Source organism: Garra rufa, chromosome 7 (genome assembly GCF_049309525.1).
Source record: "Garra rufa chromosome 7, GarRuf1.0, whole genome shotgun sequence".
NCBI classification, from domain to species: domain Eukaryota; kingdom Metazoa; phylum Chordata; class Actinopteri; order Cypriniformes; family Cyprinidae; genus Garra; species Garra rufa.
The window spans coordinates 43,006,273-43,073,059 of NC_133367.1; the positions used below are offsets into that span (position 1 = coordinate 43,006,273).

General features: G+C 38.2%; 2 protein-coding genes across 2 annotated transcripts; one reads left to right on the forward strand and one right to left on the reverse strand.

Moving 5' to 3' along the window:
- Window positions 1–4,688: 4,688 nt before the first annotated feature.
- Window positions 4,689–41,533, reverse strand: pex6 (peroxisomal biogenesis factor 6). The gene is made up of 17 exons (XM_073844398.1): window positions 40,376–41,533; window positions 35,132–35,301; window positions 34,973–35,056; window positions 34,796–34,901; window positions 28,772–28,908; window positions 28,204–28,315; window positions 24,460–24,662; window positions 22,511–22,697; window positions 17,917–17,993; window positions 17,686–17,818; window positions 15,308–15,513; window positions 15,145–15,206; window positions 14,956–15,064; window positions 9,566–9,682; window positions 9,402–9,479; window positions 9,178–9,317; window positions 4,689–7,270 (listed from the first exon to the last, which is right to left on the reverse strand). Exons 1-17 carry the CDS (start codon window positions 41,531–41,533, stop codon window positions 7,134–7,136), a joined length of 3,216 nt encoding a protein of 1,071 aa, XP_073700499.1. The 3' UTR covers window positions 4,689–7,133.
- A 19,651-nt stretch (window positions 41,534–61,184) lies between these two features.
- Window positions 61,185–66,539, forward strand: commd2 (COMM domain containing 2). Its single transcript, XM_073844752.1, has 5 exons — window positions 61,185–61,364; window positions 61,859–61,936; window positions 62,058–62,140; window positions 62,250–62,423; window positions 66,149–66,539. The coding sequence occupies exons 1-5, from the start codon at window positions 61,298–61,300 to the stop codon at window positions 66,344–66,346; spliced, it is 600 nt and encodes a 199-aa protein (XP_073700853.1). The 5' UTR covers window positions 61,185–61,297; the 3' UTR covers window positions 66,347–66,539.
- Window positions 66,540–66,787: the final 248 nt, after the last annotated feature.

The following is a 66,787-nucleotide window of genomic DNA, read 5'->3' on the forward strand; positions in this document are numbered from 1 at the left end:
ATTAACGAATATAAACGAATAATGTCCGAAGAAGATGTCCTCTCCAGGTCACCGTACAAACGAGTCATTCGGGCTTAGAGCGATGTTTGCTGCCGCTTCAGTTCAGTGCTTTACATGACTGCCCCCTACTGATCATGTCTTTCCTATGTCATTGTATTTTCCGTGTTCCCTTGGAATACACCGGCGTCACGCGAGACCACTTTACTTCCCGCGCGCATTTTAAATGGCCAGATCTGTATGTGAGACGGCATCCCTTCAAAGCTTTGACATATTTACACCAAACATTACATGTTATTGTCACCTCACACTGACCACTCCACAATAATTTAGTAACAGCGCCACCTATTGGTCAAAAGTAATGAACCACTCATTAACCATTAATTATGAAATTTCCAAAAATGTTAATAACTTTTGACTGCATTTGCCTATTGTAATTAAACTGGTCTCAAAATATCCCTTGGGTCATGCCGAGAATGTAGATACCAATTTTCTGTCCGTCATTTTGATTTATGTTGAAAACCTACTTTTTTCAACTCATCCTAGACCGTTCGTCCGATTTTCACCAAAATCAAGTCAGATTATCTTCAGACTGTGCTGACACAAAGATATGGATTTCGTGTCAATAGACAAAAGTGTTTTTGTATAGCAATGCAGCAAATTTGAGCTATGATGCCAAAATGACTCTGAGGCATATTGACACCAAACATTTGTGTGGGTTATTGTCACCTCACACTGAACACAACACATCGCTTTGATAACAGCATCACCTATTGGTCAAAAGTGATAACCCATTAAATTATATTACTAGTGGTTGTTTTTAAGATTTTTCACCCATTTTGACTAAAATCATCTTAAAATGGCTTCAATTACTCATTGCTTCAGTTGCTTGCTGCCTTGCTTGCCTAGTGTTTGGCCCCTTAATTGCTACTTGCAGCTATATTTAATATTAGGGGCCAAGCACTGAAAGGGCTTCTTTTTTCTCTGAATCCTTGGCTCATATCATGTCGAATGAACACCAATATTAAAAAATCTTATTTTTTTTCTTCTATTTTACTTCTTCTAGTTTGTAAAACATACTTTTTCGAACTCATCCTAGATGGTTTGTCTGATTTTCACCAAAACTGGCTCAGATCATCTTCAGACCATGCTGGCAAAAATTTATGGAAATCAAGTTGATTAGTCAAACTGTTCTTGAGTAACGCACAAAAAAATATGAAAAGCACTCACACAAATTGATGCTAGGCTATATCTCTGCAACGATTTGGCGTATTGAGACCAAACTTGGTGTGTGTTATAACAAGCATGACCTGAGTCCACCTGCAGTGTTTCGGCAGAGTGCCACCTAGTGGTCAAGAGATATGAAAAAAAAAATATATATATATATATCTTTCCTTTTAACATCTCAATATTTTGGCCAAAACTGGTCTCTTTAGATTGGGTGCATCATGCTGACTCAAATGAACCGAAACCACCATAGGACATTCGTAAACATATGCTGCGTCCCAATTCGCATACTATCCGTCCTAAATAGTATTCGAAAATAGAATTAGTATGTCCCAAATCGTAGTATGCTTAAAAAAGTATTCCAAAGATTCCCGGATGGTCTACTACTTAACTTCGGAATTCGAAGTGCGGATCAATGCACACTCTAACGGCTAATATTGCCCACAACACATTGCGCGGTCAACGAGGATTCGATTAGAACTACAAACACGTATAAAAAGTGTTAAAAAACTACAAACATGGAGGATATGCGCGACCAACGGACAGGTAGAGAAAGGGGTTTGAGTGATAAATAATCAATGTGTAACCTGATAAAAAATACATTTATTTAATGTTATCCGTGTTATATTTCATGTGCAGCAACATTATGAACTTTTACAATGATAGGGTTGGTCATTAACGTTTAAATGCATAATTTTGCAAACACAAGAGCAGAGTTCTCGGCATGAAAGTCTCGTGAAAGAAAGTGCCTCTTCATTTCTCTCTAATACGGTAGGAAAATAAATGAAACAAAATGTATATAAATATTAACTGTGATGATTGACAGGGCAGTTTAAACAGTGACAGGATTCAGGTAACTAAGCAACAGAGCGTCCGTTAAAGACGCAGTTATGACGAAGTAGTATGTCCCAAAGCTTGCCTACTATTCTGCTACATACTCAAAAGTATGTACTTTTTCTTCACAAAAAGAGTACATACTTTTAGTGCATAGTATAAGTAGGCGAATTGGGACGCAGCAACCGTGTGCCGGCTAAATGCCAATGCCCATTTGGCAAAATTTTTATAGTAAATGGCAAAAAAATGCAAACAAAGTCAGGTCAGAAAAATGTCTATAACTCCAAAACAAAATGAGATCTTTTCACCAAATTTGGCACACATATTTATGGGCACACTCTAAGGACACACCCCAAATTTGGTGGGATTGTGCTTCTTGGGGGCGCTATAATTGAACAAAACATGAAATTGCCATTGACTACAATAGAGTTTTATGATCTAAAATGCTAATTATTTACCAATGTACCATTACAAAACTTTGTATGTACTATCAAGACCATGTCCTGAAAGCATTAAAAAAAGTTTAGAGACAGTGCCACCTTGTGGTCAAAAGTGATAACAGATTATATTGTATTACTAGTGTTTGTATTTTATGATTTTCCAGCAATTTTGACTAAAATCACATTAAAGTGGCTTCAATTACTCATTGCTGCACTTGCTCTGATGCTATTTTTTTTCTTTGCATTTAAACCTGTTCCAAATTTTGGTAACACTTCAGTTTAGGCAGTAATTTTCACTACTAACTATCATATTAGCATGCATATATGCTATATTTTGCATGATCATATCAACTTACTACTAAAAAGCAGCTAATTAGGAGTTTACTGAGGGAAAATCCATAGTTAATATTTAGTAAATAGTGAAAATTGGTCCCCAAACTGAAGTGTGATAAATAAAATTAAAAATAAAAGGTTAATTTCAGGTTTAGTCTCCTGTGGTTGATGAATAAATTCACTGGTCCTCTGGTGCTGGAACTGTCAAGCCATACTGTGTAGTCCATTTATGGAAAGTGCTACCAAAATATAATAATAATGCACTGAGTTGCTTTTCCAGCAGAAATCTTACACGCATTCCCTTGTGTTGCAGAACCTGCAGTCGTATGCCGCATTTCACTTGAGGCGCCGACACAGAGAGAAGCTCCGTCTGCCGTCGACATGAACGCAGATCCAGAAACAGAGAAAGCATCTCAGCCGTCTCTGCCAAACATACGAACTAAACGCCAAAGCAAAAGCAGAAGAGGCTCAGAGATTGTTGTGAAAATGAGGGATCTTCCACAAAGATCCAGACCCCCCGACTAAGATCCAGAGTCTCACAGTGACATTTGTTCATCTTTCTCTCAAATACACATCTGTCATGCTTCAGTACACTACACAGCGTGTGGCAGCACATTATTGCTATTGCTTTTTTAAGTGCCTTTGGTTGACAGTGCTTTCCTTTCCTGTGTTCTCTGGTCAGGATTTCAGGGACTTTTAATTTTTTTTCGATTCCTAATGATGTGTTTGGGTGATAAATAATGAAAAATAATGAAAAAAAGCAAGAAAAATGTATAAATGCCATGAGCTAGTAAATAGCAGCACACAAGCAGGGTTTTCAGACTGTTGAGCCCATCAGACTGACAGCATTTTTCATTACTGTGTCCTGAGGACGAGTTAAAATTCATTTAAATGTCAATATCTAATGAAGGAAAAAAAAAAAAAAACATATCAATCCAAATGGATTATTCTGTAGCCCCATTTTCAATTAACAACCCTAAAAAATCATCACTGAAACATGATTGATCTATATTTTACATCATTTATATACCTAATTGGTTGTATACCTAACGTCCACATAATTATTCATAAAAACTTCTGAAATTGTTAGGTGGACCTCATGAAGCATGTCAAATCTGGCTCTTATATCATACAAAATCCAAGGAAAAAATAAGAAATTATATTTTGCATTAAGAAAATGACCATATTTGAGGACCATTATGACTTTGGTTTACATTCTTAATTTTTATATATTTTAGCCCAAAATTCTCATTAATGAAAGGTTTTCAGTAGTTATTCTCATTAGTCTCTTTACTTTGGTACAATACTAAAATTTAGCTTGTCTGGGTGCATTTTATACAAATTAAAACAAAAAAATGCAATGAAATATAAATACAATTACAATTTATATTAATTATATGAACATTTTTTTAATGCAAATATAATTTGTTTTTATTTTGGAGTGAAATATGACTCATTTCTTGACATTTTTCACGAGTTTCACCCATTATTCCAGTATTTTCCAGCAACAAGCTACAGCAAAAGAAGTTAAAATATATGCTTGCACAGTTTGAACCTTATTTTCTCCTTTGAACAATTCTGTCTTTCGTGTTCATATTGTCTTCTATCTCTAGCTACTATGTCAAAGCAGACACGCAGATTTGTTTGAAGAATCGCACACGTTTAATTTCAGAGGATTTTAAGATTCTTTTCAGTAATTCTTTGAATAAACAAGGTAACACTTTATATTAAGTCGTCCCATTTGTCCTTTGTTATATACGCCGTATCAACATAGTAATGAAGTAGTAATTACACAGTTATAAAACTATTAACATTTCTGAAAACATACAGACATGAATCAGCTAGATATCAGCTCTTTTTAACATTTGCATAGCAAATTAAATAATAATTCATAATTAAATTAATCAAAACTAAGCACTTAATATAAAGTGGGACCGAGGCATGCCAATATGTTAAAATCAAAGCCCTGAGGATGATTTATTTTAATCTTTCTATTGCATATGAGTAATTTCACTTCGCATTTATGAAAAACACTGTAATTCAGTGCTTTTGATCACTCACAAGTCTATTAATTGTAATTAGTTGTGAGTTTAGTTGTGAAATTCAGTTCCAGTAGTTTTTGCAGTGCTAGTTAGAAATCAGCTTTCATTATATTTAACTCATTTCTTAGCAGGAAGTTTTTCAATGCATTTTTCAACCTGACTGATTTCCATTCATGCATTAAATATGAAACCCATTAAGGAAGATGCCAAAAAATCCTGCGGCGGGATAGGAAAGTAAACATGAGCGGGTTCGACTTATTTCTTTTCTTACTGTGTCCCAACCAGTGCGAGATATAAACTCACAATTGTGACTTTTTTCTCAGAATTGCATGATATTAGCTCACAATTGCAAGAAATAAAGTCAGAATTGCGAGACATAAACTCACAATTGTAAATTATAAAGTCAGAATTACGAGAAATAAACTCACAATTGTGAATTATAAAGTCCGAATTGAAAAATATAGTCACAATTGCAAGAAATAAAGTCAGAATTGCGAGAAATAAATTTGCAATTGTGAGTTATAAAGTCAGAACTGCAAGATAACTCACATTTCAGATTTTTTTTCTCAAAATTGCATGATAAAAACTCACAATTGCAAGAAGTCCGAATTACGAGATATAAACTCACAATTGTTAACTATAAAGTCCGAATTGAAAAATATAGTCACAATTGCAAGAAATAAAGTCGGAATTGCGAGAAATAAATTTGCAATTGTGAGTTATAAACTCACAATTCTGACTTTTTTCTCAGAATTGCATGATATTAACTCACAATTGCAAGAAATAAAGTCAGAATTGCGAGAAATAAATTTGCAATTGTGAGTTATAAAGTCTGAATTGAAAGATATAGTCACAATTGCAAGAAATAAAGTCAGAATTGCGAGCTATAAACTCACAATTTCGAATTATTAAGTCAGAATTGCAAGAAATAAATTTGCAATTGTGAGTTATAAACTCACAATTCTGACTTTTTTCTCAGAATTGCATGATATTAACTCACAATTGCAAGAAATAAAGTCAGAATTGCGAGATATAAACTCGCAATTGTGAATTATAAAGTCCGAATTGAAAGATATAGTCACAATTGCAAGAAATAAAGTCAGAATTGCGAGCTATAAACTCACAATTTCGAATTATTAAGTCAGAATTGCAAGAAATAAATTTGCAATTGTGAGTTATAAACTCACAATTCTGACTTTTTTCTCAGAATTGCATGATATTAACTCACAATTGCAAGAAATAAAGTCAGAATTGCGAGATATAAACTCGCAATTGTGAATTATAAAGTCCGAATTGAAAAATATAGTCACAATTGCAAGAAATAAAGTCAGAATTGCGAGAAATAAATTTGCAATTGTGTATTATAAAGTCTAAATTGCGAGCTATAAACTCACAATTGTTAATTATAAAGTCTGAATTGAAAGATATAGTCACAATTGCAAGAAATAAAGTCTAAATTGCGAGCTATAAACTCACAATTTCGAATAATGAAGTCAGAATTGCAAGAAATAAATTTGCAATTGTGTATTTTAAAGTCTAAATTGCGAGCTATAAACTCACAATTGTTAATTATAAAGTCTGAATTGAAAGATATAGTCACAATTGCAATAAATAAAGTCTAAATTGCGAGCTATAAACTCACAATTTCGAATAATAAAGTCAGAATTGCAAGAAATAAATTTGCAATTGTGTATTTTAAAGTCTAAATTGCGAGCTATAAACTCACAATTGTGAATTATAAAGTCTGAATTGAAAGATATAGTCACAATTGCAACAAATAAAGTCTAAATTGCGAGCTATAAACTCACAATTTCGAATTATGAAGTCAGAATTGCAAGAAATAAATTTGCAATTGTGTATTTTAAAGTCTAAATTGCGAGCTATAAACTCACAATTGTTAATTATAAAGTCTGAATTGAAAGATATAGTCACAATTGCAACAAATAAAGTCTAAATTGCGAGCTATAAACTCACAATTGTGAATAATGAAGTCAGAATTGCAAGAAATAAATTTGCAATTGTGAGTTATAAAGTCAGAATTGTGAGATGAAAATGAAATTCAGATTTTCTTTCTCAAAATTGCATGGTATAAACACAATTGCGAGAAATAAAGTAACTCATAATTGAGCATTATACTGTTATATGGGCCAGTGAGAGTAGCTTTGTCACACTGGGTCTGGTTAGGACACAGTAAAAAGATGTTTAAGCTTCAGAAGTTACCATCAGAGAAGTGATTTCAGATGGGAGAGTGTTTTGGATGTTATTTTGTGGTGAATTTCTGCTGGATGAGCTTGTATCTGTTGAGCTGCTGTTCGGAGACGGAGGGCTGAAGGCCTGAAAGAGCCTGTCTGAAGTCTTCTGAACACAGAGTCAGAGCGCTGAGCTCTGAATCCACACCTGCATCACAGACACAGAGATGAAGAATGAATGAAGGCAAGTAGTACAGACACTGAGAAGGAAGCAGAACATCCTCTGCTCACATATTTGCGTAGAGTATGTTTTTAGGCTCAGAGCGAGTAGCTGGAATATGGACACATGGGTTTCATGCATAAAATGTAACTTTTATATCTTCTTGGTTTAAACATATATCCATTTTCTAAGCTGTTAACCAATAAAGATCTCAGCTGCAGAACCTTCGAAAGCACAGACATAGTTTCAATATTTTGTTTTTTTTAATATATTGCAAATATTTGCACTTAAGTGAATGTTATTCACTTATTTATAAATATTACAACTACTATTGCTACTACTAATAGTAATAATAGTTAAACAACATTAGTTAGACACATTAATACATTTAATAATATAGTAGTCAACATTTCAAGTGGATCAAAGTTGTCGTAAGACAAGAATCTGTATTGTTTTGGTTTTGGGACAACTTTGATGAAAGGTTTTGATCCACTTCAAAATGTTGACTAGTGTGTACAATTACAATAACAATACTGCAGTTGCAAGCTATAAAGTCTGAATTGTGAGATAAATTACAATTCAGATTTTTTTTCTCTCCAAATTTCATGATAAATATGCATATTATTGCATATAAACTCACAATTGTGAATTATAAAGTCAGAATTTAAAGGTATAGTCACAATTGCAAGAAATAAAGTCAGAATTGTGAGATATAAACTTGCAATTGCGAGATATGAAGTCAGAATTGCGAGATATAAATTAAATTCATATTTCTTTTCTCAGAATTGCAATGAAATAAACTCATAATTGCGAGAAATAAAGTCAGAATTGCGAGATATAAATTAAAATTCAGATTTTTTTCTCAGAATTGCTAGATATAAACGAACAATTGCTAGAAATAAATGAAGAACTGCATGATATAAACTCACAATTGCAAGAAATAAACTCACAATTGCGAGATATGAAGTCAGAATTGCGCGATACAAATTACATGTTTTCTCAGAACTGCATGATATAAACTCACAATTGGAAGAAATAAAGTCAGAATTGCATGATATCAACTCACAATTGCAAGAAATAAAGTCAGAACTGTGAGATATAAACTCAATTCTGACTTTTTTCTCAGAATTGCATGAAATGATGTCAGATTTGCAAGATAAAAATTAAATTTAGAATTTTTTTTCAGAATTGCATGATATAAACAATTGCGAGAAATAAAGTCAAAATTGCAATTCAGATTTTTTTGTTTTTCCTGGCAATCCAAGTTCCTATCTTGAAATTCTGACTTTTCTCGCAAAGTTATATTTCGCTATTCTGATTTATTTCTCACAATTCTGACTTTTCATATAATTGCCAGTTTATATCTCGCAACTCGCAATTTTTTTTCTTTCCAAATCTGGCTTTTTTTCTCAGAATTGTAAGATATAAAGTTGCAACTGGAAGAAAAGTCAGAATTGTGAGGAAAAAATCTGAACTGCTAAATTTGTATCATAAAATTCTGATTTTATTTCTCAGAATTGCGAGTATATATCTGACAATTTGTGAGAAATTACAGTAAATGCTGTCTTTATATTTATTAAAGAAATACATGACAATCTCATGTCTTCTCATGTCTATAAAAATAACATTCTCCTGCATGTGGTATGGCACAAAGGCAACATCCCAAGATAGGTTCACTTTAAAGAGGTCTGAGTGTGTTTTCACAAAAATGTCAACATTAATTTATGTGTGTAATGACCAACAAACAAGCACTCCTTATTGCTCCGGGGGACTGAAGTAACAGCGATAGTGGCATTTTCAGTAACATTTGGCATTTAGTTCGGCATGGTCACTCACCCCAGGTCACATAATCAAAAAAGCCAGTTCATCCTTGACTGGTTAATTTTTCCACATACCTTCAGCGATGTGTGAAATCTTCCTTTTGATGGCGCACATCATGGCATCCGAGCAGAGCGCATAGAGATCGGCTCCGGTCAGCTGAGGAGGACAGGACTCCACGACCTCCGACAGACACACGCTGGGATCCACCTTAAACCTCCAACCAGAAACCAGCAGAGAGTCAGCAGCAATAACACGCTCCAGCACTGAGAGAAACCAGCGTCATGATGAACACACTCACTTGCGCAAGATTGCCTTCAGAACCTGCAACTGTGACTCTCTGTCTTCATTCACACCCACATACACCAGCTTATCAAATCTGAACAAAGGCAAATGGCAAGAATGCTATTCAAGAGTGCTTTATTCAAGACAACAACTGAGAAACGAATATCTGAATGTATTTACCTGCCAGGCCTGAGCAATGATTGGTCCAGCAGATCAGGGCGATTAGTTGCTCCGATCACAAAGACATCTCCAGATGAATGAAGACCATCCAGCTCTGCTAAAAGCTGTGACACAACCCTAATCATAAAAAAATAACAAAACCTGGCTTGTCATGTTGCATCAACCCTTTAGCCTTCATACAATACACATGGTTTCAAACCAGTTCCACAGCATTAAAGTAACAAAAGCAATGATGTAGTATAAAAAAAAAATAAGCTAATCTATGAAAAGTTCATTCTTTATAAAAAAGTTACCAAAATGATGTAAGTGTCATGATTCATATCAATTCAGTTCAGTGTGGATTAATTTCAAGTCAGTAAAGGTGTCGTCTCGCAAAATTAATCAATTTTAGCTGTTTTTAATACCACTGATGTTTCTTGATTCTTGACACCAAAGCAAAAAATAATGTTTAATATTAATATAAATACTAAAAAATGTACTTGGTTACTAACGTAACCTCGGTTCCCTGAGATACAGGAATGAGTACTTCGTCTGCTTAAGATGCTTTGGGAAAACTCCTTTTTCTCCTAGACTGAAGCATTTTTCAATAACGCAATGTAACTGCATAGACATTGGTTCGTGCAGTGATTAAAAAACGAACCCAAAGCCTATGGCGATGAAGTTCGCCAGAGTCCGCCAGAAGGGTCAGGGCTATCTGGCTATATAAGCGGGCATTTCGCCGTAGGATCTCAGGTTGCTTCGACTGAAGCGATGACTGAGTAAAGCAATTCAGTATCCGTTCCCGTATCTCGGAACTGAGGTTACTTCACTTGCGTCTGCTTAAGATGCTTTGGGGAACCAGTACAATCCCTAACCCTAACCCTATGCTAGAGGGATGACTATTACTAGCCCTAGCACCAGGGGGCTAATCGGGGCTGTCTAAATAACAGGGCCAAAATTGGCTCAACCTAAATGACCATCCCAAGGGATTCGTATAGCCTTGAAACTCAAGCTGAGGGCCAAGAGCGTAGAAGAAGGGGCAACTGCCATAGTACTGGATTTGAAGAGCAAGTCCAACTTTAAGCAGAGAGGACCTGGGCCTGTAAGGCCGGGACATCCAGATTATAAACCTGGCAAATGTGGACGACGAGGCCCAGCCAGCCACCGCACAGATTTCTGCAATGGACACACCGCTGGACCACGCCCAGGACGAGGCTACACCTCTAGTCGAGTGGGCTCTTACTCCCATGGGGCATTGTAGGCCCAAGGATGAGTATGCCAGCATAACAGCCTCGACTATCCATTTGGTAGCTTCTGCTTTGTGACTGGAAGCATACAAACAGCTGCTCCGATTGCTCCAATTGAATAAAGTAGAAAGCTCAATATAAGTCCTCAATGCCCTAACACGGCAAAGAAGGTTATCATGAAAATCAAATATCAAATCTCAGCCTTTCTCACAAAGAACAACCTCCTAGACAGCAACCAGTCTGGTTTCAGAAGTAGACAGTCAATTGAGACTGCCTTGCTTTTAGTTGTTGAAGCCCTAAAACTGGCAGGAGCGGATTTCAAATCTTCAATACTTATCTTGCTGGATCTGTCTGCTGCTTTTGACAGTAAACCACCAGATCCTCCTGTCAACCCTACTGGTAAAGGGCTTCTTAGGAACCGCATTCCAGTGGTTTGAGTCTTACCTCTCAGACAGGTACTTCAAGGTTTCTTGGAGAGGTGCGGTATCCAGTCGCAACATCTAGCTACTGGGGTGCCTCAGGGCTCAGTTCTTGGACCACTTCTCTTCTCTGTCTACATGGCATCACTAGGTTCTGTCATTCAGAAACATGGGTTTTCATATCACTGCTATGCTGATGACACTCAACTCTACCTCTCATTACATCCTGATGATCCAACGATAGCTGCTCGGATGTCAGCTTGTCTAACAATCATTTCTTGCTGGATGAAGGACCATCATCTTCAATTTAACCTTGCCAAGACAAAACTGCTTGTGGTTCCATCAAACCCATTGTTTCGTCACAATTTCACCATCCAGCTAGGCACACTAGGGTTGGGTCGATAGACGATGCCATCGTCCATCGCCGTTAGCCGATAGACATCACGATGCTGAGCCGGCATCACGATCCTCCGCCCCGCCCCCTCCGCAGCAACCCGCTCGCGAAAAACACACACTTAATCACACTATATAGCCAAATGATATGCATGCTTTCAATTTCCGCATCTTTACTTATTTTATTATTATTATTATGAGGAAATAATAACATTACAGTGAACTCCAAATGAATTACATGAACTAGTTTACATTTAAAAAAATGAGGCAAAAAAAAAAAATCTAAATAATTTTAATTAAATTATATTAAATAAACTACACCAAATATGCCTTTTTCATGGTTTTACCACAACAGAGCTTGGAACAAAAAAACAAGTTTAAATATGAACTAACAAATACTAACATGTTCACCTTTTCTGGCTTTAATAAGCTGCGAAGTGGAGTAACAACATTACCCGCTGTGCTGAACACACGTTCAGATGGAGCACAGGTAGCACATATGCACAAATATTTACGAGCGATGTTGGCCATAAGAGGAAACCGTCCTTGCTTAGATTTCCACCAAGTTAGTGGGTCTTCTTCTCCGTCAATAACCATTTCCTGCAGGTACATTGACATCTCAGCTTCACTCTTTTGATCAGCGGTGAGCACTGCTGTAGCTGCAGCTGCTCTTTTGCCAAGAAGGCTGCCCAGTGAACCATTTTTCTTCTAAGGCGTGGTACCAGAACCTGATTCCTCTGCCTCTTCTCTCTCTCGTGTGGGGCCCGATGATGGACTTGCGCGTGTTGCTGCTGCTGCCGCCATTTCTGCAACTAGTTCAGTTTTTGTGGCGCTTAGCTCAGGTGGTTTCATGTGATCCCCTCTGTATCTTGGGTCAAGCAAGGCTGCTTTGCGCATCATACTCAGGGTGACATCATTGCTATATTTGCCTTCCATCTTCTCCAAGATGACGCGCTTCAGGTCGGCTGTGAGTTTCGCATCTTGCTCTGAGTTCTCCAGCACACTTTCCAGGTGGGCTAACATTGGCAAAAGGGAGGAAACGGTAACATAGTTTTCTCCAGAAAGAATATCTGTAAACTCTGCCACTGGCTTCAACCCACTATTAACTGTTTCCAGAACGCTAATGTCCTGCCATGTAAGCTGCGGGAGCGGGCGGCGGCTTTTATCCTGAGCAAAAACCCATTTGATGGCTTGCTCCTGCTCCAGAATTCTCTCCACCATTCGCTGTTTGGAGCCCCATCGTGTTGCGCAGTCCTGTCCGAAAAAAATATATGCTCTTCGTCCAACTTTTAAGATCGTTTAAAAGGTACATCGCCTTCAATGTGGTGAGCACGCAATATCAAATAGCTTAAAATACAAGTTACATGTAAAATACGTGCATCATTCGTTTAAGTTTTGTAATTTTCAATTAAATTTTAATTTTCAATTAAGAATCCACAAATTTGAGAAAAGAAAAGAAACTTGTTCAAAAAACCCAAACGAAAAACAAATAACGACTTAATATTCATTTCTATGCACACATTAAAAATGGTAATAAAATAATGATAGCGAAATGAGTTTGATTTTGGTCATATTTTTTATTCCTTATTTTTAATTTATGCATAGAATCAAAAAATACCTATGTCAAATCGTTATTTTTTTTTGTAACGAAATTATGGTAAAAGCTGTTTATTATGATTAATTATAAAATAATTGAACGAATGATACGTGGACCTGCACATTTATGGTTAGGCTTATCGGCTCAGAGTTTTACAGATTACCGTGATCAAGGAGTGCTGAGGGAGTTTTAGCTCCTCTTGTGCTTTGCTCAGCTCTCGTCTCCTCCACCAGCTGTGGGAAAAAGCAGTGTTGACTGCCCGGCAAACCCGAATGCCCGATCAGTGCTGGCTTGCTGCTTCTTGAGTGAGTTGTTTATAGCAATGTTTAGATTGTGGCCAAAACAACTTAACCAAGGCCATTTTAACTGTCTGATGGCAGCAACAATGTTTGCCCCATTATCAGTAGTTATGCAAGAGATTTTATTTTCTTCTATTTTCCATTCGTGTATACTCTCCTGCAATGCCTCTTCCAGGTTGTCGGCTGTATGGCTTTCTGGCATGAAGCTTGTTTGTAGGCATTTCGATTTTTGTGTCCACTCTTTGCTGACATTATTTGCAGTCACTGACATGTAAGGCATCATGTTGCAGCTGGAATGAAATGTTTGTAGCATGGCCTTAAATGCGCTCTTCTCTACCGTATTAAAAGAAACCATTTCTTTTGCTAGGTATGCCATCGTCCATCGCGATGTTTCACATTAGACATCGTACGATGCCAAATTGGTCGACATCGCCCAACCCTAAGGCACACCAACCATAACTCCTTCAAAAACAGCCGGAAACCTTGGAGTTGTAATTGATGATCAGCTGACTTTCTCAGACCACACTGCTGCCCGGTCCTGCAGATTTACTTTATTCAGCATCTGGAAGATCAAGCCCTTTCTTTCAGAACATGCTTCACAACTCATTACTCAAGCTCTTGTTCAGTCCAGGCTGTACTATTGCAATGCTATTTTGGCAGGTCTTCCAGCCAGTTCTATCAAACCTTTACAATTAATTCAGAATGCGCCGCAAGATTAATTTTAAATCAGCCGAAAAGAACACACATCACACCTCTCTTCATCAATCTGCACTGGCTACCAATAGCTGCTCGCATAAAATTCAAGGCATTAATGTTTGCCTTCAAAACCACCACTGGCACTGCACCCCTTTACTTAAATTCATTACTTCAGACTTATTCGCCTCTAGAAGCTTGCGTTCTGCAAGTGAACGGCGCATTATTGTGGCATCCCGAAGAGGCACAAAATCACTTTCACAGATTCATATTAAAAGTACCCTCCTGGAAGAATAACCTGCCCAACTCAATCCTTAGCTATCCTTAGCTATCTTCAAGAATTGGCTAAAACACATCTCTTCCATCTTTATTTGAACCTCTAACTCTAGCGCCCTCTATTCTAATTCTATTCTTGCCCTTTTAGACTTATACTCTATTCATTTAAATATTAGTAAGCTTAATATATTTAAGATCATCATTCATTGGGTACTTTTATTTGGGAGGTGGCTGTCCCACACCCTAACCTGTAAATTTCAACTTATGAAAGCGTTATTGAAATATTTTTTTGTATATTTTTCCATTGTTGTTTTTAAAAGTTTCTTTTAGATTTTTTTTAAAAAAAGCTCAAAGTTCCAAAAGTTCCAAAAAAAAAAATGCATTTTATTTAAGTGTCCCGAGTCTAGCATTTTACTAAGTACTATTGACGCTTTTGAGGTCTGATTATTTTTAGTTTAGCATCTGCACATGTCTTGTGGTGGCTGACCTGTCCATCACCCCTCCTGAGTCTCCACTGTGGCCTCTATTAGGAGCCAAAGAGTCCAGCTCATCAAAGAAAATAATACAGGGAGCAGCGGTTCTGGCCTTACTGAACACTGATGGACAGAGAGAGAGAGAGAGATGTAAACATGCTCAGTAAAAAATGAGCATAGATAGTTTATTTAGTTACTCCTACCCTCTCGAATGTTCTCTTCACTCTGACCAACGTACATGTTGATGAGTTCAGGACCCTTCACACTGAAAACAAACATGACATGACAATATGTTCATTTAGTGTTGTACTCTGCTCAGTCTCTGGAACAAGCTCAAAAGCAAACAAAGGCACGAGATGTAGTCACCTGAGGAAGGTCATGGTACACTCGGTGGCGACGGCTTTGGCCAGAAGAGTTTTTCCGGTGCCAGGCGGCCCGTAGAGCAGCAGTCCGGAGCGCCGCAGCCCCAGCGAGAGCAGCTCTGGATGCTCCAGAGGAAGCTGAATCGTGTCCAGAATTTCCTTCTTAACCTGCTGCAGTCCACCGACGTCCTGCCATCTCACTGACGGGATCTGAGATGAAAAAGAGAGGACGAGTTCTGAGTTTCAGACACAAACACAGCTTTAACGCATACTATTTTACTGCGCTCTTACAGGTATTATAAGTATAAGAACTATTTATAAGTACACTCTTAAAAATAAAGGTGCTTTAAAGGGTTCTTCACAGCGATGCCACAGAAAAACCATTCAGTCAAAGGTTCTTTAAAGAACCATCTCTTTTTAAACTTTTCATAAACTGAAGAACCTCCTTTTGCCACAAAGAACCTTTTGTGAAACAGGAAAGGTTCTTCAGATGTTTAAGGTTCTTTCTGAAACCATTTAGATTAAAGAGGTTCTTCTATGGCATCGTGAAGCACCTTTATTTTTAAGAGTGTAAATACTATATTATGACACTTCAAACATGACAGCAACACCCGTGCATTTTCTTAAAAGTACATTTTTAAAGTAGTGTCCATTCATGACTTTAAAAAGTGCAAAAAACTTTTTTTTTTAAGTTTTACTTTGAAGTACATTTTAAATCATATCAGTTTTAGTAGTATTTTGCCAAGCTTTTAAGATTTATTTTGATGTGCTGACTAACATAAATTTGCCACATTTTCACATTTTCAATAAAAAAAAAAAAACATTTACAAGACAGTATTTTGAAATAACAAAGATGTACTTAAGTTCTACTTAACCCTTATGCGGTCTTCGGGGGATTTCTGGACCCCGAATGGCGTTCGCTAAAATTTAAAAAAATGTTCCCTTTGTCCAAATGGTATGAGACTTTGTAAATCAGTCAACACTATCTTGATCTACAAATAAAAAATTAAATTGGAATGATAGCTTGATTCTATGTTAGTGTGAAAAAAATACTCACGTTCGTGGTCTTTGGCAAGGCAACAAAATGCACTTTTTGTTATAAAATAATAGTTAAAAAAACAAAACAAATGCTATTTTCCTGTTTATTAATGTTTTTACTCCTCAAGTGTGCAGTTTTTGGAGGATTTAGGATATTTTTTTAATTTATATAAATTAATAAATTAATATTTTTTATAGGTTTTTATACAAAAACAGCTTTTTTTTGTAAAATTCCCTTTCATAAAAAACCCCCCACATGTCTAACTTTCATTCATGGGAATAAAATGGATAATTTCACATGGTTTAGTGTAAGATTTTTGCCCATCTTTTGGAAAATCCAGTTTTAAACGTAAAAAAAAAATACTTTTACCAGTAGGTGGCTGCAGAGCGCCACTATGTGCTTTTTGCTATTTGACCACCTGAAAGATATCTTTTCACAAGTTTTTTTCAGTTGAGTTCATATCTACATATCATGAAACACACAGGACTACATTTGGAGACCATAAAAACTGCTCTCTTATAATTTGTCAAAAAAGAAAAAGAAAAAAAGATGTTGTTGTTGCATTCTTATGTTCATGTTGTACTGCTACTCAATATGTAATAGAACTGGTTTTGTTTCAGTACGAAAAATGCTTAACTTTGACAAAAAGCATTTTTTATTGTTATAATTGTGATTTCATAATATGTAGATATGTACTCAACTGAAAAAAACTTGTGAAAAAATATCTTATTGTTGGTCAAATAGCAATTAGTTAATAGTAGTGTTCTGCATCCATCTAGTGGTAGAAGTTATATTTTTTTACTTTTAAAACTGCATTTTCCAAAAAAAATGGGCAAAAATCGTACACTAAAACATATCAAATTATCCATGTTATCCCGATGAATGAAAGTTTAAAATGTGGGTATTCTGTAAAGTGAATTTTACATAAAAAGCTGTTTTTGCATATAAAACTATTAAAAATAAATATTTATTTAATAATTTATATATATTTAAAAAATAGCATAAATCCTACGAAAACTGCACAAATGTGGAGCAAAAACATTAATAAACAGGAAAAAAAATATTATATATTTTTTTAAACTATTATTTTGTTACAAAATTTAAGTTGTATTGCCTCTAGAGACCCCAAAGACCATGAGTGTGATTCCAAAACGAAGACCGCATAAAAAACACTCTAAATGCACTTAATATAAATGTAAAATATAATACACTTTTTGCATTTAGTATTTAAATGTATTATTTACATTTTTAACACAGTTAAGTGTGCAAAAACATTTAATTTATAGAAAGCGAAAATCATTTTTGTAAAAGGACTCAAACAAGGAAAACCATGGTAACTCTACCTTTGGTGCTCCAATGGCTTGCGAATGTGCCTCTTGTAGGACGTCCAGTGCTTTGCTAAAGTCCTCAGACGTGACGCTCACCCCAGAGACACACAGATCCTCCTCTTCCTGTTCACTCGCCGCTTCTGGAAAACTGCACATGATAAAAAAACAGACCGGTTTCTGATCTATACTACCAAATGATCAAAAACAAAGCTTGGAGTGACTGCCAGCATCAGGGTGAAGACTTACTACGTCTGCAGCAGTCGTCTGTGAGCAGCTTTTCCTGCGTTGGTAAGGAGTGCGCAAAGATCTCCTAAAACAAAACCCTACAGAAATAAGACAGAAACAAAGTCTATGGTACTGGCAATCAAACTGACTTGTGTAAAGTGATATAACTTGGTAATTCACTGGAAGTAGAGGTGAAAATATCAAATGATCATTTATTTATTTATTTATTTATTTTCAGAAATATCACGATTCTTCATCGTGTTGGTTGAGCAGTACAGCCAAGCTAATTTCCCTATTTTAAAACCAAAAGCTTACAAGGTAACAAAATATTAAACAAAAAGAATGGTATATGTTTAGGCCAAAGTGGGCGAAGATAAAAATCCTAGTCATTATTTTATCTTTGCTATTTAAAAATACAAAAATAGGCTAGATGTTACAAATACACATAATATACAAATAAAACAAACAGTGGTTTAATTTTCAGGTACAGTAGGTGTATTTAGTAGTAGGATTTAGGAAATTGAATTAACAAATATAAACGCTATATACATAAATCATACATTGACTCTTATTAAAGCAGCTAATGTTATTCAGTCAAGAGCAGTGAGCGATTTTCCTTTGTGTTTTGTTTTATTAGCTTAAATCAGCCAAAAATGACAATTCTGTCATCATTTACTCACTCTACAGTTTTTTTAAGCATAAAACATGTTGAACATAAAACGTATTTTGAATAACGTGGGTCACCAAACAGCTGCTGGTCCCCACAGTATTTAATTTTTTCCCACTATCAAAGTGCAACTGTATCAACATTCTTCAAAATATCTTCTTTTGTGTTCGGCACAAGATAAAACTAATAGAGGCTTGGTACAACATGTGAGTGACTAAGGTTTTGGGTGAACTGTCCCTTTAATGACAATCGGCAGCATCTTCAGCTCTTTCGCTTTAAGAGCTGCACACATCTAATATACAGACGCACAACTGTTTACTTTCACTCTTTCCCTTTAGACAAAACCAACTGTGTTTATATGCAATCCTTGTGTGTTTTTGACAGAATTAGCGAATCAGACGCCAAAGATAGCTTAGTTTAGTAACCAGGCGCTGTTTGACAGTGTGACGAGTCTCTCTGGGCTCATCAGCGTCGCCCTGGCAACCAACGCAGCACACCTGCACGTCCTCATCATGGGCTGATCGTTCCCAGCTGCCGGCGATCATCAAGTGGCTTTAAAAGCCACCACCAAGCACACTTCGACAGACGACTGTCTCATGCTGAACGTACTGGCTCTAATCCTTTGTCTCTCTTCTCCCCGAAGGCAGCGAGTGACCGACAGCCCGATTGAGCACGCCTGGACACCCACCTTCACGAGCACGAGGACTTCACAGGAGCACCAGCCACGACAGCACCACGAACTTTAATTCCCCCTTCACTTCTTCACGTACTTCATTTTTTAATAAATCCACCCTCCGGGGCTTTTGTTCACCAGCCAGCCTTGTGTGTTTTCTCCCCCGTGACATCTGGTGGAGAATGCGGGCATTGCAGGAGAAATCACACACAAGCGTTGGCACTGCACCGCATTAATTTGTTTTTTTCTTTTTTGTTCACCCCCTCAGCGCCGCCGTTCCCCTGGAGGGTGGTCCAGGAGCGACGCACGCCGGAGGGTACCTCGCACGCAGTTGGCAGACCGACGGTTCCCTCTCAGATGGACGAGCCCGTGCCCACCGCTGGACCCACGACACCTCCACGGGCATGGCTGGCGGGCTGCATCGTCCATCAGCGCGTCCCACCTGCGGCTCCAGAGACGGAGGTAAAGCTGAACGGCAAGCCCACCCGAGCGCTTCTGGACTCGGGCAGCGCGGTCACCCTCGTCCAGGCCCAGCTATTTCCTCCTCGCCCTGGCCAAAAGAGTTACCTACCGATCACGTGTGTGCACGGGGACACCCAACAAGTTCCAGCTCGCCGCGTGAACATCACCGCCGCCCATGGCACCTGGTCTGTGGAGGCTGGATTAGTGATAAATTTACCAGTCCCCCTACTGCTTGGAAGAGATTGGCCGGGGTTTGACCGCCTGCTCGCCGCCGCCGCTCAGCCCGGAAGGGAACCGTTGCCACCGCAGCCGGCCAAGAGGACCCCGCCGCCGGCCAGCGCTGCTAGCTTCGGACAGCGGGAGAGATGGTGAGTCCCCCTCTCAAAACGCTAACCTCTTCTATGATGTGTTCCAGCAGGCCAGCCAGGGGGGCTCTTTCGCCAAGGAACAGCGGGAGGACGATCGTTTAAAGCATTGTTGGAACCAAGTCAGAGCCATCGACGGCAACGACGTCCTCCCACGGCCCCATCCTCTCCCGCATTTCATCGTCCGAAGCGGTCTGCTATACTGCGTTGCCCAGCGACGGGGGGAGGAGAAGGAGCTTCTGGTCGTGCCCCGAACGAAGACGGAGACTATCCTGGAGTTGGCCCACTCCCATCCGATGGCAGGTCACCTGGGGGCAGCGAACACCATCCAGCGGATCCGGGACCGCTTCCATTGGCCGGGCCTGGAGGCCGATGTGAAGGGGTTCTGTAGAGCCTGCCCGACCTGCCAGCGCACGGCACCCAGGACTCCTCCCCCCAGTCCGCTGATTCCTTTGCCCATCATTGAGGTGCCCTTCGAGCGGATCGGACTGGATCTGGTGGGGCCGTTGCCTAAGTCTGCCCGAGGACACGAACACATCCTCGTCATCGTGGATTACGCCACCCGGTACCCGGAAGCAGTCCCCCTGAGGAAAGCCACAGCGAAAGCCATCGCCCAGGAACTGTTTCTGTTGGCCAGCCGGGTGGGCATACCGACCGAGATCCTGACTGACCAGGGAACACCGTTCATGTCCCGGCTAATGGCTGACCTCTGCAGGCTGCTGCGGGTGAAACAGTTGAGGACAACCGTCTACCACCCGCAGACCGACGGACTCGTTGAGCGCTTTAATCAAACTCTGAAACAAATGCTCCGAAGGGTGGCAGCCGAAGACAAGCGGGATTGGGACCTCATGATCCCCTACGTCCTCTTCGGCATCCGTGAGGTCCCCCCAAGCCTCAACTGGTTTCACCCCCTTTGAGCTCCTCAAAGTACCTGGGCTTCCAGGTCGGCCGTGGGCTCATCCGGCCCCAAGACAAGAAGGTGGAGGCGATCCGTTCCGCTCCGAAGCCCCAAACGAAGTCCCAGGTAGGAGCCTTTTTGGGGTTGGCGGGGTATTATCACTGTTTTATCCCCAACTTCTCCTCTTTAGCCGCCCCCCTGACAGACCTGACCAGGAAGGGGCAGCCAGAGAAGATCTGTTGGACAACAGCCACGGAGGAGGCCTTCGCCCGGCTCAAGACGGCCCTCTCCTCATCGCCGGTGCTCCGTGCTCCCGACTTCGGCTGCCCCTTCCTGCTGCAGACGGATGCCTCCGACACCGGACTGGGAGCCGTCCTGTCACAGATCCAGGAAGGTGAGGAGCATCCCATCATCTACATCAGCAGGAAGCTGTCCAAGGCAGAACAGAACTACGCCGCCGTCGAGAAGGAGGCCCTGGCCATCAAGTGGGCAGTCCTGAAGCTGCGCTACTACCTTCTCGGCCGTAAGTTCACCCTGGTGACCGACCATGCCCCCCTACAGTGGATGGCCCGGGCCAAGGATACCAACGCCAGGGTGACCCGCTGGTTCCTCGCGCTCCAGGACTTCCACTTTGAGGTACGACATCGGGCCGGGGCCGCCAACGCCAACTCCGATGGACTCTCGCGGATGTGGACAGCTTTTGCAGGTCTGTCAGGGGTCATTCCCCACCCACCCCTTATTTCACCCCTACTGTCTGCTCTCGTTCCCAGGACTAGGACAACGCTTGGGGGGGGGGGGATGTGACGAGTCTCTCTGGGCTCATCAGCGTCGCCCTGGCAACCAACGCAGCACACCTGCACGTCCTCATCATGGGCTGATCGGTCCCAGCTGCCGGCGATCATCAAGTGGCTTTAAAAGCCACCACCAAGCACACTTCGACAGACGACTGTCTCATGCTGAACGTACTGGCTCTAATCCTTTGTCTCTCTTCTCCCCGAAGGCAGCGAGTGACCGACAGCCCGATTGAGCACGCCTGGACACCCACCTTCACGAGCACGAGGACTTCACAGGAGCACCAGCCACGACAGCACCACGAACTTTAATTCCCCCTTCACTTCTTCACGTACTTCATTTTTTAATAAATCCACCCTCCGGGGCTTTTGTTCACCAGCCAGCCTTGTTGTGTGTTTTCTCCCCCGTGACAACAGGCTTTTAGCGCATGGACAAAATAGCGTTATTTAACCAGCAAGGCTTTAAAGCACATGCTTTGTGATTGCGAATATGAATAAGTGCAGTGCCCCGTGAGTAAATGCATGTGGTGTTGAACAGTATATTGAGACTGAGGCACACTGTAGCACAATGCTAACGTATTTATTCAAAAGCAGATCGTGGAGACATTTTAATCGTCCACAATCAAAAATTGTCATATCGCACACCCCTAATTGGAAGTAAAGCAAACATTTATTATTTGGAACGATATGCTCAAATCAAATAAACCGTTGCCCAGGGACAATGCACAAATTAGATGGAAGACCAGTTAATCATCTCACAGCTGTCTGTTTGGCAATCTTGCCAAGATTGACGTCTTTTCCCAACATCAGGTCCTCACTGAGGCTGGACAGCATCGCCCTGCGCTGCTCCTCGGACAGGCTCTCTATCGCCAGCTGGTGCACAAACGCTGCCATCACATCTGAGGACAGCTCCCGCTGGCTGCTTACTGAGCCTACCACAACCACACTGCAGAAGGAGAGGAAAAAGTAAGAAATTATTACAAATTTGATGTGATTTTGTTTTGATTTAAAAAAAAATCGGTAACGCTTTATTATAACTGCATGCTATGAACCATTCGTTAAGCATTCGTAAATAGTCAATTCATCATGTATAAAGCAATGTCCCTACATTAAAAGATAAGCAGTTTATAAATACAGCTATAAATGCTTTGTTTTTTATTTTTATGAGCATATCGATAATGTGTTTTACATATGTATTTTCATTATTAATTAGTGATCAATTCATAATTTCTAAGTTAAGTATTACATTATTAACAAACCAGCTATTTAGTCGTTGTCACTGGTTCATAAGATCCTTTAGAAAGTGTAACTAAATGATTAATAAACTATTTAAAAGTGCATTTATACATATTTAGACACACCACAAAAAATGCTTTTCTTACTTGGATTTCTTGTCTTGTTTTCAGCCAAAATATCTAAAAATTCTTATTTATGATTTTCTAGACGAGTAAAAACTATTTTCTTGTTTTTTTTGTTTGAGTTTTTGCTTACAACAAGCCAAATAATCCGCCAATGGGGTGAGAAAAATAATCTTATTTTAAACAGAAAACAAGATTATTTTTCTCACCCCATTGGCAGATTATTTAACGCATTTTATTTTGACTTATTTTTTCTAAAAACTAGACATTTTTATCCTTGTTGATTTAAGAATTTTTAGATATTTTGGCTGGAAACAAGACAAAAAAAAGCATTTTTTGCAGTGCATATAGTAATAGTGTGTTAATAAATGCTTTATTAAGACATTTTCCTACTGTAACTAATGATAAATTCAAGTAGTTATAAAACATTTAGTAGTTGCTAGTTAACCTTTTTGGTAACACGTTACAATAAGGTTCATTAATTAAACATTAGTTAATGTACTAACTAAGATGAACTAACCATGAGCAATACATTTATTACTGTATTTACTAATCTTCATTAACGTTAGTTAGCGAAAATACAGTTGTTCATTGTATGTTCATGTTAGTTCACACTGCATTAACTAATGTTAACAAGATTTTAATAATGCATTAGTAAATGCTGAAATTAACATTAACAAAGATTAATAAACGCTGTATACGTGCAGTTCATTATTAATTTATGGTAACTAATGAACCTTATTGTAAAGAGTTACCACTTGTTTTGTGAGCTCATCTAAAGCAAGCAGTCTTTTTGCTTCGTAAAAGCAGATTTAAAGGCTCAAGTATCTTCTAAACAGAAAAAAAAGAGACAAACACAACATAGAGACATTTGAAGATATTTAAACTGCACAACTGTACACGAGATATAAAACGAACAATACAGCAATATATAAAAATAAAAAGGGAACTAAATGGCAAAATGAAAAACATTAATATTAAGTAATAACATGTCAACAAAATAAGCAACTAAACTAACAAAAAGTCAGAAAGTAGAAGATAACTGAGCATTGAAATTTTCTTTGTAAAACTTTTACCGAGTCACTTTAGATGAGCTCACAAAAATAGATAAATGACAACTACTAAATGTTTTATAACCACCAATTAATAATGAATTACAGTAAGAATTTGTCCCTTTATTGAATAAAGCATTTAATGTCTGTACAATGCTTTATAAATAGTGAATTGACTATTTTTTATTGTTTAACTAATGGTTCGTAGCGTGCAGTTGTTATAAAGGGTTACCAAAAAGGGATTTGTCTGTAATATTCCCATATCCCTGTACACTGCTGCAGGTGTCTGGCGCTTAACCTGGCATGAACATCTGCTATGAGCTGGCAGAGGGTGGAAGCGACCCTGGAGTCCGTCTCAGTGCCGTCCCGCGGCTGGCCGAGCAGCTGCAGGTTTCTCAGCAGCAAAACACAGGGGTGATGGAGCTCAGCTCGCTCAAAGACAGTCTTCATCTTAGCCTCGCACGCAGCTGCAGTGTCGGCACACAGACTGACGCAGTCCACCTGCACACGTGAGAACATATCCAGCCTCATTTACAACTCATTTTTATATAATAACATTAGAAAAACAGCCTATTTAATGCTACCATTACATATGGCCATGATACGAGTCAGCACTGTGACATTTGCTCCCTTGATGTAATTTAGATGGCCGAAAATGAGTAAGTGAGGATAAAATAAGTTTGTGGGAAACAGGCCTGGATTTCATGTAAAAAAAAATTAAGAAATGTGACCCTGGACCACAAAAAATATTTGTAGCAATAGCCAACCAAACATTGTATGGGTCAAACTGATCGATTTTTCTTTTATGCCAAAAATCATTAGGATACACTGCAAAAAAAAAAAGCTTTTCTTACTTAGATTTTTTGTCTTGTTTCCAGCCAAAATATCTAAAAATTCTTGAATCAGGAAGGATTTTCTAGACAAGTAAAAATTTGTGTCTTGTTTTTAGTAAAATAAGTCAAAATTAGGTGAGTTTTTGCTTAGAACAAGCAAAATAATCTGCCAATGGGGTAAGAAAAAACAAGATAATTTTTACTCGTCTAGAAAATCCTTCCTGATTCAAGATTTTTTTGATATTTTGGCTGGAAACAAGACAAAAAATCTAAGTAAGAAAAGCATTTTTTTTTTGCAGTGTATTTAGTAAAGATCATGTTCCATAAAGATATTTTGTTAAATTTCCTATCCTAAATATATCAAAACTTATTTTTGATTAGTGATATGCATTGCTAAGAACTTCATTTGGACTACTTAAAGGTATTTAGTTGAAAATACACTGCAAAAAATGCTTTTCTTACTAAGATTTTTTGTCTTGTTTCCAGCCAAAATATCTAAAAATTCTTGAATCAGGAAGGATTTTCTAGACAAGTAAAAATGTGTCTCTTGTTTTTAGTAAAATAAGTCCAAATTAGCTGAGTTTTTGCTTACAACAAGCAAAATAATCTGCCAATGGGGTAAGACAAATAATCTAGTTGTCTGCTTGAAATAAGATTTTTTTTCTTACCCCATTGGCAGATTATTTTGCTTGTTCTAAGCAAAAACTCACTTAATTTTGACTTGCTTTTACTAAAAACAAGATAATAATTTTTACTCGTCTAGAAAATCCTTCCTGATTCAAGATTTTTTTAGATATTTTGGCTGGAAACAAGACAAAAAATCTAAGTAAGAAAAGCATTTTTTTTTTTGCAGTGTATTTAGTAAAGATCATGTTCCATAAAGATATTTTGTAAATTTCCTATCCTAAATATATCAAAACTTATTTTTGATTAGTGATATGCATTGCTAAGAACTTCATTTGAACAACTTAAAGGTATTTAGTTGCAAATAGTTGTATCTCGGCCAAATATTGTCCTATCCTGACAAACCATACATCAATGGAAAGCTTATTTTTTTATTCAGTAAAAATAAGTAAAAACCGTCTTGTTTTCAGAAAAGGGTCATTCTATAGAAACGTCCACTTTTCTGTCCCTAGACTTTACTGAAATATTACAATTGAAATACACATTAGGGTTACAATTTTTATTTTAATTTTAAGATGAAACGATATGTTACTTGAACAATTACACCTTCCTGAGCCATCAACGTGGCATTATTATTATTATTATTTTTTATTTTTTTTGGTAATTATATCGAATTCCAAGTACCACAAAACTGCTGTACAGAGGGAAAGTGCTTTATTTTAAGGTAAAAAACAGGATTTTCAACAACAAAAAATAATATAACAAAACACAAAAGTCTATTCATAACTATAAAAATATATCATGTAAATGAAAAACAAAATACCAAATAAACATTAAAAAGCATTTAATGAAAACAGTGGACCCCGGAAAGCTAAGTCTTTTATTTTGGAATCAAAAAAATCACACTGATGACACTTGACTTCCTCCTTCCTACTTCCTGAAGATCTGTGAGAGCAGGCCCATGTTAAGTCCACTGTCTCTTTCAGAATTATCAGAAATGTTCTCATTTATCTCCTGATTTCATATGAAACTTTTAGTTGACGTCACTGGTATGACCTACTTTATTGTTAGGAAATTGTAAAAAAAAAAAAAATACATTTCGAATGGATAAAACTACTTAATTTAGTAAGTATACCATGATTGACAACATGTGGTTCGATAACTAGGAACAGCCATTTTGTAAAATGCACATTGTCACTGGTGTTGCCTTCCTTATGGATAAATAAATGTTAAATATTCATACAGTCAAAAGGTAATCTAATAATGTGGTCTAAGTTTAAAAGTTAAAGGTGCCATAGAATGCATTGATACAATATTTTAAATTGTTCTCTGATGTCTACATAGAAGGTATATGGCATAGGAAAGGGCAAACAATCTCCAGAAATGGTTTTACAGGTCCATTTACAACCCTAGGATTTGCCCCTAGAATGAAATGCTCTGTTATTGCCTTATTTGGAAGATCCGTGAATATTAATGAGGAGCTCTGCTCTGATTGGCTGTTTCACAGAGCAGCTCGCTCTCACACAGCTGTAAGGAAATACATGGAGGGCATATATATTTGATTACGGAGCTATAGCCGCTTTTAATATGCGGTTTGTTGAATCTCTTTGTTTAGAATCCGTGACATTTTAGTCTCACTGTTGTGATCGCGTGTGCTCTGTGTAACGATATACTGCAGCGACAGGACTTACTTACCACATGAGGTTCAGATGCCTGTTAGTGATGCTCAGGATCTGTAAATCATTGGCCATCATCAGCGCAGGCATCTCTCTGTTTATGTGGTAAGTGAAATCTTTTGTACTGCAATGTAACGCGCTAGCATTAAGCTAACCATGTCCCTTCTGTGGCTTGCCTTGTTTTACTGAGGTGCTGACGTTAGTGATGATTGGGCGATGCAAATGTCGGAGGCGTAACTATTAACGATCGGGACTATTGCGTAACAGTCTATTATGTTGGAATTGACCTATTTTTCGGTGGTCTTTGGCAAACACTAGATTTATATAAGAAGGAGGAAACGATGGTGTTTGAGACTCATGGTACGTCATGTCCATGTGCTGAACTGTTATTATTTAACTATGCCAAGGTAAATTCAGTTTTCCATTCTAAGGCACCTTTAAAAAAAGAAATACATTTGAAGACATCTTGCCATACCAAAAGTGGACGTTTCTGTAGAATGTCCTAAAAACAAGTCAAAATTAAGTGCATTTTTGCTTGAAACAAGCTGTTTGAAATTTGTTTGAAATCAGATAAGTGCTTACCCCATAGGCAGATTATTTTGCTTGTTTCAATCAAAAATAGACTTAATTGTAACTTGTTTTTTTTTTTTTTTCTGAAAACAAGACAATATTTTTTTCATTTAGAAAATCCTTTAAAAATGATTTAAGAATTTTTAGATATTTTGGCTGGAAACAAGACAAAAAAATCTAAGCAAAGCATCTGTTGCAGTGTGTCAAACTTCATTAGGCTCAACTGTGTTTTGTTTCCTGTGAAATTATAAGAGACACAACCTATGAAGGTTTTGATGCTCATAACCATGGACAAAAATCTGAAAACTCAAGAAAAATTGTGTAGAAATCACAAGTCACCTTGATCAGATGCAGATGTAGCCTCCTGCTGGCTGCTGTTACCGCGGTAACTTTACCACTGCCATTCGGACCCATCAGAAGAACTGAACAGCCTCTTTTTAATGTTAAAGAGCTGCAAGAGAATAATGTGAAAAATGTAAATGTAAACAAAAAGATCATAATGTTGTAATATATTTAACATTTTATCAATTCTGCATTCCATTAACGCTGAGATACAAGATGAAGCACTTAACAATATCTTCTAGGATGACTTAAAAGTATTTAAATGAATACATTTGTATCAATATATTAAAATAATAACTCATTAGGATATTAAGTAAAAATCACGTCACATGAAGATATTTTGTAAATTTCCTATATACAAATTTGATTTCTGATTAGTAATATGCATTGCTAAGAACTTCATTTGGACAACTTCAAAGGTGATTTTCTCACTATTAAGATTTTTTTGCACCCTCAGATTGCAGATTGTCCCATAGTTGTATCTCAGCCAAATATTATCCTATCCTAACAAACCATACATCAATGGAGAGCTTATTTATTCCGCTTTCATACACACACTGCAGACCTTTCAGTGAAGTGAGGTTGGATGATAGTGAGCAGTTGCTCTACAGTGCTAGACAGACCAGGAGGACAGAGACTCGTCCAGAAAGACGAACCCTTCTGTAGCACAGAGCAAGGAGACAGACTGTGGGCGGAGCCTCCCTGTGGACAACCAATCACATTTTGAATAGATCTGCATGATTTAACAGTGGAGGTTCTGACTGATTAAAGGCTGTATCAGCGATTCTAGGCTGAAACATAAAGTGTCAAATTCAGCTGACCTTTCTTCAAGATCCGCTCGCTGCCTGCCCCCTAAATCAGCTGTAAAAAAAAACAAAAAAAAAAAACGCGTCTCTGTGATCAGCCGAGATATGCCAAAAAAAAAAATCGGTGCTACCAACCTTTCTACAGCAAAACAAACAGTGGCCACAGAGACACATTTTTTTTACAGCTGATTTATGGGGCAGGCAGCGAGCGGATAATGAAGAAAGGTCAGCTGAATTTGACACTTTATGTTTCAGCCTAGAATCGCTGATACAACCTTTAATATCCATTACAGTTTTTCTCAAAACTTTATGCACAAATACAAGAATTGCACTCACAAAATGCAAAATGCCTCACATCTCCTGCAAAATGAATCACTGCATTCAAAATATCACAAACATGTCTCAAAAGCAAACATATTTGTTTTTACGTTGCAAACACCTTTGCCATAATATATGATATTTTCTGAAATATATACACACAGTTATTCAAAACCTAAAGATGTTTTTTCATGAGCTCCTATGCTGTTCTGTACAAGATTGAAAGTTGCTAACATTTCTCTAACATGATTACCAAGTTGCTAGCATGTTTATAACATGATTAGCATGTTACTAGCATGTTATTAGCATGATTCACATATGATTGGTAAGTTGCTAGCATGTTTCTAGCATGATTAGCATGTTACTAGCATGTTATTAGCATGATTCACATATGATTAGTAAGTTGCTAGCATGTTTCTAGCATGATTAGCAAGTTATTAGCATGATTCACAAATGATTAGTAAGTTGTTAGCATGTTATTAGCATGATTAGCATGTTATTAGCATGATTCACAAATGATTAGTAAGTTGTTAGCATGTTTTTAACATGATTAGCATGTTATTAGCATGATTAGCATGTTATTAGCATGCTTCACAAATGATTAGTAAGTTGATAACATGTTTCTAGCATGATTAGCATGTTACTAGCATGGTATTAGCATGATTCACATATGATTAGTAAGTTGCTAGCATGTTTCTAGCATGATTAGCATGTTACTAGCATGTTATTAGCATGATTCACATATGATTGGTAAGTTGCTAGCATGTTTCTAGCATGATTAGCATGTTACTAGCATGATTCACATATGATTGGTAAGTTGCTAGCATGTTTCTAGCATGATTAGCATGTTACTAGCATGTTATTAGCATGATTCACATATGATTAGTAAGTTGATAGCATGTTTCTATCATGATTAGCAAGTTATTAGCATGATTAGCATGTTATTAGCATGATTCACAAATGATTAGTAAGTTGTTAGCATGTTTTTAGCATGATTAGCATGTTACTAGCATGTTATTAGCATGATTCACATATGATTAGTAAGTTGCTAGCATGTTTCTAGCATTATTAGCATGTTACTAGCATGTTATTAGCATGATTCACATATGATTAGTAAGTTGCTAGCATGTTTCTAGCATGATTAGCAAGTTATTAGCATGATTAGCATGTTATTAGCATGATTCACAAATGATTAGTAAGTTGTTAGCATGTTTTTAGCATGATTAGCATGTTACTAGCATGTTATTAGCATGATTCACATATGATTGGTAAGTTGCTAGCATGTTTCTAGCATGATTAGCATGTTACTAGCATGTTATTAGCATGATTCACATATGATTAGTAAGTTGCTAGCATGTTTCTAGCATGATTAGCAAGTTATTAGCATGATTCACAAATGATTAGTAAGTTGTTAGCATGTTATTAGCATGATTAGCATGTTATTAGCATGATTCACAAATGATTAGTAAGTTGTTAGCATGTTTTTAAAATGATTAGCATGTTATTAGCATGATTAGCATGTTATTAGCATGCTTCACAAATGATTAGTAAGTTGATAACATGTTTCTAGCATGATTAGCATGTTACTACCATGGTATTAGCATGATTCACATATGATTAGTAAGTTGCTAGCATGTTTCTATCATGATTAGCATGTTACTAGCATGTTATTAGCATGATTCACATATGATTGGTAAGTTGCTAGCATGTTTCTAGCATGATTAGCATGTTACTAGCATGATTCACATATGATTGGTAAGTTGCTAGCATGTTTCTAGCATGATTAGCATGTTACTAGCATGTTATTAGCATGATTCACATATGATTAGTAAGTTGATAGCATGTTTCTATCATGATTAGCAAGTTATTAGCATGATTAGCATGTTATTAGCATGATTCACAAATGATTAGTAAGTTGTTAGCATGTTTTTAGCATGATTATCATGTTATTAGCATGATTAGCATGTTATTAGCATGATTCACAAATGATTAGTAAGTTGATAACATGTTTCTAGCATGATTAGCATGTTACTAGCATGGTATTAGCATGATTCACATATGATTAGTAAGTTGCTAGCATGTTTCTAGCATGATTAGCATGTTACTAGCATGTTATTAGCATGATTCACATATGATTGGTAAGTTGCTAGCATGTTTCTAGCATGATTAGCATGTTACTAGCATGGTATTAGCATAATTCACATATGATTAGTAAGTTGCTAGCATGTTTCTAGCATGATTAGCATGTTACTAGCATGTTATTAGCATGATTCACATATGATTAGTAAGTTGATAGCATGTTTCTAGCATGATTAGCATGTTGCTAGCATGTTTCTAGCACTAATTACAAGATGTTAACATGTTTTAACCTGATTACCATGTTGTTAACATTATTCTAACATGATTATCAAGTTGTTAGCATGTCTCTAGCATGATTACCAAGTTGCTAGCATGTTTATAACATGATTAGCATGTTACTAGCATGTTGTTAACATGATTCTAACATGATTAGCAAGTAGCTAAACAGTTTCTAGCATGATTAACATGTTGCTAGTACGTTTTAACATTATTACCAAGTTACTAACATGTTGCTAGCATTATTAGCAAGTTGCTAACATGATTATTAGCAAGTTTCTAGCATGTTTCAAGCATGATTAACATGTTGTTAGCATAATTAACCTCACTAGCATGACTTGGAAGTTACTAGCATGCTTTTTTAGCATGAATAGCATATTGCTAGCATGTTTCTAGCATTATTAGCCAGTTTCTAGCATGTTTCTAGCATGATTAACATGTTGTTAGCATGATTAACGTCACTAGCATGACTTGGAAGTTACTAGCATGTTTTTTTACCATGACTAACATGTTTCTAGCATGATTATCATTTTGCTAGTACGTTTTAACATTATTACCAAGTTACTAACATGTTGCTAGCATTATTAGCAAGTTGCTAACATGATAAGCGAGTTGCTAGCATGATTCTAACGTGGTTACCATGTTGTTAGCAGGATTAAAACGTCCCTAGCATGACTTGGGAGTTACTAACATGTTTTTAACATGACTAGCATGCTGTTAACACGTTTCTGTCATAATTAACATGTTACTAGCATGATTCTAACATGATTAGCTAGTTGCTAGCATGATTCCAACATAATTATCAAGTTGCTAGCACATTTTATCATGATAAGCACGTTACTAACATGTTGCTAGCTAGTTGCTAGCATGATTCTAACATGATAAGTAAGTTGCTAGCATGGTTACCATGTTGTTAACATGATTCTAACATAATTAGTAAGTTGTAAACATGATTAACATGTTGCTAGCGGGTATCCCACATGATTAGCTAGTTGCTAACGTGTTTCTAGCATGATTAACATGTTGCTAGCGTGTATCCCACATGATTAGCTAGTTGCTTACGTGTTTCTAGCATGATTAACATGTTGCTAGCGTGTATCTCACATGATTAGCTAGTTGCTAACGTGTTTCTAGCATGATTAACATGTTGCTAGCGTGTATCCCACATAATTAGCTAGTTGCTAACGTGTTTCTAGCATGATTAACATGTTGCTAGCGTGTATCCCACATGATTAGCTAGTTGCTAACGTGTTTCTAGCATGATTAACATGTTGCTAGCGTGTATCTCACATGATTAGCTAGTTAGTAAAGTGTTTCTAACATGATTAACATGTTGCTAGCGTGTATCCCACATGATTAGCTAGTTGCTAATGTGTTTCTAGCATGATTAACATGTTGCTAGCGTGTATCCCACATGATTAGCTAGTTGCTAACGTGTTTCTCGCATGATTAACATGTTGCTAGCGTGTATCCCACATGATTAGCTAGTTGCTAACGTGTTTCTAGCATGATTAACATGTTGCTAGCGTGTATCCCACATGATTAGCTAGTTGCTAACGTGTTTCTAGCATGATTAACATGTTGCTAGCGTGTATCTCACATGATTAGCTAGTTGCTAACGTGTTTCTAGCATGATTAACATGTTGCTAGCGTGTATCTCACATGATTAGCTAGTTAGTAAAGTGTTTCTAACATGATTAACATGTTGCTAGCGTGTATCCCACATGATTAGCTAGTTGCTAACGTGTTTCTAGCATGATTAACATGTTGCTAGCGTGTATCCCACATGATTAGCTAGTTGCTAACGTGTTTCTCGCATGATTAACATGTTGCTAGCGTGTATCCCACATGATTAGCTAGTTGCTAACGTGTTTCTAGCATGATTAACATGTTGCTAGCGTGTATCCCACATGATTAGCTAGTTGCTAACGTGTTTCTAGCATGATTAACATGTTGCTAGCGTGTATCTCACATGATTAGCTAGTTGCTAACGTGTTTCTAGCATGATTAACATGTTGCTAGCGTGTATCTCACATGATTAGCTAGTTAGTAAAGTGTTTCTAACATGATTAACATGTTGCTAGCGTGTATCCCACATGATTAGCTAGTTGCTAACGTGTTTCTAGCATGATTAACATGTTGCTAGCGTGTATCCCACATGATTAGCTAGTTGCTAACGTGTTTCTAGCATGATTAACATGTTGCTAGCGTGTATCTCACATGATTAGCTAGTTGCTAACGTGTTTCTAGCATGATTAACATGTTGCTAGCGTGTATCTCACATGATTAGCTAGTTGCTAACGTGTTTCTAGCATGATTAACATGTTGCTAGCGTGTATCTCACATGATTAGCTAGTTAGTAAAGTGTTTCTAACATGATTAACATGTTGCTAGCGTGTATCCCACATGATTAGCTAGTTGCTAACGTGTTTCTAGCATGATTAACATGTTGCTAGCGTGTATCCCACATGATTAGCTAGTTGCTAACGTGTTTCTAGCATGATTAACATGTTGCTAGCGTGTATCCCACATGATTAGCTAGTTGCTAACGTGTTTCTAGCATGATTAACATGTTGCTAGCGTGTATCCCACATGATTAGCTAGTTGCTAACGTGTTTCTCGCATGATTAACATGTTGCTAGCGTGTATCCCACATGATTAGCTAGTTGCTAACGTGTTTCTAGCATGATTAACATGTTGCTAGCGTGTATCTCACATGATTAGCTAGTTGCTAACGTGTTTCTAGCATGATTAACATGTTGCTAGCGGGTATCTCACATGATTAGCTAGTTGCTAACGTGATTCTAGCATGATTAGCATATTGTTAGCATGATTTAGACAGCTGGTGTTGAGTAAAGCAGTGAGGATCTGATGAATTAGTGTTCCATTTTGATCGGTTGTGTTTGAAAAAGCAAATCAAGATACTTCCTGTTAGATTTGTGTGTGTTACAGAGAACTGTGTGCTGTGTTTTGCAAATAGTGTTTTATGAAACTGAAAACAGAGCCAGAGGCTGAGATTTAGCGTATGGTGTTGCAGATGTAATGTGTGCTTCTGCTGTGTGAGTCTCAGTTAAGACTGATTTCATAAAGTGGAGGTGTCTTTGTCTCACCATGTAGAGTGAAGTGTGGTTGGTATCAGCCAGATATGAAGAGCCCTCTTCCTCCTCAGCAGAGACGCCACACACCTGCTTGACTCTGAAGTACAGCACTGGCCACCTGCCAAACACACACCTGCATGAGGACGGGTTCTCACAGTCTGACAGCATCTACTGAAGATAAACCACCACCTGAGGACTCCTTCAGAGCGGCTCTCCATCAGATCAGGGTGTCCTTCAGTGGGGATCCCTAGTATATCCCCCCTCTGAACCAGCCTGAAAACAAACACCACATTCAGGAAACCAGGAAGAAGAAGAAGAGGCTGATGTGTGTGAGTGAGCTGTGAGCACCTGGCTGTGCTGAAGTGTTTGTAGAGGATGCTGTCGAAGGGTCCGTGTGAGCTGTAGTCTGGAGAGATCACCGCTTCAATCTGCAGCTCTTTAGCAAACGGCGGAGCTGCACTTCGACACGCGCTCATGGACATCTGACACTCCTCATGCGGCGACACCTTATTCCACCTCTGCTTCAGTTAAAGCACACAAACAGTTTATGAAGTTCAGCTCACTGAATATTACAACACAGTGAGAGCTAAATAAAAAGATCAATATCAATACTTCCAAAGGCTGAACCCAGGGCTGTTCAAGTTCTGATTTAAACTAGATAAAATAGGTTTGTCAAGACATATCTTAAGTTGGCTTGAAAAGGCCTGATCAGAAAGTGTGAAAAAAGTTTTAGAAATTGTAGAAACGTTACGGCTTTCAGTCCAAATATTGAAGTTTGAAATATTTTTAAATCTTAAAGCTTGAATGTTTTATAAAAATAGTATTTCAGATGGATGGATGGATAAATAGCATGTTTTAGCATGTTTCTAACTTATTTAATATGTTACTAACATGTAGCTAGCATGATTAGCCAGTTACTAGCATGTTGCTAGTATGATTACCATGTTGCTACCATTTTCTAGCGTGATTAGCATGTTGTTAGCCTGTTTCTAGCATGTTTGTAACACGATTAACATGCCGATAGCATGTTGCTAGCATGTTATTAGCATCAATAACATATTGCTAACATTGTTTCTAGCCTGATTGACATGTTGTTTGCCTGTTTCTAACATGATTAGCATGTTACTAACGTGTAGCTAGCATGATTAGAATGTTGCTAACATGATGTTAGTATTACTAGCATTATTAGCAATTTACTAGCATGATTAACGTGTTGTCATGTTTCTAGCATGATTAGCATATTATTGGGATGTTTCTAACATGATTAGCATGCTGTTAGCATGATTAGCATATTATTGGGATGTTTTGTAACATGATTAGCATGCTGTTAGCATGATTAGCATATTATTGGGATGTTTCTAGCATGAGTATCATGTTTCTAGCATGCTGTTAGCATGATTAGCATATTATTGGGATGTTTCTAGCATGATTAGCATGCTGTTAGCATGATTAGCATATTATTGGGATGTTGCTAACATAAGTATCATGTTTCTAGCATGATTAGCATGCTGTTAGCATGATTAGCATATTATTGGGATGTTTCTAGCATGATTAGCATGTTTCTAGCATGATTAGCATGCTGTTAGCATGATTAGCATATTATTGGGATGTTTCTAACATGATTAGCATGCTGTTAGCATGATTAGCATATTATTGGGATGTTTCTAGCACGATTAACATGTTGTCATGTTTCTAGCATAATTAGCATATTATTGGGCTGTTTCTAGTATGAGTATCATGTTTCTAGCATGATTAGCATATTATTGGGATGTTTCTAACATGAGTATCATGTTTCTAGCATGATTAGCATGCTGTTAGCATGATTAGCATATTATTGGGATGTTTCTAACATGATTAGCATGCTGTTAGCATGATTAGCTTATTATTGGGATGTTTCTAGCATGAGTATCATGTTTCTAGCATGATTAGCATGCTGTTAGCATGATTAGCATATTATTGGGATGTTTCTAGCATGATTAGCATGCTGTTAGCATGATTAGCATATTATTGGGATGTTTCTAGCATAAGTATCATGTTTCTAGCATGATTAGCATGCTGTTAGCATTATTAGCATATTATTGGGATGTTAGCATGATTAGCATATTATTGGGATGTTTCTAGCATGATTAGCATGCTGTTAGCATGATTAGCATATTATTGGGATGTTTCTAGCATAAGTATCATGTTTCTAGCATGATTAGCATGCTGTTAGCATGATTAGCATATTACTGGGATGTTTCTAGCATGATTAGCATGTTTCTAGCATGATTAGCATGCTGTTAGCATGATTAGCATATTATTGGGATGTTTCTAACATGATTAGCATGCTGTTAGCATGATTAGCATATTATTGGGATGTTTCTAGCACGATTAACATGTTGTCATGTTTCTAGCATAATTAGCATATTATTGGGCTGTTTCTAGCATGAGTATCATGTTTCTAGCATGATTAGCATATTATTGGGATGTTTCTAACATGAGTATCATGTTTCTAGCATGATTAGCATGCTGTTAGCATAATTAGCATATTATTGGGATGTTTCTAACATGATTAGTATGCTGTTAGCATGATTAGCATATTATTGGGATGTTTCTAGCATGAGTATCATGTTTCTAGCATGATTAGCATGCTGTTAGCATGATTAGCATATTATTGGGATGTTTCTAGCATGATTAGCATGCTGTTAGCATGATTAGCATATTATTGGGATGTTTCTAGCATAAGTATCATGTTTCTAGCGTGATTAGCATGCTGTTAGCATGATTAGCATATTATTGGGATGTTTCTAGCTTGAGTATCATGTTTCTAGCATGATTAGCATGCTGTTAGCATGATTAGCATATTATTGGGATGTTTCTAACATTATTAGCATGCTGTTAGCATGATTAGCATATTATTGGGATGTTTCTAGCACGATTAACATGTTGTCATGTTTCTAGCATAATTAGCATATTATTGGGCTGTTTCTAGCATGAGTATCATGTTTCTAGCATGATTAGCATATTATTGGGATGTTTCTAACATGAGTATCATGTTTCTAGCATGATTAGCATGCTGTTAGCATGATTAGCATATTATTGGGATGTTTCTAGCATAAGTATTATGTTTCTAACATGATTAGCATGCTGTTAGCATGATTAGCATATTATTGGGATGGTCATAGCATTAGTATCATGTTTCTAGCATGATTAGCGTGCTGTTAGCATGATTAGCATATTATTGGGATGTTTCTAACATGAGTATCATGTTTTTAACATGATTAGCATGTTACTAGCATGTAGCTAGCACGATTAGAATGTTGCTAACATGATGTTAGCATTACTAGCATGGTTAGCAAGTTACTAGCATGTTTTTCTTTTTATTATTTTTTCCAAAGTTTGTGTGCCTATAACTCAAGAAGTATTAAAGATATTGCAATATGATTTTAGATTCTAGCTTTCATGAATGCTCCTCTATATTAAAATAGAAAACAGTTCTTTTAAATAGTAAAACTACTTCTAATTTTTACTGCAGGTTCGGTGAGCAGAAGAGACTTATTTAAAAACCATTAAAAATCTTACTGTTCAAAAACATTTGACTGGAGTAATGATGCGAAAATTCAGCTTTGAAATCAGAAATAAGTGACATTTTAAAATATATTCAAATAGAAAACTGTTATTTTAAATAGTAAAAATATTTCAAAATAGTACTGTTTTTGACTTCTTTAAAAATAAAACATGAAAAATCTTACTGTTCAAAAACCTTTGACTTGAGTAAAGACGCAAAAATTCAGCTTTGAAATCAGAAAAAATAAATAAATGACATTTTAAAATATGTTCAAATAGACATAAAAATATTTCACAATTGTACTGTTTTTGACATTAAAAATCTTAGTGTTCAAAAACTTTTGACTGGAAAAATGACTGGAGTAATGATGCTAAAATTCAGCTTTGAAATCAAGAAATAAATTACCTTTTAAAATATATTCAAATAGAAAACAGTTATTTTAAATAGTACAAATATTTCTGTTTTGCTGTACAGAAGAGATTTCTTTAAACAATAAAAATCTTGGCAAAATGACTGGAGTAATGATGCAAAAATTCAGCTTTGAAATTACAGGAATAAATTATATTTTAAAATATATTCGAATAGAAAACAGGTATTTTAAAATAGTAAAAATATTTCAAAATTGTACCAAGTTTGCTGTACTTTTGATCAAATAAATGCAGGCTTGGTGAGCAGAAGAGACTTATTCAAAAAAACATTAAAAATCGTACAGCTTTGAAATCAAAGGAATAAATTATACTGTAAAATAAATTCAAATACAAAACTGTTATTTTAAATAGTAAAAATATTTCAAAATAGTACTGTTTTTGACTTCTTTAAAAATAAAACATGAAAAATCTTACTGTTCAAAAACTGTTGGCTTTCAAAATTATACTGTTTTCGCTGTACTTTTGGTTCATATGAATGCAGGCTTGGTGAGCAAAAGAAACTTCTTTAAAAACATTACAAATCTTCCTGATCAAAAACTTCTGACTGATAAAATGACTGGAGCAATGATGCAAAAATTCAGCTTTGAAATCAAAGAAATAAATTATATTTTAAAATATACTCAAATAGAAAACAGTTATTTTAAATAGTAAAAATATTTCAAAATGTTACTGTTTTTGCTGTACTTTGGATCAAATAAATGCTGACTTTTTAATCAGAAGAGACTTCTTTAAAAAACATTAAAAATCCTTTTGACTGAAAAACTTGACTGGAGTAATGATGCAAAAATTCAGCTTTGAAATCACAGAAATAAATGACATTTAATAAAATATATTCAAATAGAAAACAGTTATTTTAAATAGTACAAATATTTTGAATTTTTACTGCTTTTGCTGTACTTTGGATCAAATAAATGCAAGTTTGATGAGCAGAAGAGACTTATTTAAAAAAACATTAAAAATCTTACTGTTCAAAAACATTTGACTGGAGTAAAGATGCAAAAATTCAGCTTTGAAATCAAGGAATAAATTATATTTTAAAATATATTCAAATAGAAAACAGTTATTGTAAATAGTACAAATATTTTAAAAAATGTTACTGTTTTTGCTGTACTTTGAATCTTTAGAAGAGACTTCTTTAAAAAACATTAAAAATCCTTTTGACTGAAAAACTTTTGAGTTTGAGTAATGATGCAAAAATTCAGCTTTGAAATCACAGTAATAAATGACATTTTATAAAATATATTCAAATAGAAAACAGTTATTTTAAATAATTAAAAATATTTCAAAATATACTGTTTTTGCTGTACTTTGGATGAAATAAATGCATTCTTGGTGAGCAGAAGAGACTTCTTTAAAAAACATTAAAAATCTATTCAAATAGAAATATTTTAAACAGTAAAAATATTTCAGAATTCATACAATGGTTAGAAAATAGCCATTGCTCAGTGGGGCATTTTGGGTTCCCAATTACCTTAAATATTTCTAAAAAAAAAAATAATTAACAGATGTTATGCACATGGCAAATCCACTGAAACCAATTAATGAAATGATTTCAAATCATCCAATGTTTACGTAATAGTAACATTGTGATATTACAATCATTATTAACTTCGTCACCTTAATTTTGATGGTCTTATTTCCAACAGGCACTGCCATCCCGTCCGACAGGTTAAACCACTGAACCGCTGAAATGAATCCCACATCCACATCCTGGTGTTTAACTCCATCGAAAGCTCTGACTGCAACCAGATGAGCACGTCCTGTCCTCTTACAGGAAACTTCACGCTCGCCCAAAACAGGACTCAGCACCAGAGGAGTCTTCTTAGCCTTCTCTGATGGGACGGACGCAATGACCCACTCCCCGTTAAACACACCCAGCTTCAGGAGCAAGCTCTTGTTTACAAAAATAGTGCTGTCAACGTCCAACGCTTCACTCGGCTCTAGTCTAGACAGAAGTCCTCCAGGTTTCTGAAGATTGGAGACGTCCACCACTCGGACATCAAGTCTGCATTCAAGAGCCTGTAAGACAGCACTGAAGTCTAACACTTTGCTATTCAACAAAGAGCTGCCAGAGGTCAAACTATTGGCATACTGGGCAAAATCAGACACAAAGAGAGAGTTGGCAGACAGTCTGCTGGTGCTGGTGATGCTGGGGATGCTCAGGTCCAGATCTCTGCAGTCAGACACAACCACACTAGTGTCCACTGTTATCATACCTTGACTGACAGGTGTGCACTCCAGCACCAGCACATCTGACAGGTACTGCTGCACCTGTGCGGCTTCCTCTCCCAGTAAATGATGGTAGGGTATGAGAAGAGCATCTCCTTGTCTCGCCAATAGAGTCTGTCCAGGACAGGACGCCAGGATCAGAAGACCGTTGGAGAACTTCTCCGAAGAAGCCCATTTAAAGCTCTGTTTCGTCCGAGCACCGATGACTATCTTCTTTAAAGGCAGCAGAGATTGTGGACGAAGCGTTCCCGATGAGTTCTCCTTCAGACCGTAGTGTTTGAGGAAAGATCTACTCACGTAAACAGCGAGACACGTGCGAATGTTTACATTTGGCTCTTCCTCTGTTACGTGCGTTACGTGCGCGCTCACCAAAAAGCCGCGGGTGGAAGGTGAACGCCTGTCCGTTAGTGATAATAGCAAAGCGTATGTTGGTCCGGAGTAGTCTGGAAACTTTTGAGTGAATTGCGATTTGTTGATAAGCACGTGTAGAGGATGAATATGCGATGGAAAGTCATCCAGACGGTGCAACTTCATAGACGCCGCCATGTTGAAAAGCCGCGCATGCGCAGTGGAACCACAGCCGAACTGTCAAACAGGGTTGCCAGCTCCCAGAAAAAAATCCAACCGAAGGCTAACTTAAAGGAATAGTCCACTTTCGGAACAAACAAAAATACAGATAATGTACTCACCCCCTGTCATTCAGGATGTTCATGTCTTTCTTTCTTCAGTCGTAAGGAAATTATGTTTGTTTTTTTGTTTTTTTTAAGTAAAACATTCCAGGATTTCTCTCCATATAATGGACTTGCATTCTTCTATTCGAAATTGTGAGTTTATATCATCCATTTCAGAGAAAAGAAAGTCTGAATTATGAGTTTATATTGCAATTCTGGCTTTATTTCTCACAATCGTGAGTTTATATCATCCATTTTTGAGAAAGAAAGTCTGAATTATGAGTTTATATTGCAATCCTGGCTTTATTTCTCACAATTGTGAGTTTATATCATCCATTTCAGAGAAAAGAAAGTCTGAATTATGAGTTTATATTGCAATTCTGTCTTTATTTCTCACAATTGTGAGTTTATATCATCCATTTTTGAGAAAGAAAGTCTGAATTATGAGTTTATACTCTAATTCTGGCTTTATTTCTCACAATTGTGAGTTTATGTCATCCATTTCAGAGAAAAGAAAGTCTGAATTATGAGTTTATATTGCAATTCTGGCTTTATTTCTCACAATTGTGAGTTTATATCATCCATTTCTGAGAAAAAAAGTCTGAATTATGAGTTTATATTGCAATTCTGACTTATGTCTTACAATTGTGAGTTTATATTATCCATTTTTGAGAAAGAAAGTCTGAATTATGAGTTTATATTGTAATTCTGACTTTATTTCTCACAGTTGTGAGTTTATATCATCCATTTCAGTGAAAATAAAATTCTGAATTGAGTTTATATTGTAATTCTGACTTTATTTCTCACAGTTGTGAGTTTATATCATCCATTTCAGTGAAAATAAAATTCTGAATTGAGTTTATATTGCAATTCTGACTTTATTTCTCACAATTGTGAGTTTATATCATCCATTTCTGAGAAAAAACTTCTGAATTATGAGTTTATAGCCTATCTCGCAATTATTAGAAAAAAAAATTAAGAATTGAGTTTATCAATTCGAGATACAAACTCGTATTTGCGAGAAAAAAAGTCAGAATTGTGAGTTTTATCTTGCAATTCTGACTTTTTTTCAGAGACAACTTGATGGAAATAAAGAGGTGACAGAAAGAAAAGAAATTTTCAATGTAAATGCACTTTTTTGAGGGCAATAATTTTGTGCACAAACACTTTCTAGATAGAACACAATACTTTTGTAAGAATTTTTTTTTCATACAGTTTTGCAAAATGAAGAAAAAAAAACTATTTTTTCCCACAGTTGTGAGTTTACGTCTCGCAATTCTGGTTGAGATCCTGACTTCGGACTATTTCGTAGTAAGTAACGAATATGCTTCGGAGTAAAAGTATACAAAAAATACACAGCGATGCCATAGAAGAACCATTTTTGGTTCCACAAAGAACCATTCAGTCAAAGGTTCTTTAAAGAACCATTTCTTTCTTACCTTTTATAACCTGAAGAACCTTCTTTCGCCACAAAGAGCCTCTTGTGAAACAGAAAGGTTCTTCAGATGTTAAAGCTTCTTTAGAAACCATTTAGACCAAAAAAAATGTTCTTCCATGGCATCGTGAAGCACCTTTATTTTTAAGAGTGTAGGATTCAATCAAATTGTATTCAGACAATTTCTTGGGGGTATTTCCAAGCCTTAGTTTGTAGTAAATTGCTGTGCTGTAGTGAGCAGGTCTCCCCACTGGGTGGCAAAAGTGTATTTTAAATGAGGATGCTGCACTTGGTTGTCTTGTTTTGATGCACTTCCACACAGGAAGTCAGCAAGGCCATTCTACATGTGTTCAGTGTCATAGCAAAGCAGATTCTTTCCATAATTACCCCAGTAACCTTACTGAGATCCTTTGAGATCCCTTCCACAACATTTCAATTGGATTAAGGTCGCGTCCATTCCAAAACATTAACTTTGCTCTTCTTCTTTATCCATTATCTGAGTAGAATGACTTCTCTGCTTCAGGGTCGTTGTCTTGCTGCATGATCCACTTTCTCTTGAGACTCAGTTCTTAAACAGATTTCCTGACATTTTCCTTTAGAGTTTGCTGGTGGGTGATTCTATAATTGGAGATACATTTGGCATTTCAGAAACTTAAGAGAAAAAACTGTTCACAAACATTTTCTTTTTTTCAGTATCTTATTAAAAAAGATTGTTGTTATTGTTTTCTGCCTGTTCTAAGTATTTTCTGAATTATGGAGTGACAAAAGTTACCCAAAATTCCCTCTGTAAAAACATACAAGTCTATTAAACAACAATTTTATTGTTTTATTTGTGTTATTTTGTTAGTTATTTTATAGCGTTATTTTATAAAGTGTCAACACTGTTACCACAATATCCAAAGGAAATAGATTTTTCCATTGATCACACTTTGTGTTATTTAAAGGTCTTTTAATCCTTAGCATTTATGCTAGCAAGTGGAGTTTTTGGCAAAAAATAAATAAAATTGTCAATCCTGTTACCGCCAAACTCCGTTACCAAGGTAGAGTAACAATGATGACAATGTCAATAATGTTTATTCATTTTTAAACAACAATTTTATTGTTTTATTTGTGTTATTTTATAGCGTTATTTTATAAAGTGTCAACACTGTTACCACAATATCAAAAGGAAATAGAATTTTCCATTGATCGCACTTTGTGTTATTTAATGGTCTTTTAATCCTTAGCATTTATGCTAGCAAGTGGAGTTTTTGGGAAAAAATAAAAAAAAATGTCAATCCTGTTACCAAGGTAGAGTAACAATGCTGACGATGTCAACATTTTTTATTAAAATTTAATCAACTTTTATTGTTATTTTATGAAAATAATTCATAATCAGAGTTGACTCTTAAAGCAACAGAGTTGTAAAGTAACAGAATTGACAGAATTATCCAGCAGATTGTTATAAAGGGCCGTATAGGCCGTAATTGGAAAAAAAAAAGAAAAAAAAAAACACTAGTGAAATGAAAAACGTTGATAAACCTTACTAAAATTCATTCATATGCATTACTGAAAACCTCTTGCAAACACTAGTCCACCAGATAATTCTGTCAATTCTGTTACTTTAAGAGTCAATCTCTTAGTTGTTTAAAATTTAATTAACATTATTGACATTGTCAGCATTGATACTCTACCTTTGTTACAGAGTTTGACAGTAACAGGATTGACAATTTTATTTATTTTTTGCCAAAAACTCCACTTGCTAGCATAAATGCTAAGGATTACAAGACCTTTAAATAACACAAAGTGCGATCAATGGAAAAAACTGTTTTCCTTTTGATATTGTGGTAACAGTGTTGACACTTTATAATATAACTCTTGGTGTAAGAGTTTTTTAGAGTCAAATATTTTCTCAGAGACAGACTTTTCAGTGCTTCAGATCTTATCAGTGAGTGAAAGTGACATCATTTCCTGTATTTTGCATAGTTGTGGGAGATAATTCCACTAATTTAAAGGCAAAGTATGGTACAGTGACAGAGTTGATGCAAGATTTATGGACACATATTTTTATAAGAAAAAAGTTATTGTTTTATTTGTTGTAGAATTAGGTAAATGGCTCTGAACTTCAGCTATTCAAGACACTTTGTGCAAAAGTTCGTATATTGTTATAGACTAACATTTTGTAACTCATAACAATGAGTAACACGTTATGAAATTAATACAAAAAACATAACCATTTAGAAAAAGCAGAAAAAGAATTATGACTTATGTAATGTATAATACAGAATTTATTGTTCCATCAATGATGGCAAGCTGTCCTAGCCCTGATGCTGCAAAAAAAGACCCAAACAATTTCCCAAACATTCACAGATGGTATAAGTTTCTTATACTGGATTGCAGTGTGTTGTTTTCTCCGAACAACGCTTCTTATTTAAGTTCTTATTTTTCTCATGCACTTACAAAACATTTCTTCAGTAGTCATCTGGCTTGTCCAGATGATCTTTAGCAAATTGCAGATGGGCAGCAATTTTCTTTTTGGAAAGCAGTAGCTTTCTTCTTGTAACTGTTCTCCTGATGATGGACTCATGAACATTAACATTAGCCAATGTGAGAAAGATCTTTAGCTGCTTAGAAGTTACTCTGGGGTCCTTTGCAAACTCATGGACTATTACAAATCTCGCTTTTGGAGAGGTATTTGTTGACGGACCACTCCTGGGGAGGGTAACAGTGGTCTTAAATTTCCTAAATTTGTACACAATCTGTCTGACTGTGTTTGTGGAGGTCAAAGTCTTCAGAGATGGTTTTGTAACCTTTTCTAGCCTGATGAGCAACAACAACTCTTTATCTGAGGTCCTCAGAGATCTCCTTTGGTTGTGCCAATAGGACATGCAGTGACACCTGATGAACAGGTTGACTCTAATTTCACCTTTGAATGAACTGCTAATTCTAGAGATTCACAAACTTGTGCAACGCACAGATATGTAACATTGGATTATTTTTCTCAATAAATAAATGACAAAGAAAATATTGTTGCCTCATTTGTTTGATGTGGTTCTCTTTTGGCGCTTTTCCACTACACAGTACCAGCTCGCCTCAGCTCGCCTCGGCTCGACTCGACTCGGCTCTGTTTGGTTTTCCACTGTGTAAAAGTTGTACCTGTACCGGCTTCCAGGTACTTTTTTTCGTACCACCTCTGGCGAGGTTCCAAGCGAGCTGAGGCGAGCTGAGGCAATACTCAAATGTGACGTGAAAACACAGCAGACTGCTGATTGGTCAGAGAGAATCATCACTATTCACTGCGTCATCATTGCACGCACCAGCAATAGTATCCAGAATAACCCCGCCATTTTTAAAAAGTTTGGCCAGAGATTGCGTGACATATCCAATCCATTACATATTATGGCAACTCGGAAGAATACGCCGTGGTCAAACGAGGAGGTGCAGACAGCGGGTGTGTGTCGCGTAGAAGATTACATCACGGCAGTTTCTTGCAGTGTCGCTATGACAACCAGGTACTATTGTGGAGGTACAGGTACAACTTTTACACAGTGGAAAACCAAACAGAGCCGAGTCGAGCCGAGTCGAGCCGAGGCGAGCCGAGGCGAGCTGGTACTGTGTAGTGGAAAAGCGCCATATGTCTACTATTTATTAGCAAACGCCATTAATGAAGCTTCTCTTTTACAGGTGCCAACGTTCTTCTGGAAACCTGCGAAGGCTAGAATGAGTTTCTGAGAGCTTGTTTCAAAAGACACAAACAAACAGTTCAGAGTCATTTCTCTGAGAAGAAACCTGTGCTTAGATTTGACAAAGCCCCATTTTTGGATTGTTCAGTGCTCCTACAGTTTGTCTGTTTTGTTTTTCGTTTTTTGGGTACATCAAAAAGGGGGTGACTAATTTCACAAGATCTTGATGTTCTGTGATGCAGGTTTCAGAAGCATGTGGCTCTCTATGTGGTGGCAGCACATGGACACCTGGATACTCTGTTGAAAAGACACCATATGCTGGTTAGGTATGTTTTGAAGCATAGTTGCATAGCTGGCCCTCAGCTGGCTATAAACTGGTCCTGAGTAGGAGATAGTTGCTTCGGACCAGCACATGACCACACTGCAAAAAAATGCTTTTCTTACTTAGATTTTTTTGTCTTTTTTCCAGCCCAGATAACTAATAATTACTAAACCAGCTCATAACCAGCTCAGGACCATCTTAAACCAGCTCATGACCAACTAAGGACCAGCCTAAACCAGCTCAGGACCATCTTAAACCAGCTCAAACTATCTTATGACCAACTAAGGACCAGCTTAAACCAACTCATGACCAACTAAGGACCAGCCTAAACTAGCTTATGGCCAACTAAGGACCATCTTAAACCAGCTAATGACCAACTAAGAACCAGCCTAAACCAGCTCAGGACCATCTTAAACCAGCTCATGACCAGCCTAAACTATCTTATGACCAACTAAGGACCAGCTTAAACCAGCTCATGACCAACTAATGACCAGCCTAAACCAGCTCAGGACCATCTTAAACCAGCTCATGACCAACTAATGACCAGCCTAAACCAGCTCAGGACCATCTTAAACCAGCTCTTGACCAACTAAGAACCAGCCTAAACCAGCTCAGGACCATCTTAAACCAGCTCATGACCAACTAAGAACCAGCCTAAACCAGCTCAGGACCATCTTAAACCAGCTCATGACCAGCCTAAACTATCTTATGACCAACTAAGGACCAGCTTAAACCAGCTCATGACCAACTAATGACCAGCCTAAACCAGCTCAGGACCATCTTAAACCAGCTCATGACCAACAAAGAACCAGCCTAAACCAGCTCAGGACCATCTAAAACCAGCTCATGACCAGCCTAAACTATCTTATGACCAACTAAGGACCAGCTTAGACCAGTAAATGACCAACTAAGGACCAGCTTAGACCAGTTAATGACCAACTTAAACCAGCTCATGACCAGCCTAAACTATCTTATGACCAACTAAGGACCAGCTTAAACCAGTTCATGACCAACTAAGGACCAGCTTAAACCAACTCATGACCAACTAAGGACCAGCCTAAACTAGTTTATGGCCAACTAAGGACCAGCTTAAACCAACTCATGACCAACTAAGGACCATCTTAAACCAGCTCATGACCAACTAATGACCAGCCTAAACCAGCTCAGGACCATCTTAAACCAGTTCATGACCAGCCTAAACTATCTTATGACCAACTAAGGACCAGTTTAAACCAGTTTATGACCAACTAAGGACCAGTTTAAACCAGTTTATGACCAACTAAGGACCAGCTTAAACCAACTCATGACAAACTAAGGACCAGCTTAAACCAGCACATAACCAGCTTAAACCACCTCATAACCAGCTCAGGACCATCTTAAACCAGCTCATGACCAACTAAGGACCAGCCTAAACCAGCTCAGGACCATCTTAATCCAGCTCATGACCAACTAAGGACCAGCCTAAACTAGCTTATGACCAACTAAGGACCAGCCTAAACTAGTTTATGACCAACTAAGGACCAGCCTAAACTATCTTATGACCAACTAAGGACCAGCTTAAACCAACTCATGACCAACTAAGGACCAGCTTAAACCAACTCATGACCAACTAAGGACCAGCTTAAACCAGCTCATGACCAACTAAGGACCAGCTTAAACCAGCACATAACCAGCTTAAACCAGCTCATAACCAGCTCAGTACCATCTTAACCCTTTATAGGGCGAGGCACCATATTTGATCACTTAATCGAACATTTTCAATAGCGTCTGCCTCCTTTGTATGAGATCGTGTAAGCACATGGATTTGTCTCAGCCAATCAACGGATGTTAGTCTACGTCACGGATAGCGACACAATGGCATCTGACCAATCGGAAGTTGTCTGGGGCGCTTCAAACTTCAGCGTGCTTCCGGAATGAGAAAATGCTGATTTACGCTCCTACCTTGTCCCACAAAAACGGAGAAAGCATCGAAATGCACAATGGTAAGTCAATGAAACTCACATATTATATAGCTGAATAGTTGTGTTATATGGTGATATAGACGTTGTTTGCGTTGGATTTCTAGAAATTAGTGAACGATGTGGTATAAAAATGGTGTGATCATATTTGATCATACGCCCGTTTGTGGTAACACAACAGAATGTCCATTTTTAGACATACGCCTGGTTCAGGTAAAAGTAAGGCAAGTGATAGTTTGGCTGTTTTTATGCCTGTTTTTTGTCCACTGAATATTGCAAAGGCTTGTATAACATGATACAGTAATCCAGTGTCAAACTTAAACCATTTATTGAAATGATCAAGAAATAAACAGTGAAAAATTTGTAATTTTGGTTTTAGTACCAATAGATTGGTGTTTATTATTTCTGCTAAAATAGGTGGTACCACCAGTACTTAATGCTATTTTTTTCAGTTCTTATTATAAATTTACTATTTATGTGAATATTATATGTTTTCAGTAGATCTGCACTTTTCTGTCACAAAAAAATCAACATGGGCTTGATACTGACTCAGAAACCTTTTCTTTCGCAGCTGTCTACTCAACAATTCTATGGATAGAAGTCAGTTTTGTTGTGCCAGCTGACCCCATCTAGGGTTCTGACGAGACAGCAAGATTTTTAATTTCCTAAATAAATATTCTGTTAAGTTTTTGTGTTTATATATTTATATATATATATATATATATATATTTTTTTTTTGTGTGTGTGTAAATTGTTTCTAAATAAATATTCTATGTATATTATATATGTTTTATGTATTTATTTATGCCTTATATTTAAAATGTATACACATTTTTTTTTGGGGGGGGAAGTTACCATAGACTGGCAAGTGACCATATATGATCACTTCATTTAACCTAATTTTCAACATAAAAACATTTAAAAAAAAAAAAGTCACAAAAGTTTAAAGGTCTTGTAATAACCTCCAATAACACTCTGGGGTTGAATTTTAGAATTTCCAAGTATTTCAATGAGTGCCCTATAAAGGGTTAAACCAGCTCATGACCAACTAATGACCAACTTAAGGACCAGCCTAAACCAGCTCAGGAACATCTTAAACCAACTAAGGACCAGCCTGAACTAGCTTATGACCAACTAAGGACCATCTTAAACCAACTCATGACCAACTAAGGACCATCTTAAACCAGCACATAACCATCTTAAACCAGCACATAACTAGCTCAGAACCAGATTAAATCAGCTAAGGACCAGTTTAAACCAGCTCATGACCAACTAAGGACCATCTTAAACCAGCTCAAATGAGCTGCCAACAGGGTATGACCAGCTAGTTAATCAACAGTGGGGTCTAAGCAGAAGATCCAGTCGGCGTCCATCCGTACCACACATGGTGCTACCAGAAGGACCATCCAGACTCTTTGAAGTCACACAGATGCAATGGTCAAGGCCGCACAACTCCTGATTTTTGTTAGTAGCAGCACTGCAAATCTGGTTGGACACTGCCGCAAATTGCAATTCGGCCTAAATGTAGAGAGTGTGTTACCTATTTAGTTTCAAACTTTACAGTACTGTGAACTTTTCTGAATGCTCTCTACCAATGCACATCTGTCTTCAGATCAAGGGGTGGATGCCCAAGGCTCAAACAAGATGATGCTACCCACTGTTGTTGGCTTTCCCATGCAGAAGATGTCCTCAAATCCCAGAGGCTAAGCATTGAGAGGATGTATAGAGGTCAAAGAATCATCCTGTGGCTTCCCTGTGACATCATCCTTTGTAGGTCCTTCCTGTGTCTGTCATCACCCCGCTTCTCCACTTTCCCAGAGTGCATCAGTAGTGCTGCCACAGCTGCATCCTCCCCAGACCATGAGGAGTACAAGACAACAGCAGAACGTCACCAGAAACAGGGCATGTGGGAGGAAGAACCCAAAGGAAATCCTGCCAGCTGAAAATAGTAATGGGAGCAAGGAGGCCTGGCGCAGTGAAGTCCCACTGCCCCATGCTTTTTCTAGACATTAGGCTCTTCCTCATCAAAAGATCCTCAAAATCTGACAAGACGCTTCACATCCCTTAGGAAACCTTTAAACTGCCTCTAAAACTGGACGAACCCTTCGGGAAAATGCTATTTACTGCTTGGCCTTTGCTAGGTTGGTTGTAGCTATTAACAATAACAATGTTAAATCCTTTCTTGTGTCATTTGGCCCTTTGAAGGCACCTGGGAAGCAATTGTAGTTTCGGTGCCTTGCTCAAGGGCACTCCATTTCCTGTGGGTACTAAACAAACTCTCTATCTTCGGGTTATGAATACAACTCTTTAACCATCAGGAACCAGCATAGGCACCAGGTTAAGAAGGTTCTGAAGCATGAATGTTGGTTTGAGCTGGTCCTAAACAACTAGTTCCTGTTTAAGACTATCTATCTATCTATCTATCTATCTATCTATCTATCTATCTATCTATCTATCTATCTATCCAAGCCTAGTAACTAGAAACATGTTAATAACATGCTAATCAGGCTAGAAACATGTTAACAACATGCTAATCATGCTAGAAACACACTTGTGACTTGCTAATCATGCTAACAACAGGCTACTAATGCTAACATCATGCTAGCATCATTCTAACCATGCTAGTAACAGGCCAACCATGATAAAAACATGCTAACATGCTAATCATGTTAAAAACATGCTAACAACATTTCAATTAACCTAGAAACATGTTAACAACATGCTAATCATGCTAGAAACATGCTAGTAACTTGCTAATCATGCTAACAACAGGCTACTAATGCTAACATCATGCTAGCGACATTCTAATCATGCTAATCATGTTAAAAAAATGTTAAAATGCTAATAATGCTAGTAACATGCTAATCATGCTAGAAACATGCTAACAAAATGTTAATCAGGCAAGAAACATGATAGCAACATGTTTATTATTCTAGTAACTTGTTAATCATGCTAGTAATGCTAGCAACATTCTAATCATGCTAGCTACATGCTAGTAACATGCTAATCATGTTAGAAACATGCTAGTGCCTTGCTAATCATGCTAGAAGCATGGTAGCAACATGTTAATGATGATCTATCTATCTAACCAAGGCTAACAACTAGAATCATGTTAGTGACATGCTAATCAGGCTAGAAACATGGTAGTAACTTGCTAATCATGCTAACAACAGACTACTAATGCTAACATCATGCTAGCATCATTCTAACCATGCTAGCAACATGCTAGTAACAGGCTAATCATGATAAAAAAACATGCTTACAACATGCTAATAATGCTAGAAACATGTTTGTAACTTGTAAGTTATGTTAACAACAGAATGCTAATGCTAACATCATGCTAGCGACATTCTAATCATGTTAGAAACATGCTAACAACATGCTAATCATGCTAGAAACATGCTAACAACATGTTATTCAGGCTAGAAACATGTTAACAAGATGTTAATCATGCTAGTAACTTGTTAATCATGCTAGTAATGCTAACATCATGCTAGCAACATTCTAATGCTAGCTACACGTTACTAACATGTTAACCATGTTAGAAACATGCTAGCAACATGCTAATGATGATCTATATATCTAACCAAGCCTAGCAACTAGAATCATGTTAGTAATATGCTAATCATGCAAGAAACATGGGTAGTAACCTATCATGGTAACACCAGACTACTAATGCTAACATCATGCTAGCATCATTCTAACCATGTTAACAACATGCTAATCATGCTAGAAACATACTTGTAACTCGCTAATCATGCTAACAACAGGCTACTAATGCTAACATCATGCTAGCGACATTCTAATCATGCTAATCATGTTAAAAATGTGAACAACATGCTAATCATGCTAGTAACATGCTAATAACTTGCTAATCATGCTAAACGTGCTAACAACATGTTAATCATTCTAGTAACTTGTTAATCATGCTAGTAACGCTAACATCATGCTAGCAACATTCTAATCATGCTAATCATGTTAAAAATGCTAACAACATGTTAATCATGCTAGTAACATGCTAGTAACTTGCTAATCATGCTAGAAACATCCTAACAACATGTTAATCATTCTAGTAACTTGTTAATCATGCTAGTAATTCTAACATCATGCTAGCAACATTCTAATCATGTTAGCAACATGCTAATGATGATCTATATATCTAACCAAGCCTAGCAACTAGAATCATGTTAGTGACATGCTAATCTTGCTAGAAACATGGTAGTAACTTGATAATCATGCTAACAACAGGCTACTAATGCTAACATCATGCTAGCATAATTCTAACCATGCTAGCAACATGCTAATAACAGGCTAATCATGTTATAAACATGCTAATAGCTTTGTTAATCATGCTAGAAACATGCTAGCAACATGTTAATGATGTTAACATGCTAATCATGCTAGTAACTTGTAACATGCTAGTAATTCTTAATCATGCTAGCTACAAGATAGTTGTCACGATCCAGGCGGGGTTGAGGAGTGTAGAATGATGAGGAGAACCGGAGTAAATGAAACGTAAACAGTTTATTAAATGAAACACTGAAACTAACATAAACAAACAAAAACCGGGAGCATAAGAAGCACATGAAACCAGGCAAACAGCAGTAACAGAAATCATTGACGGACAAATGGGGAGTGCACACACAGACTCTTAAATACACAAAAGACAAGGCGTGGTCAAAAACGAGATAATAGGATGACGAGGGGGAAATACAAATATGGGCATAGACTAAACCAAAAGGACTAAACCAAAAGGGGGAGAACAGACTAAACCAATTGAACTAGAAACATAGGGGAAAAAACACTAGGAAAACATGACAGAACAGGACAATACACAGACATGATTCTGACATTACCCCCCCTCCCCCGAAGGCGCGTCCCGCGCCTAATAACATCCAAAGGGGAGGGAGGGTGGGCGCCCTGGAGACCGCTAGGAGGACACGGGATATAGAGGTGGTCTCCAGGGCGGATCAGGGATCTCAGGTGGTCATGGCGGGTCTGGGGGTTCAGGAAACCATGGCCGGGTAAACAGTCCAGGTGGCCATGGTGGATCTGGCGGCTCAGGCAGCCATGGCGGGGACAATAGTTCAGGAGGCCATGGCGGATCTGGAGGCTCAGGAAGCCATGGCCGGGACAATAGTTCAGGAGGCCATGGCGGATCTGGAGGCTCAGGAAGCCATGGCCGAGTAAACAGTCCAGGTGGCCATGGCCGGGTAAACAGTTCAGGTGGCCATGGCCGAGTAAACAGTCCAGGTGGCCATGGCCGATCAGGGGAGTAGCCCCCCCCCCCCCAAATTTTCTTGGGGGAACCTAGGGTATAGTCCACACAGGAGAGCACGGAAGGGCGTGCAGGAGAGAGCTCCGACTCAGGAGGGCGCGCTGGAGACAGCTCCGGCTCTGGAGGGCGCGCAGGAGAGAGCTCCGGCTCAGGAGGGCGCGCTGGAGACAGCTCCGGCTCTGGAGGGCGCGCAGGAGAGAGCTCCGGCTCAGGAGGGCACGCAGAAGAAGGTGTCGGCTCTGGAGGGCGCTCTTGAGGAGCGGGCTCTGGAGGGCGCTCTTGAGGAGCGGGCTCTGGAGGGCGCTCTTGAAGAGCGGGCTCTGGACGGCGCAGTCACTGGAGGGTGCTCTGGCGGCGCAGTCACTGGAAGGCTGGGCGGAACCAGCGAAGACTCTGACTTGGCGGTAGCCATCTTGGGTGCAGACTCAGGCTTGGTGGCCATCTTGGCCGTGAACTCAGTAACGGCGGCCATCTTGACCGGGAACTCAGGTTTGGCGGCCATCTTGGCCGAGGGTCAGGAACGACGGCCATCTTGACCGGGAACTCAGCAACGGCGGCCATCTTGGCCGGGAACTCTGGAACGGCGGCCATCTTGGCCGGGGATTCAGGCTTGGTGGCCATCTTGGCCGTGAACTCAGTAACGGCGGCCATCTTGACCGGGAACTCAGGTTTGGCGGCCATCTTGGCTGAGGGTTCAGGAACGACGGCCATCTTGACCGGGAACTTAGGTTTGGCGGCCATCTTGGCCGAGGGTTCAGGAACGACGGCCATCTTGGCCGGGAACTCTGGAACGTCGGCCATCTTGGCCGGGGATTCAGGCTTGGTGGCCATCTTGGCCGTGAACTCAGTAACGGCGGCCATCTTGACCGGGAACTCAGGTTTGGCGGCCATCTTGGCCGAGGGTCAGGAACGACGGCCATCTTGACCGGGAACTCAGCAACGGCGGCCATCTTGGCCGGGAACTCTGGAACGGCGGCCATCTTGACCGGGAACTCAGGTTTGGCGGCCATCTTGGCCGAGGGTTCAGGAATGACGGCCATCTTGGCCGGGAACTCAGGCTTGGCGGCCATCTTGACCGGGAACTCAGGTTTGGCGGCCATCTTGGCTGAGGGTTCAGGAACGACGGCCATCTTGACCGGGAACTCAGGTTTGGCGGCCATCTTGGCCGAGGGTTCAGGAACGACGGCCATCTTGGCCGGGAACTCTGGAACGGCGGCCATCTTGGCCGGGGATTCAGGCTTGGTGGCCATCTTGGCCGAGGACTCAGGAACGGTGGCCATCTTGCGGGCAGACTCCTGTGTGGCAGCCATTTTGCGTGCAGACTCATGTGTGGCAGCCATCTTGCGTGCAGACTCATGTGTGGCAGCCATCTTGCACGCAGACTCATGCGTGGCAGCCATCTTGCGTGCAGATTCCGGCATGGTAGCCATCTTGTGAGCTGGCGTGGCAGCCATCTTGTGAGCTGGCGTGGCCGCCGGCAGACTAGAGCGCTGGGCGGAGGCCGGTAGATGAGAGCGCGGGGAGGAGGCCGGCCGCATCGGGCTGAGGACAGCAGCGGAGCTTTGGAGGACGACTGGGGATAGGAGACTGGGCTGGCGGTCCGATCCGTTGGAGCGGTATGTGGAGGTTCTCGGACCGGAAGATGAGACCGACCAGAATTTGGAAATTCTTCGACTTCAAAATCAGATCCATTCAAATAGAGAATCAGGTTTATTAGCTCGATCAAGGGGAAATTACAAGAGGGAAGATCGCAGCGAATGGTCTCATCATCCAGCCCCAAAACAAACACAGCACCAAGAGCAGCCTCGTGCCAGCCTACCTGATGGGAGAGCTCGATGAAATCCTCCACATATCGTTCCAACTCACGGCCACCTTGCCGCAGTCTCAAAGCTGCCTCAGCCCGACTCATCTTCTGTTTTGGTCCGTCAATCTGTCACGATCCAGGCGGGGTTGAGGAGTGTAGAATGATGAGGAGAACCGGAGTAAATGAAACGTAAACAGTTTATTAAATGAAACACTGAAACTAACATAAACAAACAAAAACCGGGAGCATAAGAAGCACATGAAACCAGGCAAACAGCAGTAACAGAAATCATTGACGGACAAATGGGGAGTGCACACACAGACTCTTAAATACACAAAAGACAAGGCGTGGTCACAAACGAGATAATAGGATGACGAGGGGGAAATACAAATATGGGCATAGACTAAACCAAAAGGACTAAACCAAAAGGGGGAGAACAGACTAAACCAATTGAACTAGAAACATAGGGGAAAAAACACTAGGAAAACATGACAGAACAGGACAATACACAGACATGATTCTGACAATAGTAATATTCTTAATAAGTTAGAAACATGCTAGCAACATGCTAAAACATGCTATCTATCCCTTTATCCATCAATTATTGTATGTCGACTCTATTGCCTTCAAAACATTTAAGCTTTAAGCTTTAAAACTACTTTAAACTTCAATGGGTTTTTTGGATTGAAAACCATAAAATTTTCTACAATTTCTAAAACTTTAAAAACTTTTTCACACTTTCTGACCAGGCTTTCTCAAGCCAACTCAAAGTTTGTCTTGACAAATGTATTTATCTAGTTATTTTTGCTGTTCAGTTTCATGCTGCTGGTGACTTAAGTTAACACATTTTTATCTTTTGTTTTCCCCTCACTGTTCTTTCACTGAGAAGCCATGTCTGCAGCAGCTAGCGCTAGCACAGACACTAGCCAGACGCAGCATCCAAAGCATTCTGTGAGATGACCCTTTAAACCTGCTCTGACAAGCCTTACAAAACAGATTACACAATGAAGTCAGAGGCAACTTGTCCAGAGTTTCAAAAACATGTTAATGTCCAGATTCTGTCTCTATGATGTCTTTAGCTGTCCGGAATTTAGTTTCACCACCAATAAATAGACATTATGAAATAGTAGTAAAAAATAGACTGGTCAAGACAGCATTCCAGTCATTGTACAAATATGACGTAAAACACTTGTTCGCCACTAGTATCTGTAGGCCATTGCATAGATGTCAGTTTTGCACATGCTAATTCAGAAACATCTTAAAGAGATCTAATAGACATCTATTTGAAATGTCCAATAGACGTATTGCAGATGAGAAAACTACATTGTGCAGATGTAAATGCAGATGTGAAATAGACGTCTCCAAGATGTACGTGTGCAATAGACTGTAAAAAAAGATGGACGACGCACCTCTGCTTCATTTCACTATAGAAAAGTGAAGCCAATGCGTCTCAATATGGCCGCTGCCATCTTGGGGGAAATGACGTAATTTGGAGCCAGATTCTGCGCAGTAGAGGTTCGTTTGGAGCCAGAGTCTGCGCAGTAGAGATTCGTTTGGAGCCAGAGTCTGCGCAGTAGAGATTCATTTGGAGCCAGATTCTGCGCAGTAGAGATTCGTTTGGAGCCAGATTCTGCGCAGTAGAGATTCTTTTGGAGCCAGATTCTGCGCAGTAGAGATTCGTTTGGAGCCAGAGTCTGCGCAGTAGAGATTCGTTTGGAGCCAGATTCTGCGCAGTAGAGATTCGTTTGGAGCCAGAGTCTGCGCAGTAGAGATTCGTTTGGAGCCAGATTCTGCGCAGTAGAGATTCGTTTGGAGCCAGAGTCTGCGCAGTAGAGATTCGTTTGGAGCCAGAGTCTGCGCAGTAGAGATTCGTTTGGAGCCAGATTCTGCGCAGTAGAGATTCGTTTGGAGCCAGAGTCTGCGCAGTAGAGATTCGTTTGGAGCCAGATTCTGCGCAGTAGAGATTCGTTTGGAGCCAGAGTCTGCGCAGTAGAGATTCGTTTGGAGCCAGAGTCTGCGCAGTAGAGATTCGTTTGGAGCCAGAGTCTGCGCAGTAGAGATTCGTTTGGAGCCAGATTCTGCGCAGTAGAGATTCGTTTGGAGCCAGAGTCTGCGCAGTAGAGATTCGTTTGGAGCCAGAGTCTGCGCAGTAGAGATTCATTTGGAGCCAGAGTCTGCGCAGTAGAGATTCGTTTGGAGCCAGAGTCTGCGCAGTAGAGATTCGTTTGGAGCCAGAGTCTGCGCAGTAGTGTCATGAGGCGGAGCTGCGGTATCAAAGTCCTGCCCAAACTCCCGCAGACCCAATCGCAAGATCACAATCATGACACCACACCCCTTTTTATAGCATTAAATAACTACCTAAAAGCAACTGAACATGAATAAGCATTATAAGAACTACCTCACACGATGGAAACCATCTTTGGAAAAAAATATATGAAGTGTAATTCGATTGTTTAGTTTGGCTCACTTCCCATTAGATTACATGGAGAGGGCGGGGTTTATGACCTATACTGCAGCCAGCCACTGGGGGGCGATCGAAAACTTTTGGCTTCACTTTTCGTGACTCGTGCGGCACAATTGACATGTGCTATCGGGAGTGTACTGAACAGCTGAACCAAACACAGTAACCGAAAATAGGCCTACGCTGTTGAAAAAAGCCACAGAAACCATTACAGAAATTCTAATAGTTTCCACTACAAATACCATTACAAACATTACAAACCATCAACTTTTAACCATTAAAACTGTTAAAATGGCTTCCTATTGTGTGTTTTGGGACATACAGTATACCATTCGGATTTGCGGTTTTAACAAGCCACCAATAAAAGGTGGCCGATTACTATTATAACCAATTTCTCCCTGTTGAAAAGGTTTTGATGCTGGGATGCTGGTTTTAGCTGGTTTACTCTGCTAAAAAACAGCTAAAACCAGCCTAAACTGGTTGGCTGGTTTTAGGTGGTCTTAGCTGGTCAGCAGGCTGGTTTTAGAGTGGTTTTGGCCACTTTCTTAGCTGGTCAGGCTGGTCTTAGCTGGTCAAGCTGGGAGACCAGCTGGAACAACCAACTAAAACCAGCCTGACCAGCCTAGAGAGGCTGGGAGACCAGCTAAAACCAGCTACCTCCATCTTAAACCAGCCAACCAGCTTAGGCTGGTTTTAGCTGGTCATCCAGCCTGGTCTTAGCTGGTCAGCAGGCTGGTTTTAGAGGGGTTTTGGCCACTTTCTTAGCTGTTCTGGCTGGTCTTAGCTGGTCAGGCTGGGAGACCAGCTGGAACAACCAACTAAAACCAGCCTGACCAGCCTAGAGATTCTGGGAGACCAGCTACCTCTAGCTTAAACCAGCCAACCAGCTTAGCCTTGTTTTAGCTGGTCATCCAGCCTGGTCTTAGCTGGTCAGCAGGCTGGTTTTAGAGTTGGTTTGGCCACTTCCTTAGCTGGTCAGGCTGGGAGACCAGCTGGAACAACCAGCTAAAACTGGTTGGCTGGTTTAAGCTGGAGGTAGCTGGTTTTAGCTGGTCATCTAGCCTGGTCTTAGCTGGTTAGCAGGCTGGTTTTAGAGCGGTTTTGGCCACTTCCTTAGCTAGTCAGGCTGGGTGACCAGCTAAAACCAGCTACCTCCAGCTTAAATCAGCCAACCAGCTTAGCCTGGTTTTAGCAGGTCATCCAGCCTGGTCTTAGCTGGTCAGCAGGCTGGTTTTAGAGTGGTTTTGGCCACTTCCTTATCTAGTCAGGCTGGTCTTAGCTGGTTAGGCTGGGAGACCAGCTGGAACAACCAGCTAAAACCAGCCTGACCAGCCTAGACATGCTGGGAGACCAGCTAAAACCAGTTACTTCCAGCTTAAACCAGCTAAAACCAGCCAATCATCTTAGGCTGGTTTTAGCTGGTCATCCAGCCTGGCCTTAGCTGGTCAGCAGGCTGTTTTTAGAGGGGTTTTGTCCATTTCCTTAGCTGGTCTTAGCTGGTCAGGCTGGGAGACCAGCTGGAACAACCAACTAAAACCAGCCTGACCAGCCTAGAGATTCTGGGAGACCAGCTAAAACCAGCTACCTCCATCTTAAACCAGCCAACCAGCTTAGCCTGGTTTTAGCTGGTCATCCAGCCTGGTCTTAGCTGGTCAGCAGGCTGGTTTTAGAGTGGTTTTGGCCACTTCCTTAGCTGGTCAGGTTGGTCTAAGATGGTGAGGCTGGGAGACCAGCTGGAACAACCAGCTAAAACCAGCCTGACCAGCCTAGACATGCTGGGAGACCAGCTAAAACCAGTTACTTCCAGCTTAAACCAGCTAAAACCAGCCAATCATCTTAGGCTGGTTTTAGCTGGTTATCCTTAGCTGGTCAGCAGGCTGTTTTTAGAGGGGTTTTGTCCATTTCCTTAGCTGGTCTGGTTGGGAAAACAGCTGGAACAACCAGCTAAAACCAGCTAAAATCAACTACTTCTACCTTAAACCAGCTAAGAGGCTTAAGCTGTTTTTTTTTTTTGTTTTTTTTTTCAGCAGGGTATGCTTTTCCTTTGCTGGTTTTATGCTGGTCCTTAGCTGGTCATGTTGCTGGTCAAGGACCAGCATAAACCAGCAAAGGACCAGCTTAAACTAGCAAAGGACCAACTTAAACCAGCATGCCAACATCAAAACCTACCTAACCAGCATATGCTGTTTTTTTTCTTTTTTTTTGTGTGTGTGTGTTTTTTTTTTTTTCGTTTCTATTGCTTTTTTCAGCATGGTAGTGTTTCTTTGTGTATCTTTCCTTACTGTGAAAGTCAGCTGGGCACAAACTGGGTTGCCCACATTTATTAAAATTACTTATTTTGTTTTCATTAGAATGATGACATTTATACAGATTTGGAACAACATGTTGGTGAGTAAATTACTTTTTTTTTTTTTTGGTGAACTATCCCTAATATCTTAAAATACACTTTGTCATCTTCCCGTGTATTTTGTACCTCTAAATGCATTAATTATTTTAAATGCACAATATGTAGGCTACAAAGTCTGATCTTTTGTAAAAGTAGCGACAGCCAGTGGATGTTGTGGAACTACAGCGGTTTGTTTCAGTCGGACTGTATTGCGGTTCGCACACAGCTGATCATGTGACTGTTAGACAGGAGAAGCTTCACTAAACATCATTCAGTTTACCAATATAACCTGATGCTTTATTTAGTGTGATGATATATTAAAAGCGTCAGAAAATGCTGCTGGTTTTATCCGAGGAGCACAAGGAGCATTTAGGATTCTTGTCGGAAGTGGATCCTGCGGGTAAGAGATACAAAAACAGCAGATCATCACATGATATTGTTCATCTGTGTTTGTGTTTATCTGCTTTTATGTAATAAATACGTTCCTCATATAAAATATTAACGTTTACATATCTTTTTTTAATGCTTAAAGTATGCTTGCAGTATTATTTATGATTTGAGAACGAAACGCTTTTGCATTTAAACAGCCAGAGTATTTCTTTCTATATTTCTTCTATATTATCTGTGTTTCTAACCGTCTTTTTTCATTTTACATAACATTTATTGGTTATTTAGCTTTTAAAATGCAAAAAAGTTCTTTATTTCCATGAATACATAACAAAACTTTATTTTTTATTTACTTTTTTGTACTATATACTGTATTTACTAGATACATTCTTTCTATATGAGAGAATGTTTTAGAGCTGATCTAATACTTACTGTTCACACATAAACATAATCATAATCACTATAATAAAGCATCTTAAATGATCATTGTACTTTTATGTTTGTCAGTTGTTGGTGAATTTGGCAGAATCGCTGTGGAGTTTCTTAAAAAGGGCTCAAACCCTAAAATATATGAGGGAGCTGCACGTGAGTACAGATGTGTAGTTTTAACCGAAAGTAGTATTTGATAGTTATTTAACCTAGCTGACAAGTTTAAAGATATTATGAGCAGAATTTGCAAGGAGATTGATGTCGAGTGATGTTGTAGGAAAGCTGAATGTGTCGTCAGAGAGCGTCCAGCATGGTGTGGAGGGTCTGATGTATCTTCTCACAGAGAGCTCAAAACTAATGGTGTGTTTGACCAAACACTGATAATTGCAAAAGTATCTGATATATCTATTCTTCAATGAACTGTGACGATGCATCACTTTCTAACTATATTTCTTGTGTAATCATGCAGATTTCAGAGGTGGATTTCCAGGACTCTGTGTTGGTGTTGGGATTCTCAGAGGAGCTCAATAAACTTTTGCTCCAGCTGTATTTAGAAAACAGGAAGGAGATCCGACAGATTCTCAGCAAACTCGCTCCCAGCCTTCCTCGTTATCACAACCTGGAGTGGAGGCTCGATGTTCAGGTAAGACTAAGTTTTTGTTGCAAACACAAGAAATCTGATTACAAACCCACTCCAAACCACGTCTATGAGACAAACATAACCATCAGTTATTGATACTGTTAACTAAAACTATTAAAAAAAACTTCAAAATTGTACAATTATTACAATTACAAAACTAAAACTTAAAGATAAAGGTAAAATAAAAAAAATGCAATGAAATGAAAAAATAAATAAAAGTAAGCTAATAAAAAATACTGAAGTACACAACAAAATTGCTAATACTTAAAAACTGAAAATCTAAAGATAAAAGCTAATTCAAAATTAGAATTGTTGAACTAACAATTCTAATAATATAATAGAACTACAAATAAAAAAAAAGCTAAATGTATAAACTAATAAAAATGACAAAAGTACACAAAATTTCTAAAACGTAAACTAAAATTAAAGATTAAAAATAAAAGTAGTGACTTGCAACTAATTGAAATTAAAACTAAGTACTAACATTACTTCTATGAAGTACACAAAAAATGACAAAAACTTAAACTAAAATCAGAATGAAAGCTAAAAGTCCTAAAATAAAGCCAAAGTGAAATATTAATACATGCTCTGATAGTATATAGTCACACCAAAATTTATTCAGACACCTTCAAAAGTGCTTAGATTATCATAGTTTATTCACTATGGTAAAAGGAGTTTTCAGTGTAGAAAATGGTAATAAAATATGATATTACCATTTAAATAAAATATGACAAGAACGCAAGAGTGAAATGGAGTTGAAAATATATGTATAAATATTGGGTCAAAACTCAAATTAAAAACTAAAATGTATTATTAGAATTACAAAACTAAAACTTTAATAAATAATAAAAATAAAGAAAATACAAATAAAATGATAGAAATAAAGCTAAATATAAATATTGGGGGGGGGGGGGGGGGGTAAAAAAAGACAAAATCTAAAGATAAAGGCTCATTCAAAATTAGAGTGGATTTTATTATATTAAAAAATTGCGAACACATGGTTCAGCCGATCCTGGCAAAATTGATATCCTTACATTCAACATGACCAAAGGAATCCAGACACTGTTCAAAAGTTATAAGCAAAAATGTGCATTTTTGATATCTCATGACCAATACTGTTCCCAACTTTGGCATGGACCTTCAGAACATGGTGTTGATGAAGCATACCAAGTTTCGTTTCAATTTATCAAAATTTGGCCAAAATTTAGCCTCGGAAACAATTATGGGTCAACCTCATCAACTTTGTGACATTATACTTTTGAACAAATCTGAAAAAAAAAAAAAAATGTTCAGTCATTTATGTGCAGCTCAGTCCAAAGATCATTTTGGGAAGAATTGGATACATTTTCAAGGAGGAGTAGCAAATAAACTAAATACTGTACTTTTCAAAACGGGTGGCGTCTTAACGTAAGCTATTGAATGTGATCAGCATGAAGAGAGTAATCAGGTGTACTAAGTTTAATTTTTCTAGAATTAGGGGTTCAAGAGTTATTACTATTTAAATGTTGAATTTTTTAACTAGTGTTGGCGCTATAGAGTTGATTAAAAAAAATACAGATAATGTACTCACCCCCTTGTCATCCAAGATGTTCATGTCTTTCTTTCTTCAGTCGTAAAAAAAAAAAAATATGTTTCTTGTGGAAAACATTTCAGGATTTCTCTCCATATAGTGGACTTCTATGGTGCCCAAGAGTTTGAACTTCCAAAATGCAGTTTAAATGCAGCTTCAAAGGACTCTAAACAATCCCAGCCAAGGAAGAAGGGTCTTATCCAGAGAAACGATTGGTTATTTTCTAAAAAAGCAAATGAAAATTTAAAGAAATTATGGTTTTTGAGGAAAGCATTTCAGGATTTCTCTTCATAAAGTGGACTTCTATGGTGCCCAAGAGTTTGAACTTCCAAAATGCAGTTTAAATGCAGCTTTAAAGGACTCTAAATGATCCCAGCCGAGGAAGAATGGTCTCATCTAGAGAAACGATTGGTTATTTTCTAAAAAACAAATGACAATTTAAAGAAATGATGTTTTTTGAGGAAATCATTTCAGGATTTCTCTCCATATAGTGGAGTTCTATGGTGCCCAAGAGTTTGAACTTCCGAAATTCAGTTAAAATGCAGCTTTAAAGGACTCTAAACAATCCCAGCCAAGGAAGAAGGGTCTTATCCAGAGAAACGATTGGTTATTTTCTAAAAAAGCAAATGAAAATTTAAAGAAATTATGGTTTTTGAGGAAAGCATTTCAGGATTTCTCTTCATAAAGTGGACTTCTATGGTGCCCAAGAGTTTGAACTTCCAAAATGCAGTTTAAATGCAGCTTTAAAGGACTCTAAACGATCCCAGCCAAGGAAGAATGGTCTCATCTAGAGAAACGATTGGTTATTTTCTAAAAAACAAATGACAATTTAAAGAAATGATGTTTTTTGAGGAAATCATTTCAGGATTTCTCTTCATAAAGTGGACTTCTATGGTGCCCAAGAGTTTGAACTTCCAAAATGCAGTTTAAATGCAGCTTCAAAGGGCTCTAAACGATCCCAGCCGAGGAAGAAGGGTCTTATCTAGCGAAACGATTGGTTATTTTCTAAAAAACAAATGACAATTTAAAGAAATGATGTTTTTTGAGGAAATCATTTCAGGATTTCTCTCCATATAGTGGAGTTCTATGGTGCCCAAGAGTTTGAACTTCCGAAATTCAGTTAAAATGCAGCTTTAAAGGACTCTAAACAATCCCAGCCAAGGAAGAAGGGTCTTATCCAGAGAAACGATTGGTTATTTTCTAAAAAAGCAAATGAAAATTTAAAGAAATTATGGTTTTTGAGGAAAGCATTTCAGGATTTCTCTTCATAAAGTGGACTTCTATGGTGCCCAAGAGTTTGAACTTCCAAAATGCAGTTTAAATGCAGCTTTAAAGGACTCTAAACGATCCCAGCCAAGGAAGAATGGTCTTATCTAGCGAAACGATTGGTTATTTTCTAAAAAACAAATGACAATTTAAAGAAATGATGTTTTTTGAGGAAATCATTTCAGGATTTCTCTCCATATAGTGGAGTTCTATGGTGCCCAAGAGTTTGAACTTCCGAAATTCAGTTAAAATGCAGCTTTAAAGGACTCTAAACAATCCCAGCCAAGGAAGAAGGGTCTTATCCAGAGAAACGATTGGTTATTTTCTAAAAAAGCAAATGAAAATTTAAAGAAATTATGGTTTTTGAGGAAAGCATTTCAGGATTTCTCTTCATAAAGTGGACTTCTATGGTGCCCCCGAGTTTGAACTTCCGAAATGCAGCTTCAAATCGCTGCAGAACTACCAACCCAGTGTTTACAAAGTGAACATACGAAGAAGATCAAACGTTCTTTACCAAAAAAGGTCAAACAGCGATGTAGCGCAATTTTGAAGTTGAAGTTGGAGTATACCCTAACTGTATTGACCCAAATTACACAAACTACGCATGCGCATCGTAGAGATGAGACTAGACGAGCATTTGAGGTTAAAAATTATATAAATTGTCAATTTGTTTATAAAATAACCATTCACTAAATAAGACCCTTCTTCCTGGGCTGGGATCGTTTAGAGTCCTTTAAAGCTGCATTTAAACTGCATTTTGGAAGTTCAAACTCTTGGGCACCATAGAAGTCCACTATATGGAGAGAAATCCTGAAATATAACTTCTTTACGACTGAAGACATGAACATCTTTGACATCTTGGGACTGATCGATGTGTTTGTTGTGTTTGTAGTTGGCCAGCCGGGCGCTTCGACATCAGGTGAAGCCCACCGTGACCCTGAAGCTCCACCTGGAGGATGGTGCGAAGCGCAGCGCTCATGTCCTGCAGACAGACCCCGCCACACTGCAGCACCTCATTCAAGAGCTGGAACGAGCGCTCGCCGAACTCAAGACCAACCACTGCCGCCGCATCCTCCGAAACATCAAATAGAGACCAGAAGAGTCCTGTAACGTCTTGTTTGATATGATTTGTTTCCATGAATCTGCTCCTTTGATTGATTGACGCTCCACCAGGAACGATGTTTGACTGGAATCAATGCAGATTTAATTGTTTCATTTGTGCCATAAGTATAAACTGGTGCCTTTGCTTTGTATTAAACACATTGTTCACTCAAAAATGAAAATGCTGTCATCATTTACTTACCTTCATGTTCTGTTGATTGCACTTTTTCTAAAATGTAAATAATGCAGAGTGCACTCTTAAAAATAAAGCTGCTTTAAAAGGTTCTTCACAGCCATGCCATAGAGGAACCATTTTTGGTTCCACAAAGAACCATTCAGTCAAAAGTTCTTTAAAGAACCATCTCTTCCTTGCCTTTTTATAATCTGAAGAACCTTTAGTGAAACAGAAAGGTTCTTCAGATGTTAAAAG

What these genes read in the sequence shown, in the direction of transcription:
- commd2 (XM_073844752.1), top strand. Translation starts at nt 61,298, where the DNA reads ATGCTGCTGGTTTTATCCGAGGAGCACAAGGAGCATTTAGGATTCTTG. An exon ending in GTCGGAAGTGGATCCTGCGG is followed by an intron (nt 61,365 to 61,858) that starts GTAAGAGATACA and finishes TATGTTTGTCAG; the next exon opens with TTGTTGGTGAATTTGGCAGA. An exon ending in AATATATGAGGGAGCTGCAC is followed by an intron (nt 61,937 to 62,057) that starts GTGAGTACAGAT and finishes GTGATGTTGTAG; the next exon opens with GAAAGCTGAATGTGTCGTCA.
- pex6 (XM_073844398.1), bottom strand. Translation starts at nt 41,533, where the DNA reads ATGGCGGCGTCTATGAAGTTGCACCGTCTGGATGACTTTCCATCGCAT. An exon ending in CGCTCTGAAGGAGTCCTCAG is followed by an intron (nt 34,902 to 34,972) that starts GTGGTGGTTTAT and finishes TGTGTTTGGCAG; the next exon opens with GTGGCCAGTGCTGTACTTCA. An exon ending in TCATTGCTCAGGCCTGGCAG is followed by an intron (nt 9,480 to 9,565) that starts GTAAATACATTC and finishes GCCTTTGTTCAG; the next exon opens with ATTTGATAAGCTGGTGTATG.